We start from the raw sequence: 72089 nt of genomic DNA, 5'->3' as shown, positions 1-72089 counted from the left end.
TACAAAATTAGGTTGCAGATTAGCAAAATGTTTTTATATATATATATATATATATATAGTTATACGTTACCGTTCCAAGGATTGGTAAACAAGAGACAGCACTCAATGTTGAAGATCAAAGTGTATTAGTGAAAGCAAAAATACATCCAGAAACCCAGGGGTTTCTGGATGTATTTTTGCTTTCACTAATACACTTTGATCTTCAACATTGAGTGCTGTCTCTTGTTTACCAATCCTTGGAACGGTAACGTATAACTACATTCTCTATATGGGACGTGCACCTGTGGCTTAACAGCACCTATTGGAGTGCCAACTGCCTTATCTGACTATATATATATATATATATATATATATATATATATATTTAAAACCAGAGACAGAACATGAAACACAGACAGAGCTCAGTGCACATCCAGTGAAACCTATACACGGTACAGTGCCTAAATATATAAGTATAGATATCTATTGAATAAAATGGTCTTTTAATTTAACATTTTGGCCAAAGTGTTGTAAGCCCCTGAGCCACTACACGGCAGACCACATTTCAAGGGTCCCTAACACTAATATAAATTCTTAATAACCTGTGCATTACCAGGAAGAATGATTTATAATAAATCTATCAAAATTAGTTGCATAGTTTTAAGTCTGATTGAAGCTTTTATTAACCTGTACATTACCAGGAAAAGCACTCTGTATTAGATTTGCCACAATCATACTGCAAGCAGGCAAGTTCCCCTGAGAGTGGGAGATGCTATTGAGTGAGCTTTTAACCATTTAAATGTGGGAGGGGGTGAGCTTCAACAAGATAGGAAGAGCCATCAAATAATTCTGATGAATTTAAAGAAGGAACACACGTTTTATTTGTACAGGATAATAAAGGAAAAAAGAAATAATACAAAAAAACAGTAGGTCGCCTCTTCTTCAGAATTGCAATATTGTCTTTATCTTCTTCGTAATGGCTGCATTGCATTCTGTAGTTCTTTTGTCATTGAGAGAGGGGGGATTTGAGCAAATTACTGATTGTTACTACAGTATGCACATAGTACAATACGTTTTCACATCCCCCCCCTTCTTGTAGTGCTGCAGCTCTGAAAATGAAAAAAAATCCAGGATTAGTGTATTAAAGGCATTGAGTATTTCGCAATATTGGACTATAACTACTGTCTAACCGTTATTTTAGGCTGCACTAAGTCACTTATTTATATATATAGTATGTGAGGATTTCAGTTTGCGCTCTGCATTGTTATGTATTTTTATACTAAATTGTTTATACTGTACTGTAACTATACTGAATAACTACAGTATAACTATACTACTGTAGGTTAGACAGCACACACATGTCTAAAACAAATGTGTACATACTGTACTGTAAATAATACTGTATATACTGTAGAAAGTGGAGAGGAAGGGCTGACATAAAATGGTTAAAATGGTTATTTTGAGTGCCAAACTTACCTGTATCACACTTACTGTACCTGTACTTACCTTACTACAGTACAGTACCTTACTATTTCCATTGGCACCCCCATTATGCTGTAAAAGAACAGGCAACATGCTGGCAATATGATCAATATAGTTATTACATCTTTGTACGGTAAGTATGTCGTTCCAGAAACTCATTTTTCCTTTTGCTAATTCATGCTAATTCATCCTTTTTGGACGGTTTCACAACTTTTTTGATATAATCTTTAAGTGCATGCCACACCAATTCAATGGGGTTCAAATCTGGTGATCTGGAATGGGAGGGGAACAAAATGGTGAATTTTTTCTCAGATAAACAGATAAAAACTGTTTAAAGGAATGAGAAAAAGTTATTGTACACTGGAGTACAGTACTTACTCCGGTGGCGTCTTAACCCAGTTGAAACCGCTAGCAAGAATATAGGTATAGAGGCGGTATGTTTAGGGTCATTGTCCTGGAAGAAACGGTGACCAGATGGGAAATCATGCCTAATGTATTCAACAATACGGGGGACAATTTTCTCTTTAAAAATTTTCGCAGAAAAATACTTTATCCATGATTCCTGGAACATGAAAAGAAAAATGTAACATTAGGGTACCAAATACTGTACACTACAGTTGTACTGTGCATAAGGCCACAGCATGTTACTTTGTGCATTATTTTACCCTCAAAGATAATGATGCATCCTGGTCCACATCTAGAGATCGCACCCCACACATGGGTGCTTGTGACTCGGCTTCAGAGATAGGCCTCCTTTTTTGTGGAATGCAAAAGTGGCAAATCTCTCAAGAGCTACAGTTGTCTCGTCAGTAAACATGACATTCTGAAAAGTCTCGCCACTTTCAATCCATGCCCGTGCTTGGTCCACTCTTTTGATCTTGTTGGTGTCCCTTATCATAGAATATGCTCTATAATGACAAGGAATAATTTTACAGGTACAGTAAAACCACACTTTTACCTACTGTCCAGTACTAACTACACCACAGCACTCTGCATACAGTACTATTGCAATATACTGAACTTAATTACTACTGTATACTGTACCATAAAGCATTTGCGGGGGGTATTACTACTGTAGTTTATTTTGTACTATATGCAATATACAGTACTGTACTTTGTTACAGTAAGACACTTAGTTTACATGTCCATATTTCCATCCCAATTGGTGTCTCATCTGCCTGATGCTGGTCTCAGAAGCTTATATTGTGTTTTCACTAGAGCAGTTTTGACTCTTGCTGTGCAACGCTCATCATTACCTTCACAGATTTGGTCCACCAGAAGCTTTGTCATCCTACAGTGCAAAGGACAACAGAACAATTTGTTATAGTAGGCCCAACATTTTCTGTAAAATAATTGCAAGGAAACAAGTATTGTAAAACACACAAATGCATTTTGATATGCAAGACGATGTCAGAGTATTATAGGACAAGTTTTTTTCGCTAAAATAATTGCTAGGAAACAGCACTGTAGAACACACAATTGCATTTTACCAGTAATAGTGTAATTACATACAGTAAAGAAAACAAAAATACTTACTCTGTTGAGACTGTGGGACTCCGCTTTACACGTTTTACCTTACCATGGGCATAACTGACTGTGCTTTTAGCTAAACCGAGGCCCGAAGTAATAAACCAGCTTTGGATCTGTAAAATTCTGTGTCCTTTCTTGTACATATCCTGTATTCTCATGCTGAGATCCTTTGAAATCCATTGAAAAAAAAATCAATCACAGAGGAATGTATATTCGATTTAGATTCAATGTGCACTAAATCAACCAAAGTGATGGTGTAGTTATACGGTAATGTAATGGACCTCGCTCGACAGGTTTAGTATAGAGTATGCCCACTTTTAACACCTCCAGCTCGTGTCCATGCCCGCCAAAAAATTCAAATAGGGACACAGTGTATAGAAGGTGATACAAAATGCATAGCCTCCCACACGCTGATCTCTATCTGAACTTGCTCTTGTCCACATACTGCATTGTGTATTCTTCTGTCTGCATCCATGGATGAACCCAGATTCGATGGACGCAGGAACCTGCTTTCTTCTGTCGTGCCGACCACGAGAAAGCGAAAGGCAGAACCTGTTTCCAAGCCAAATACGAAAGCAAAAGTCAAAGGAGAATAAAGAAAACGTTCCGAAGACTCCAACGGCTAAGAACCCTGGTCCTTATTATGTGAAGAAGAAAATAGTTACATATACTCAGATCAAACACTTTGGACGCCCAAAAGAATTGACCCGGCACCCAACGAAGAGGACCCTTTGTCCACCGATGCTCTAGAGGTAGGATCCCAGTTGGGTAGGCAGCAGAGAGCAGAGGCTAGGGCTATGTTAGAGAAGTATAGGGTTCTGTTCTCGGACAAGCCGGGCAGAAAGCATATTACAGATCATCCTGTGCTACTGGGTATCTGCAGAGGTGAAGGGCAGTATAGAGAGGGAGGTAGATGCTGGCCCTAGGGGTAATTGTGCCATCCCAGAACCGTTTGGCTTGTCCGGTAGTCCTAGGACCTAAGAAGGATGGGACCACTCGCTTCTGTGTGGACTACCGGCAGCTCAATGCAGGGACGGTTTCAGAGGCTTATCCCATTCCCCACATGGATGAGTTACTAGATGAACACGCGAGGGAAAAGTATCTGATGACCATGGATCTCAGTAAAGGGTACTGGCAGATCCCCCTGACCCAGGAGGCTAGGGAATGAAGCACTCAAAAAAATATAGATGGGAAAAACATAGGGAGTCGCTCAGTGGTGAGTGGTAGGTAATCTCTGTCTCTGCATCCAGATTCAAAGCTATGATGTCACTTCTGGCTCCTCTATGGTGGCTGCAAGTGTCCAGAAAAGTGAGTTACGCGTTTCGCCCTATACAGGGCTACCTCAGGCTCTTTGTTTTTTTCCCATCTATATTTTTTTGAGTGCTTCATTGTTTTAGTACTAGTTCATTTTTTTATCTTTTTACACCTTTTATTTTATTTCTTAATAAAGTCTTTTGCTCTAATCAGAGTCCCCACTGTTGCAGTTTATTATATACTGTATTTGGAAGAATCATATCCATCCAGCTTCTAAAGGAAAAACTGGAACCAAACTGCTAAAAGAAACCTTTACCAGTGTGTACTCACACTGGCCCATGTGAGTATATCTTTCTTTTCCCATACCTTCCCATACCTTCCCATACCTTCCCTCCCACCCATGTTATGCTGGGTGACTTGACATGGTTCAATACATTCAAATTAATCTGAAATCATTGTTTGAATACCACCTGACTCCACTTCTCTGAAATTCTCTGAAATTTAAACTCCAGGGACTTGGAAGAGGTGGAATAAAGATACTGTTACGTGAGAACACTCACATTAGCCTGTGTGAGTGATTGGTTATCACTATACCATTATCTAATATATTTCTTACCATTTACATGCTTCTAAGATCTTTTGATTTTAATTTATTGCATAAACTTAATCACTTCTTTTCTGTGAGAGGGAGACCTCTAGGAGGAACAAACCAAGTTTGAAGTGAGTTACATCTTAGAACATTCAAGCACCGGGGAAACACCGTTACATTTGGAGGCGCTGCTGAGATGCAATAACAGGACAGGCTTACAGCGACACAAAGCTGGAAGTAACGAGATACACTTCCAGAACAAGTGCTATTGAAGGAGGGAAGCTAGGTGTAGTCAGGAGGAGCAGAAACCTCGCAATGATGACCTAGACGGCCCTATTGGGTGAATGGAATGGTCTCGAGACACAAAGGCTATTGCTGTTCTTAGTTGCCATGAGGCGGGTAGTCAAGATGCCTAGAAGGGGGCTGTACCTGGAAGTCCAAAGAGCCACCGAGGTAAGGGTCTGCGATACCGCCAGCCAAAAATGGCGACATAAATGTACCACAAGGGCCAGAAGCCAGAGAACTACTAGCCAGTAGCCAGACTAAAGAACCACAGAGGGCTTGTCATGGACTAAGATCATATACAGCATATTGAGATGGAGCTTTGTTAGCCTGTGGTAATGGATTTGTATAATGATGTCATGTTATGTATGTGTCATTCTTAGGTGTATGTGTGTTTTTTTGTATTCACCTGATACAGAAGAGCAATTATCTAAATTATACACTTTAAGCAAATCTCCTGGGGTAATTTGTGTAGACCCTATTTAAGGGACACATCCCAGTGTGCTTGGATACATCCTGAAGAAGTACATTATAGTGTAAAACGCGTAGGAGGTTTACCACACAGTCCCCAAAACTAAATTATATATTTTATGTGTTTGTGGGACAAGTTTGGCATTTGAACCTCCCAAAGATAAGCAATCATGAGCGCTGCTATAGCTAGGCATGCAGCTCTAACGAGAGGAACAGGTTCTTCCAGGTAGTCAGCCCCTGGTTTACTTCCGTTTGACAACCGCCTGGTGATCCGGGTTAGTTTGAGCAGGGGGGACTCTGCGGATCTCGTGGTTTTGATGTTGGCGCTGTGAGGGGATTTGGATCTATCAAGTGGCTGAACTTCACTGTAAGTTTTTAAGTTACTATATGTATAAATAAATCTTAACTATTTCTTTCACGTCCTGCCTTCTCTGCGCTCCCTTCTTTGTATTATGTAGCCTGGGGTACAACCTACTCTTGGTAGACTGCTAATCTATATGTTGTGAGGAACCACAAGGAATGGATTTCTGCCAGAATCGCAGTCACGACGTGGTCTGTGAAAGAATTGTATTCAAAATTGAGGTTCCCTTGCCGGTAATCTGCCTCGTGAGATGCATGATCTAAAATGGCGTCTCCCGCCGAAGCTGGGAGCGCACGTGCTGTTTGCAAAAGGACTGTATGTCTAGCTGCAAAGTTCTGCACGGGTTTGGAGCGAAAGCCAGAACCCCACCCAAGCAATGTGACTGGCTCAGCCAATAGCCAGTGTCACGCCCTGTCTGCGTCACCGAATGCCCCTCCTCTAATCTCCACAAGAGGGAGGAGACACGTTGACAATCAATGCCTAAAGACTTTGGAGAATAAGGGAGATACCGGATGCAGTGGACCGCACCCTCACTTCTTCGGAGCCTGGCAAGGGAAAGGATCGAGCTACCCTTTACTCTTGTGCCTTTGTGTTCAGCGAACACTGAGTATGTCCAACGATATGGAATTTACTCATTACCGACTACCAGGAAGACTCTTGGTGGTCACTGTGGAAGGGAAGTGGTACTTTCAATGCCTCTGTCCTAAGTGTGAATTACCAGGTGGCAAACTAGCCTGGGGAGCCCAGTGTGCTCACTGCGGAGCGCCGTTCCTGAGGCCTATGCTTACGAGGCCTACGGAATTCGCAGAAAAGGATGCTTGGGTGGTCGATGCTGCTGCTAAAGAAAAAGCTACCTCAACCATGAAGGCTTCGGAGGGTCCATGTGCCCTACCTGAGGGGATTCAAATATCACGATAGCTGCTTCAATGGCTGAGGCAGTTCCAGATCCGGTCCCCACAGAGGAACCAGAGACGGTCAGTGAGCCAGAACCAGCCCACAAGATGTGGTGTAAGGTAACTACCTGGGGCGAGGAGGCACCGCTGTTACCAGAGCCGCAGGAGCCTGGAGAGGCCTTGCCAATAGCCACTGTGGATGCGGAAATGATCCGGTGCCTATCCCCTGCGGATGTGTCACTTCCCTCTCCCTGCACTAGTAGCCACCGCTCTTCGGTGGTGTTTTGGCTGCTTATGATCCTGCCAGCTGAGACTGGAGATGACCCAATTGGTGTCAGCGACTCCGTACGAGATCAGAGCCCCTTACTGATGACTGCGACCTTGAGACCTGAAAGGCGGATGAGCCTACCAAATGTGGAGGTGAAACAAGGCCTAGCCAGCGCGTCACTGGAACCGATGGCGGTATCTTCCGGTGCTGATGTCCATGTGGCAGACGTTGACAAAGACTCCAACTCTACACAATGGAGTATGATGCGGAATGATCTGATAATAGGTACGATTTTGCCCATCCAAGCACCAATTAATTTCAGGAAGGCAAGAAGTATCAAAACAATATTGGCCCCTATTAAGTTAAAATTCATTACGAACAATAATGTTTCAACTAATACTAAAAAAGTGAAAGGCAATTTCTGCTGTGGGAGAAGTCATTGTACAACATGTAGGCATATCAACAAGCCTAATAGGTTTACCTCCTTTGCAAATGGCACAACATATGAGGTTAACAGTTGTATTTACTTTTTCAGCTCATATGTTGTATACCTAGTATCTTTCCAATGAGGCCTACAGTATGTTGGTCGGACATCAAGGACATTAAGCACAAGGTTTCACAAGCACCGGAGAAACGTGATATATGGGTTCCAATTGCGTAGCCTTTCATGACACTTCAAATTAATGCATGGAAAAGATCCTTGTACATTATCTATTATGGGGATTGAATCTATTCCACCCTCTCTAATGGGGGGTGATAGGTTCAAAAGGTTGTGCATCAGGGAGACCTAGTGGATGTATGTCCTGGTGACATTACATCCAAGTGGTCTTAATGATTGCATTGATCTAAGTACTGTAGTGTAAGTCATCTATCCTGGTTCTTCTATTAATCTCTGGAGGTCAGGTTCGAGCATGGTTCACCATGTTTCCTTTAGTTAGTGCAAAATATCTTTGACAAATTTTGTTGTCATGATACTCTCAATGTTATGAGAAAAGTGGGGTTCCCTAGGTACAATACATATTTTATATATATATATATATATATATATATATTTATATATATATATATATATATATATATATATATATATATATATATATATATATTTATATATACAAACACATAAAACATCTATAATCAATAACATATTTGTCATTTTATTGTGTAACTGATAAATTAAATTAATTTGTTGAATAACAGTAAGGGACTTAATATAATACCTTGTCCTTTATATTCTATGCAACATTTGTGTTACAAATAACTTCAAAAACAGATTTTAGTTTAATTTTAATTTATTATTTTTTATTTTACTATTTATAAATAAGATACCAATTTCATTGTATTAAGTTCATATCATGGTCACCGTCAGTCGTTCATTGTCTTTCTCTGTCTTTGATACTTGCTAAGTAATCTGGTATTGTTGGTTTAGTTACAAACATCATATTAGCAATTATAAAGTATAATTAAAGTACTTATCAATGGTACAATTAGGTAATACAATCAACAGTAATTGTTGGTAGTGTAAATAGGGGAGGTTTCTGTCCATCAAACTATCTCTCTCCATTTTACAATCATCCATCTTTATTTCATAGGTCTCTTTGTCACTAGGGAATCTAGAATTATATAATCATTTTGTAACTATGGATTTGTCTATTGTTCCATATACTGTAGTTGTATAATGTCAATTAGGGAATTAACATATTTAAACTCATGTTATCCTCTCATAACTCTGTTCTCATTAATGGGAAGATTATTATTCTTCTGTGTAATAGCCAAAGAAAAAGAAAATCATTTCTTTAAGTTCTATGTCATTCTCCAATAGTGAAGGGGGATAGTATTCTGATATACCCCTAATAACAATGTTAATGTTAAATAAATTGTATAATTATATAAACAGTATATGTAGCTATATATAAACAGTATATATATATGTATATATATATATATATATGCAAATACAACTGTATGCAAATACAACTGTATGCTCATCTGCATGTCTTAGGCAGGTCTGCAACCCCGCCTTTCCCCATTATCACCCAGCATACAGCACTTCCACTGCAGCAAGGGATTCTGGGAAATGACAAGCAAATGAGCACACAGTGTCACTTTTTGCAGCCTGTCACAGTGAGATTATGGCAGGCTGTATAAGGTCACATAAATATATATAACAGATGATATATATTTATCACTGGGTCTAAACTGAAACGAGTCTTAGATATAATAAAGTGATTTTATTCCTTAGGATAGGTGAACACATGAATAATACCAGCAAACGAATATATATATATATATAAATATATATATATATAAATATATATATATATATATATATATATATATATATATATATATGGAAAAAAATCACACAAATCCTGCTTTAAGCCAAGAAGTACGTTTACCCACAAGTGTCTAATCACAGTATTGCGACTTTTATGAATCTGCTAGGAAAAGCTACTAGAAGCAAGATATAGACACAAAAAACTAGCTTCTATAATTTGACAAATGATGAGAGACGGGCTGTCAAAACCTTGATGAACAACAAAAGTATCATCATCCGAGCCGCCGACAAGGGCGGAGGAATTGTCATCTTGGATTACCTTTACTATAAAGAAGAAGTTTTGCGACAACTGGCAGACACTGAAACGTACAAGCAACTGACCAGAGATCCTACCATGGCTTTCAAGGCAGAGATTGATGCAATAATACAATTGGGTATATCCAACGGGTGGATTTCGGAAGACACTGGCAGATTCCTCACCCAGCAGCATTCGAAGATGCCTGTTATGTATACGATCCCAAAGATTCACAAGTCTGCAACACACCCGCCAGGACGACCAATTATCTCAGCTCGGGCGCCCCTGTGCCATCCAATCTCGCAATACGTCAACTTTTATCTACAACCGTTGGTGGCAGATATGGCTACATATGTCAAGGCCACCACTAATTTCATGGAGCATATCAACAATATAAAGTTTGATCCATCCGGATGTGTATTGGCTACCCTAGATGTAGCAAGTCTATACACCAACATCCTGCATAAAGAGGGTTTGGATGCGATCCGGGGCAAGCTGAGCACAAGAACTACACTGACCGGCCCCCCGTCGGAATTTCTACAACTCCTGATAGAGGTTATTTAAATAAAAACTTCTTCAGGTTTGAGAGATCGTACTATCTACAGCTAAGCGGAACAGCCATGGGCTCAAACATGGCACCATCATACGCCAAATTATACATGATATGTATGAGCAAACCCACATCTTATGTGATGCGCCCAATGCACAATACATCAGAAAGTTGCTACATTGACGATATTTTCATTGTTTGGAGTGGTACTATAATAGAACTACACAATTTTGTGGACCATCTGAACAGCATTCCATCGAAAATACGTTTTACGTTATGTTACAGCGAACTTGAGATACCATTTTTGGACACTATGGTGTATAAAGCAGGTGGCAAATTGGCCACAAGGCTATATCAAAAAATAACAGATAAGAACACGTTACTTTATGCAACTAGCCATCACCCGGCTCCATTGAAAAAAGGTCTTCCGTTTTCTCAGCTATTGCGAGTCAAACGAATCACCAGTGATCCGGATGAGATAGAATCAGCTCTCGTCAACATGGCGAACAGGTTCCTTGAGCGGGGATACAGCCCTGTCAAAGATACAAATCGCGAGGGCGAAAGCCAAAGGGAGCAAACAGTCAATGCAAGATTCAATGTTATTAGCACATTTAGCACTGCATCTCCATGCATTCAACGCAGTATTAGAGAGAATTGGCACGTTCTGACGAACGATGATAGGATAGGCCAACACTTTCGTGAACCACCCCTTTTTTGTTTCCGGCGTGGTCCATCTATTGGAGATATGATCACGCAAGCAGATCCAACTGATAAATACAGCAAGGACAAAACATGGCTAATACAAAAGCCAGGTGCATACAAGTGTAAGGGGTGCACAAATTGCCAATATATGCAGGTGGGGCCTTTTTATTGCCATCCACACAGTGGTACCAAAATCAAAATTCACCAACACCTGAATTGTGAATCAAAATTTGTCATATATCTGATAAAATGCCCATGTGGTTTACTCTATATCGGGAAAACAGTGCGAATGCTAAAAGAACGCATTGCAATACATCGTTCCACAATTCGAAAAGCTTTAACAACAGATGCCAATGATTTGGAGTTTAAATGCCTCCCTGTTGCCAAACATTTTAGGGACTTTAAACATTCTTTGGCAACGTTTAGATGCATGCCTATCATGCAGATCCAAGCGCCCGCACGAGGGGGCGATAGGAACAGACTTCTACTGCAAAGTGAAGCGAGGCATATCTTCAATCTGAAGACAATGGCACCTTTTGGCCTGAACGAAGATTTTTCTTTAGGGTGTTTTTTGTAATAATGAACTTTTTATTACTATCTGATTTTTGTGGTTGATGAAGATAATTTTTTTCTGTATCAGTACTTTTTGCTTTTTCCATTTTGTGTTATTTAATTGTGTGGTCCTAGTTATGTTTTTCTCATGCGGTCACTCCAGGGTGAAGGTTATTGCACTGAGTTTGTTGATATTGCTCCACTTCGGGATTTTGATGCATGCAACAATATGGTGCATTTGTTATTGTGGTATGTCTAACATGTTGGTTCTACATGTCAGTGATATGTTGTTATAGGACGGAGATAGTTGATGGAGTTCGATTTTGATTGTTGCTCCAGTGGGATCTACTCATGTCTATTAGATTGTCACATGTTAGACTAACACTTCTTATGCCTTGTGGTCCATCTATTTTCAAATAGAATGTTTTGACTCTGTATTGTATCACATTGCCGATTTTAGACTTATTGGTCAATGTAATTATAGTATTTATTATAGTTGAGCAATAACAGCATTCATTGTAATATAGTACACATATTTTTTAATGTTAGTTCAGTATTATTGGAGCGCGCCATCATAGTTAAAATTTAGGTTTACTACATCAGTGAATTATAATCCATTCTCTTGTAGTCATGGGTATATTAGCATTTTTTAATCCATGTATGTGCTGTACTAACATGGTAGAGCTTGTATAGTGTTGCCCCAGTCGTTTCTGGTCTCTTTAACTGACCAAGTATGCACAGTGTCATGTAGACATGTAGACATGTCATGTACATCAATGCGCATGCGCGCCTATGCGCGCTATGGGGATATAAGTAAGTACATCAGGATCCCTATGCACATGCGCGAACCGTCACTATGTTTTGCTCTATGTGCTATACAGGCCACCGTAGCCTCTCATGAGAAGCCTAATTAATATATCCAAGATGGCGATGTGTTCCAACACATGCCTGCGTGTCACAGCGGCGCGGTTTTCGCGGGCAATCTTGCCCTTACACGGGTGAGTTTGTTTTATTTTGATTGGTGTAGATATATAAGGGGGTTTATTAGCATTCACTTATTGCACGTCCTTGAGGAAGGTCACGTTTAGATGATCGAAACGTTGGATGTGGTGCCGTGTTAAACTGAATATAGTTCTTTTGGACTTACAAGACTGTGTGCTGTCTCGTTTTTCCCGGACTCCAATCTGGTAAAACCTATTTGTATATATATATATATATATATATATATATATGTGTGTGTGAAACATCTCCCCTTTAGTGCATTGTATTGTAATGAATGTCATGTTTCCTCAGGCATATGGTTGGATGTAACCTTAAAAAAAAAGGGGTAACAGAGATGGTGGAGGATTTATATTCAATGGCTTATGAAAATAAGAAATCCCAACGGAACAGAAGACTGAAAGGTTTCTTTGGCATGGGGATTTCCCAAGATCAGTACCAAAAAGGATGGGTTTTTTTGTTGCCTTTTTTACCCACCATAACTTAAAATGGTGCAAACCTAGTTGACACGCATACAGTATGCATGTTATAACATTACCTGACAGTGTCGCTGGATTTCACTGGATGTCGCTGGATGTCTTTCCTGCACGTTTATGGTGTTGGCCTCATCACGATTCAAAACCAGCAAAACATAAATGAACATACTGTAATAATTAATGACTACATCGTGTAATTCTGAGGTTTTTTTCTTTGAGGAGAAAAGACATGGGCTTTTCTGTATCGGGATACATTTTCATAAAACATTTTCAGATGGGTCGTATATTCTTATCCCCAATATAGCATTTTTGTGCCCTCAGAAGTAATGTACCAAGAGCTCACACATCAATAGAATTATGTTGGCACACAGCAAAGGAAGCAAGTCTAAATATTTATCCATTTGAGTATTTTGACTAGACATCTTTTGGTCACCATTTCAAAGGTTCATTAACAGAATTTTTCTTTCTAGTTAAATGTACTATAAATATTATTTGTGAGCACTTTCACATATCTCAGACAGAACTGCAACCCTGCATTTCCCCTATTATCTCTCAGCATACAACGCTTCCATTGCAGTTAGGAATTCTGTGAAATGACATGCAAATGTCAGGCAAATGAACACACAGTGTCACCTTTTGCTTCAAAACCATTTAAACAAAGAGCCATACTTAAGCTTATGCCTGCAATATTACAAAGATTTTCAGCAATCAGGGTTATGGGCGTAGGTTGTTAACCCAGAGAAAGCCATTTGACCTTCTGGTGATTTCAGCTCCTTTGGCTCCCTGCTTTCCAAGATACAGACTTCTAGAGTGTGCCGGTATCTCAGCAAAGTTTAAACCTCCCATATCACACTGGCCAATAAGAAGCCAAACCTGATGATGTTACCAACTAGGCACATTACATGAACTCTGATAATCAAGCGGAGTGGCTTTTGGCACTCCCTATGGATGTAAGTATTTTGGGAAGAAGGGGGTGCCCAGAGCTGAAATAAATGGGGTTCAGCTCCAGAGATCCCATTCTTCAATCCTATGATAAAAAATGTATTTTTTAATTGCCCGCTTGAATTTCCAAATTTAAAATATGTGTTTATTATTTTGAATCACGTGAGCCAAGTACAATTATTAGAAAGATGCTGTACACTTTGCTATAATTGTGCCATGGGCAGGACCCCCTGATCTTTCTCCCCTTGGAGAACACGTAACTATACTACAGGACACTGTTTCTCTGTATTGGGATTTTAGCACCTACATGGATCTAATTGTGAAGCTTTTTTGGACTACCACTACTTTATCTTATTAATTGTGTTAACCTACACTCACAGTGACTGTAATTATTTGTCACTGCCAACTGCTACTGCATATAGCATGTGAGCATCCACATCAATTTGTTTACCCTCAGATTTATAGTTGAGTCAGTCTATTTACATCCAGGTGTCTCAGTGAGGTCTGGAAACAATTTTTACAGATTATTGGTCTCTACATTGTGTTGAGTTTAGGTAAGGAGAAATCCAGCCAGGGGAAAAAGCGCCATGCACCGCTGCCGTGGAATTGCCGAAAAACAAGCTGATGCTGCTTGGTCACTTAAAACTTATTTATTGGATCCTCAAAACATACAAAAATAGGAAAGTTCCTCACGAAGGAACACTCGGACGCGTTTCGTGCCCTTAAGGCCCTTTGTCAAAGAGTAGTCTCCTCTGTGGAAGTGCCGGCATTTGTTATCGCAGCCGTCTGATGGCTCGCCCTCGTGAGTCAGCTGGTTGTAGTCTCGCGATACTGGATAACGAGACACTCCCAGCATGACGACGTGGAGGGTAACCAAGACTACCGACAGACTGAAAAATGCACATGTAATAACAACATTAAAAAAACAAAAAAACGGCACATGAACTATAAAAAAAGAAGAAGTGAATAGCTTAATTCTAAACAACAATACACAAGATTTCAATTGAATGAATTACCTAAATCAGAAAGAAATAAAATAATGAAATGAAGAAAAATGATAAGAAGAAAGAAATAAAGAAAATATAATATAAACATGTGTATAAAATTATATAGACTTAAGCTACACAAAATATACAATATACAAATAAATTTATACTATTAAAAACAAATCTGGAGGTACTTAATTGTCATAAGTTGTAACTCTCAATGCTTATTTGAAGATTATATTAAGTAAGTTTTTCATACCAAATAAATACATAGAGTTAATGTATATATATGAATAGTAAGGTAGAGTTATAGAACACAATGGTTAACACTGGCAGTACTCTCATATTGTATTAATTCCCAAAGTGAATACATATATAGGAATAATACAATATATTTATATAGTACAATGATTAACCATAATTCGCACAATTTGAACCAATAGGGTATTAAACAAATGTAATTATAGATTCAGGAATTCAAGAGGATACATATTCATATGGGGGAAGCTATGTTAAAGATGTATTGATCTAGATACATTACTAAATACATATGAATTAAGTAGTTCAAAAATATGACTAGAAAAGATATCTAGCTATTGATAGGATAGTCAAATGTATAAAGCATGGGCATAGGCATGTATATCTAAGACTACAGCATTATATCTCAGTTCTTGTGTGTTCCTTGTTACTTTTGTGCCTTAATTGGCTATTTACTTGCCTCACGACAGACGTACTGTAGGAGCTTTCTCACATTTATGTTTACAGTCACCAGAGGCTACCCTGATAGCCTACTGGTCCTCAGCTTCAGTTTCTAATGTAGTTTTCTAACATAGTTTTCGTGTCAGGGGTCCATGCCTTATTTTTTACTTTTCTGCACTGTTTTTTATCTTTATGTGTCATTCTAATAAATTGAATTTTCTATTTTGGTATACCTGAGTGCTCTCAGTGGGCTTCTTTTTTCTTGGTTCTTATAGTTTCACATGCCCTAGAGCACCGCCGGTCAGTGATATATTACCCTTACTTACCGGTTTAGTTGGTTACGTTATTATATATCAGAGTGGATGCGGTGTCATTCCTTTTTTCTTGGACATATATATATATATGTACTGCTGTGACACATTTTATTCTAACGTTTGCCAGCGGTAGGCCGGGATTTACTCCGGCTGGCGCCGGGTCTAGACCGCGCGCCGCCGCATCTTCTCCGTGCACCACCTCCACTCCGCGTGCATTTTTGTCCCCCTTGCCGACCCCCTGGCTGCTCCTGCTGTGCCCCTCTGCTTCCCCGCACCCCCGCTTACCTCACTTCAAACTCCAGGGGTGTCGGGGAAGCCGGGGAAGCCGGGCACGCACATGACAGTGATGTCACAGCGACAGGCCACGTCACCATGCTGCCCGCACGCATCCTGCCATGCGGGAAATGTGAGAATGAGATGTGTCGCCAGTGTATATATATATGCAATTTAGCAGATAGTAGTCCAGTAAGGATTGACAGCACACACGAAATATACTTCAAAGTAATGTATTGAACACTCAAAAAACAAAGTTTCAGTTCCTGCAAACGGAACCTTCCTCAGGGTTGTAGGTTCTGTTTGCAGGAACCGAAACGTTGGTTTTTGAGTGTTTAATACATCTCTTTGAAGTATATTCCGTGTGTGCTGTCTCTCCTTACTGGACTACTATCTGGTACATTGCCTTTATTATTCTCTATGGGACTAGCATCTGGAGTTCTTTTTGTATATGTGTGTGCCAGCTGCCGTATATATATATATATATATATATATATATATATATATATATATATATATATATATATATATATATATATATATATATATATATATATATATGTATACAGTTAGGTCCGGAAATAATTGGACACTGACACAATTTTCATAATTTTGGCTCTGTACGCCACCACAATGGATTTGAAATGAAACAAATGAGATGCAATAAAAGGGCAGACTTTCAGCTTTAATTCAAGGGATTGAACAAAAATATCGTATGAAACGTTTAGGAAGTGCAACCATTTTCATACACAGTCCCCTTATTTCAGGGGCTCAAATGTAATTGGACAAATTAACACAATCATAAATAAAATGTAAATTTTTAATACTTTGTCGAGAATCCTTTGCAGGCAATGACTGCTTGAAGTCTGGAACGCATGGACATCACCAAACACTGGGTTTCCTCATTTGTGATGCTTTGCCAGGCCTTTACTGCAGCTGTCTTCAGTTGTTGTTTGTTCGTTGGTCTTTCTGCCTTAAGTTTTGTCTTCAGCAAGTGAAATGCATGTTCAATCAGGTTGAGATCAGGAGATTGACTTGGCCATTGCAGAATATTCCACTTCTTTGCCTTAAAAAACTCCTGGGTTGCTTTAGCAGTATGTTTTGGATCATTGTCTATCTGTAAAGTGAAGCGCCGTCCAATCAACTTTGCTGAATTTGGCTGAATCTGAGCAGACAATATACAGTATCCCTATACATTTCAGAATTCATCCGGCTGCTTCTGTCTTCTGTCACATCATCAATAAACACTAGTTACCCAGTGCCATTGTAAGCCATGCATGCCCATGCAATCGCACTGCCTCCACCATGTTTAAAGATGATGTGGTATCTCCAGATAAACGTTATATCTGGTCCCGGTGAGAAATAGCTGCCCCCCCCCCCCAATCAGACTGATACAGAACCCGTTACCCCTGTTGAGACTGTTAAGCGCTTTTTCCTGTGCTGCGGAACTTACCCTCCCCCACCCACCTTGTTTATGTGCAGCTTACATCCCTGTTGAAACCCAAGTTGTAGCTATGTTATAAAGCCCCTTAATGTCAACTACAATAGCCTATACGATGGAACAACCCCCCCCCCTTCACCATCAACCCCTCCCCCCCCTCACCATCACCCCCCCCCCTCTCACCATCACCCCCCCAGTGCCCCCTCCCTCATCCTCATCCCACCCCTCCCCCCTTATTTGTCCTCCCTTCCCCCCCCTAACCCTCCCCCCCCCAACTCGCGACGGCGAACGCACAGCAGAACACCTACCTATTACAACCTACACAACACCCCCAGTATCAAGCAGCCAATCCCACACTGCTCCGGGTGTCCACTAGAGAGTCCCCTCCCCCCCTCCCCCCCGCTTGCCCCCCCCCCCCGCCCGCGATCTCTACAACAGTGGTTTCGCAATAATCCCCCAACGGACCTAACCACAATCACCCCTTCCCCCCCCCCATTACCCCAGACCCCCCCCCTCCACACCCAGCCCCCCCACCCCCAGATAGAACGAGGGGTTTGAACGTCACCACCAAAGCTCCCCACCTCACTACACGCAAATAGAGCTGAGACCGTCACTTCATAAGTGTCAATACGATTTACCAGCGTAAATAACGGTACACTTACCATACAAATGACGCACAGCACTACACCAAAATACCTCCAGTTGCCTCTTCCCCCCCCCATCCCCTTTCCCACAATCCCCATCACCCCCCCCCCCCCGGATACCACGCCAAATACCCCCCTCCCCGATACCCTGCCCCATCCCTCCGCCCCCCCCCCCGGATATGATGAACCCCAGCCCCACCATAAAGGTTCCCAACCTCGCCGCAAGCAACTAAAGCTGAGACCACCCTGATGTAACGGTCTATTTGTAATGCCAATGTGTTCTACCAATGTGAATATCTGTGTATCTAATGTACATGTATATATGTATAGGTATATGTGATTCAAAGCTAGCTGCCAAAACACTCACCGCAACCTCACCCTGATGTCACCTATTCCACCTCCCCCACATACCCCTTCCCCTCCCCCCTAACCCCCCCCCTACAGAACCACCCAGCACCAAGATCACCTTACCTGTTACTCCGGAATACCAAGACGCCGCTCCCCTTACGACGTCACAAGGAAAACAGCGAGCGGAACAGCACCCCGAGTTGGCCGCATAACCCCGAGAAACCGCTACGCAGCTCGCACTGAGCAAACCAATCCGCAGACCCTAAGGTGTGCACTTGCAGCCCTATAGAAACCCCACCACGACCCTACCCCTAACTACTCCCACCCATCCCCTCATACCACCTCTCCCCCTCCCCACTCCCCTTCCCCCGGCTCCGTCCCTCCCCCCCCCTAGACACCATAGTGAACACGTACCCCACCACTAAACCCCCCCCCACCATATACAACCAAGACGCAGTTTATTATGGTTTAACTGTCCACATGGCCTATTTACATAATTCACTGACCACCTATTGTACAAATGATTACTGCATGTATAACCTACTAAAGTGAAGAATTGTATAACTACTGTGCAGGTGAACCAAACATAAGCAAGGCGCCGCAATGCCTACCACTCCCCTTTCCATCGTCATCCCCCCCCTCCACCCTCTCTCCCCACCCCCATCCTTTCCTCTCTCCCTCCCCCCCACCCATATCATCCCTCACCCCCCTCTTTTTCTCTCTCCCCCAAACCTTGTACACTCATAGCCCCTACAATATACAGAGGTACCAATTTACACACAGAAGAACCACCCCAAGTCCTATACGTTGCACAAAGAATACCAGCTCCCGATAATAAAGAACATTGATACATAAAAGACGGCATGATAATCTAATGTCAATAGCTACCTACATGCAGGGAATATACCCCCACATGTGACGCGGAAATGCGCTCTAGAATCTCTCTTCTGTCTGGCCCCCCTCCCCCCCCCTTAAATCACCTCCTCCCCCTCCCCCCCCTTCCCCCCCCCCACTTACAGCCTCCCCCCCCCCCTCTCCCCCCACCCCTTCCTGTATGAGAACAAAGGGTGTGAATGAGAATTCTGGAGGGGGAAAAAACACAAAGAACCAGAGGGTTCAGCCCCCCACCCCACACTGCCCACCGGATGCTGACACCGAAGTCCACCTTGATGGGCATTATCGCCCAAAAGCCGGTCGCCCAAGGACCAGGCAAATACCTGTTAGGTTCATGCACGAACCTCATCTTCCTGCTCTCTCTACCGCTGATTCTGTCCCAGCGGTCCTACCCCCCATCCCCCCCACCCTCCCCTTACCCCCCCCCCCTCCTCGGACCATTCAGTAAACCTTTCAAAACTACAAGCTACCTTACAATATTTGCCAGGGCTAAGAACACTCTTGAGCCATAGAATCAGGGCCCCCCCAGATGGGAAGGGAGGGTTCTTAACTACCACAACCACAAAAGTCACATATGGCTTCTAACGCCCCAGTGAAGATAGTGTCGCTTAACGTCAAAGGACTTCAAAATAATAGAAAAAGGAGGCTTGCCCTCCAAGACATGAAGCAGGCAGGGGGAGACATCGTATTCTTACAGGAAACCCACTTCACATCTCAAGACCCCCCAAATTTGTACAAAAAAGTGTTTCCAACATGCTTTTTCGCATCATTTAGTAGTAAAAAGCGGGGAGTGGCTATACTAATCAGACAAGGAACTCCATTCAATCATGTCAAAACGACCTTGGATCCAGAGGGTAGATTTCTTGTGGTATATGGCTCCTTAGCGGGCTCGGCAATCGCTCTAGTCAATGTATATGCCCCAAACGAAAATCAAACAGAATTTCTGAAAACAGTGCTTGAGGGCATAGACCCGGGATATCTGTCATCGATGATAGTGGGAGGAGACCTAAACATGGTCTTTAACCCCACCGAGGACAGATCAACCACAGCGGGTCACCCCCGTACAACCCACTCTCAAATCGCCGGGAAAAGGTTCAGGGAATTAGTGGACGAGTTCTCATTGGTGGACGTTTGGAGATCACAACATCAGGGCCAGAGAGACTATACCTTTTACTCGGCACCTCACCAGACCTATTCGTGCATAGATCACTTTCTGCTGACCAAGAACATCCTAGAGGCAGCCACGAAATCAGACATCGGCCCCATCACGTGGTCAGACCATGCCCCAATCACCTTGACCTTATCCACACCATTCGAAAAGACAACATCATTCTCCTGGAGATTGAATGACTCCCTATTGAACCACCCTGAGATAGAGAGAGAGATCAGAGCCTCCCTCAAGGACTACTTTTTCTTCAACTCAGGGTCGGTGTCATCTCCAGCGATACTATGGGAAGCCCATAAGGCGGCAATTAGAGGCAAATTTATCTCTATTGCCTCCCATAGGGAAAAAATGAAGCAAAAACTGATTTTGGAACTTACTGATTACATCCTTAAACTTGAGCAATCCCATAAAGCTAACCCTGCAAAAAAAATCTATAAAGCCTTAACAATAGCCAGACAAAAGCTCAAGCAGACCCAACTGGAAAAAGTTGAAAAAGCCCTTAAATGGACTAATCAACATTATTATGATAAGGGTAACAAGGCGGACAAGCTCTTGGCCAGCAGATTAAGAGGCATCCAAAAAAGGTCCCAAATAACAGCGATTAAGAATGGGTCTGGCAAAACGCAATATAGCGACAAAAAAATAGCGGCGGAGTTCACAAAATATTATACAGAACTTTATAATTTACGACCTAAAAATGGTCGATCAGCACCAAAAGCATCAGAAGCGATCAAAAAATACTTAGATAAATGCCAACTCCCCACCCTGACTGAAGAGGACAATGAGGTCCTCAATGCGGAGATCACGAAAGAAGAATTGGAAGAAGCGGTAAAAGCACTAAAGATCTCCAAGTCTCCTGGCCCTGATGGCTTCACAAATGTCTATTATAAGAGATTCTTGCCCATACTATCCACGCATCTACTAAAAATGTTCAATCATTTTATGGAGGGAAATTCGATCCCCACTCCATGTCCCTAGCCAACCTAGCCATAATTCATAAGGAAGGCAGAGACCCGATGCAGTGTGGAAGCTACCGTCCAATCTCCCTTCTCAACAGTGACCTCAAATTATATAGCAAAATTTTGGCCAACAGATTAAACCCCATTCTACCGAGACTGATTAACATCGACCAAGTCGGATTTGTGGCAGGTCGACAAGCCTCGGACAACACACGTAAAATAATTAATATTATCGAGCATATCCACCTTACAGGCACCAAAGCAATATTACTCAGCCTAGACGCAGAGAAGGCGTTCGATAGAATTGACTGGCTATTCTTAGACCATACCATGCGTAAATTTGGTTTTCGAGACGCATATTTAGAAGGGGTCCGCAGACTTTACCAAGATCCATCCGCAACGGTAAAACTACCAGGAAGTAATGCCCAGAGCTTTGGCATTCAAAACGGCACGAGACAGGGGTGCCCCCTGTCCCCTCTCCTTTTCGCACTAACTATAGAACCCCTGGCGGCTACAATTCGAAACAACGTAGATATTCAAGGGATAGAGATTGGGCGTACGCATTACAAAATATCCCTCTTCGCGGATGATATAATACTAACGCTCTCAAGACCCCACATTTCCCTCCCAAACTTACAAAAAGAGCTTCTAGACTTCGGAGCTATATCAGGTTATAAAATTAATAACGATAAGTCCGAAGCCCTGAACCTCAACCTGCCAGAGCCAGAGATGAAACTCCTTAAACTAAATTTTAACTACCGATGGTGCTCCTCCCATATCAAATATCTGGGAGTAAAGATATCGGGGAACTACCATTCGCTATACCATCACAATTACCCGGCCCTATTTCGGAAAATAAAATTAGACCTAGAAAAATGGGGGGCATACCAAATTTCATGGATCGGGAGAATGATCTCGTGAAAATGAACATACTCCCCAGATTACTATATCACTTCCAGACACTCCCGATCCACATCCCTGGCACAGAATTGAAAAATATCCAGAAACAAATTCTCCATTTCATCTGGCAGGGGAAAAAACCAAGAGTCGCAAGATCAGTTCTACTTACTTCAAGGGGGAGAGGAGGCCTGGGGGTCCCCGACATTATGCGGTGCTACCAGGCCACCCAGTTAAGGCAGGTAGTAGTATGGAACGCGGAACCCGGCCAATATTGCTGGCTAGACATAGAAATGCAATACGCCGGCACGCCTTCTCTGCCAGCATGCCTTTGGTCCCTGAGTAGGGAAGATTTGCAGAAAAACAAATTCCAATTAGGACCAATGAGGCACACATGGGAGACCTGGACGAAATGCAAATTGAAATTCAAGCTCACAACCACCAAATCTCAACTCATAACAATTATCCAAAATCCCAAATTTGCACCAGGATGTGAGCCCAGACAATTTGAGCAATTTACAACCAAAAACATAAGGGCGATTGCTGACTTCCTGAGCTTTGGGGAATTCCTGAGCTACCAAAGGCTACAAAGCAAATACGAAATACGGGGATTGAATGTCTTCAAATATCTCCAAATTCGGCACTACGTCCAATCAATATCACCAACGTTGGAATTTCCCCCTCTCACGAACTTCGAAAGACTGTGCACAGAGACAGCGCATCAAAAAGGTCTGATAACGCAAATACACTCAGAACTAGAAAGAGCAACAGATGCTCCAGTTCATGACTACATGCTCCAGTGGGCAGCAGAATTGGGCATAGTTATAGACCAAGAGGATTGGGAAAGTATTTGGGAATCAGCCTCAGGAACTTCCATATGTACCACAATCAAAGAAAATATTTACAAAATACTGTTTCGCTGGTATCTCACCCCAGTTAGAATAAATCAAATCTACCCTCTGGCTTCAGACCTATGTTGGAGAGGCTGCGGACAAAAGGGTGACATGGCCCACATATGGTGGTCATGTCCAGAAATTCATAAATACTGGGAAACCATACAGACTTTAATCACAGAGGTCACAGACCTCACAATACCCATTGATCCGCTGACCTACTTGCTGGCCAGGCCAATCGAGAACATTGACCGCCCAACAAGTAAATTGATCTCCTTCATTCTCACGGCGGCTAGATGTGCGGTGGCGGCCTCGTGGAAGAAGGTGTCTCCCCCCCCTAGGCAAACTGTTAAAAACAGAATACAGGAAGTCATGTTAATTGAAAAGCTCTCGGCTTTTCTAAAAAGGAAAACGGAGCCCTTTTACAATACATGGGAACCGTGGCTGTCCCGTATGACAGATTAGTGACGACCATTCCCACAGTAGAAGACAGCAGTAGTGGAAGAGTACAGTACAATGGTCAGAGAAGGAAGGGTCCTCCCTTCCCCAGACCCTGCCCCCCCCCTCCTCATCTCTCCATCACTTCTTCTCCCCCTCCCCCCCTCTCTCTGTTTCGACCCTCACGCCAACCCTGCCGACCCACACTTGAAGGTCGGGGGAGCGTTGAGTCTTTCCCTCTTTCTGTCTATAAAACAAGAAAAACCTGTATTAGGCAAAATATTGTTTATTCTGTATACAATGTATTTCACACAATGCCTAATAAAAACTGTTGAAAAAAAAAAAAAGATGATGTGGTATGCTTCGGATCATGAGCCGTTCCAAGCCTTCTCCATACTTTTTTCTTCCCATCATTATGGTACAAGTTGATCTTAGTTTCATCTGTCCAAAGAATGCTGTTCCAGAACTGAGCTGGCTTTTTAGTTATTGTATGGCAAAGTCTAATCTGGTCTTTATATTCTTGAGGCTTATGAATGGTTTGAACCTTGTGGTGAACCCTCTGTATTTCTTCTCGTGAAGTCTTCTCTTTATGGTAGACTTGGATAATGATATGCCTACCTCCTGGAGAGTGTTCTTCACTAGGCTGGATGTTGTGAAGGGGTTTTTCTTTACCATGAAAAGATCCTACGATCATCCACCACTGATGTCTTCTGTGGACGTCCAGGCCTTTTTGTGTTGCAGAGTTTACCAGAGTGTTCTTTTTTTCTCCGAATGTACCAAACTGTTGATTTGGCAACTCCTAATGTTCCTGCTACACTGGCGACACACTTTATTCGAGCTCGGCTAGTCCCATGAATTCAGGTATACTCGGGTGTATTGAGGTTTGTGACTGTTTTCTGCCCGAGTGCATTGAGTTATTTTCCAGGCAGGGATTAAAGCATTTTATTCCCGCTGGCTGCAATACTGCACAGTATATATATATATATATATATACTGCATTACAATTCATGAATTTATGCCATCTGGTAGACACGCGAAGCATTGCAGCCTATTAAATCCTAATCATTATCATTTAACAGATCAGCCGCCCGTCAGCCAGGCATGAACCATGGCTGGGAAGGCAAACGCAACGGGGCTTGTCAGAGGTGAGGAGCGGCGCATTCCAGGTATCTGCCAGGTACAAACTGGGCATTTGCTCGAATAAAGTGTGTTGCAGCAGTATCTCTCTGATGGATTTTCTTTATTTTTTTGTAGCCTAAGTATGCCCTGTTTCACTTGCATTGAGAGCTCCTTTGACCGCATGTTGTGGGTTCACAGCAACAGCTTCCAAATGCGAATGCCACACCTGGAATCAACTCTAGACCTTTTACCTGCTTAATTGATGATGAAATAACAAATAAATAGTCCACACCTGCCCATGAAACAGCTTTTAAGTGAATTGTCCAAATACTTTTGGTCCCTTGAAAAAGAAGGGGCTACATATTAAAGAGATGTAATTCCTAAACTCTTTCTCCAATTTGGATGTGAATACTCTCAAATTAAAGTTGATAGACTGCACTTTAAGCCCATATTCATTATTTAACTGTAACTTGAATTTATTTTGGTACACAGCTGAAATAACAAAACTTGTATCAGTGTCCAATTATTTCCAGACCTAACTGTATATATATATATATATATATATATATATATATATATATATATATATATATATATATATATATATATATATATATATATATATATATATATATATATATATATATATATATATACACAGTGGTTGACAAATCACCAAAAATTCTACTCGCCACACAAAAAAATCTACTCGCCACACAAAAAAATCTACTCGCCACCTAGTACCAAACGTGTGCTGCTTGGGCCAATATTTACTCGCCCGGGGGTTAAATCCACTCGCCCGAGGCGAGCAAATGTATAGGTTTGTCGAACACTGTATATATATATATATATATATATATATATATATATGGAACAAATCATATATATAAGTCATAAACAAGTCATATATATATACAGTGTTCGACAATCCTATACATTTACACGCCCGGGGCGGGTGGATTTAACCCCCGGGCGAGTAACTATTGGCCCAAGCAGCACACGTGTTTTGTTTTTTTAAATTTTTCCTGCTCGCGCTGAAATTTCCCTGCTCGCGCTGGCTGAAAAAAAACTCCCCCTACCTGACTGCTGATTGGCGCGCGCTCCCAGGCTTTGTGGGCGCGCAGCCAGGCTCTATATGAGCCAGCCCCCAACGAGCAGCCATTCTTTTCCCATGGAGGATGGAGGACACAGTATGTATTATCTGTGCCTTCCCCCACCTCCCTCCCCTCCCTGGCGCTCCTGCTGCCCGCAGTTATGGTGATGGGAGCGGGGGATGCCCCCTCATGTCCCCGCTTCCCCCCTGGTCCCGCGTGAGAGAGCGCGACGGGTGATGGGAGTGGGGGATGCCCCCTCATGTCCCCGCTTCCCCACCCCCCCACGTCTCCCCCGGTCCCGTGTCAGAGAGTGCGGCGGGTGATGGGAGCGGGGGATACCCCCTCATGTCCCCGTTCCCCCCCGGTCCTGCGTCAGGGAGCGCGGCAGGTGATGGGAGCGGGGATGCCCCCTCATGTCCCCGCTTTCCCCCCCGCTTCCATCCCGGTCCCGCGTCAGGGAGCGCGGCGGGTGATGGGAGTGGGGGATGCCCCCTCATGTCCCTGCTTCCCCTCCCCCCGCTTCCCCCTCCCCCCGCTTCCTCCCGGTCCCGCGTCAAGGAGCGTGCCGAATGATGGGAGCGGGGATGCCCCCTCATGTCCCCGCGGAGCAGGAAATGGGCGGGGGGAGCGTGGTGGTGCTGGTCGTGGTCTTTCCAAAAGGTGTGTAGGGAGTGAGTGTGTGTGGGCATGGGATAATGTGTGTGTGTATATGGGAGAGTGTGTGTGTGTGTGTGTATGGGTGTGTGTGTGTGTGTAGATATGGGTGTGTGTTTGTGTGTATATATGGGTGGGGGGGTGTATATATGTGTGTGTGGGTGTGTGTGTATATATGTGGGGGTGTGTGTACTGTATATATGTGGGAGTGTGTGTATATATGTGGGAGTGTGTGTATATATGTGGGAGTGGGTGTATATATGTGGGAATGTGTGTATACATGTGGGAGTGTGTGTGTGTGTGTATGTATATGTGAGAGTGTGTGTGTATATGTGGGAGTGTGTGTGTGTGTGTATGTGGGAGTGTGTGTGTGTATATGTAGGAGTGTGTGTGTATATGTGGGAGTATGTGTGTGTGTATATGTGTGTGTATATGTGGGAGTGTGAGTGTGTGTGTGTGTATATGTGGGAGTGTGTGTATATGTGTGTGTGTGTGTATATGGGTGTGTGTGGGTGTATATATATGGGAGAATGTGTATGTGTGTATGGGAGTATGTGTGACACCAGAGGTACCCCCCCAATCAGTCACCCACCCCTGTCCCGGTCAGTCACCCACCCCTTCCCCGGTCAGTCACCCACTCCGGCCCCGGTCAGTCACCAACCCCTGCCCTAGTCAGTCAGTCACCCACCCCTGCCCCGGTCAGTCAGTCACCCACCCCTGCCCCGGTCAGTCCATCAGTCACCCCTGCCCCAGTCAGTCAGTCAGTCAGTCACCCCTGCCCCGGTCAGTCAGTCAGTCACCCCTGCAACGGTCAGTCAGTCAGTCACCCCTGCCCCGGTCAGTCAGTCAGTCACCCCTGCCCTGGTCAGTCAGTCAGTCACCCCTGCCCCGGTCAGTCAGTCAGTCACACCTGCCCCGGTCAGTCAGTCAGTCACCCCTGCCCCAGTCAGTCAGTCAGTCACCCCTGCCCCGGTCAGTCAGTCAGTAACACCTGCCCCGGTCAGTCAGTCAGTCACCCCTGCCCCGGTCAGTCAGTCACCCCTGCCCCAGTCAATCAGTCACCCCTGCCCTGGTCAGTCAGTCACCCCTGCCCCGGTCAGTCAGTCACCCCTGCCCCGGTCAGTCAGTCACCCCTTCCCCTCTCTCTCTGGTCTCCCCCGTCTCCCCTCTCTCTGGTCTCCCCCGTCTCCCCTCTCTCTGGTCTCCCCCATCTCTGGTCTCCCCCATCTCCCCTCTCTCTGGTCTCCCCCGTCTCCCCTCTCTCTGGTCTCCCCCGTCTCCCCTCTCTCTGGTCTCCCCCGTCTCCCCTCTCTCTGGTCTCCCCGTCTCCCCTCTCTCTGGTCTCCCCCGTCTCCCCTCTCTCTGGTCTCCCCCATGCTCCCCTCTCTCTGGTCTCCCCCGTCTCCCCTCTCTCTGGTCCCCCGTCTCCCCTCTCTCTGGTCTCCCCTCTCTCTAGTCTCCCTCTCTCTGGTCTCCCCTCTCTCTAGTCTCCCCTCTCTCTGGTCTCCCCTCTCTCTGGTCTCTCCTCTCTCTGGTCTCCCCTCTCTCTGGTCTCCCCTCTCTCTGGTCTCCCCTCTCTCTGGTCTCCCTCGTATCCCCTCTCTCTGGTATCCCCTCTCTCCCCTCTCTCTGGTCTCCCCTCTCTCCCCTCTCTCTGGTCTCCCCTCTCTCCCCTCTCTCTGGTATCCCCTCTCTCTGGTCTCCCCTCACTCTGGTCTCCCCTCTCTCTGGTCTCCCCCATCTCCCCTCTCTGGTCCTCCCCTCTCTCTGGTCTCCCCTCTCTCTGGTCTCACCATCTCACCTCTCTCTGGTCTCCCCATCTCTGGTCTCTCTCTCCCCTCTCTCTTTCTCTCCCCTATCTTTCTCTCCCCCCTCTGTCTTCTTCTCTCTCCTCTGTCTATTTTTCTCTCTCCTCTGTCTCTTTTCTCTCTCTCCTCTGTCTCTTTTTCTCTCCCCCCCCTCTGTCTCTTTTTCTCTCCCCGCTCTCACTTTCTCTCCGCTCTCTCTTTCTCTCCCCTCTCTCTCTCCCCTCTCTCTTTCTCTCTCCCTCTCTCTTTCTCTCCCCTCTCTCTTTCTCTCTCTTTCTCTCTCTCTCTTTTTCTCTCTCTCTTTCTCACTCTCTTTCTCTCTCTCTCTCTCTTTCTCTCCCTCTCTCTCTCTTTCTCTCCCTCTCTCTCATTCTCTCCCCTCTCTCCCATCTCTCTTTCTCTCCCCTCTCTCTTTCTCTCCTCTCTCTTTCTCTCCCCTCTCTCTTTCTCTCCCATCTCTCTCTCTTTCTCTCTTTCTTTCTCTCTCTCTCTTTCTTTCTTTCCCTCTCTCTCTCCCCCTCTCTCTCCCCCCTTCTCTCTCTCTCTCTCTCTCTCTCTCTCTCTCTCTCTCTCTCTCTCTCTCTCTCTCTCTCTCTCTCTCTCTCTCTCTCTCTCTCTCTCTCTCCTCCCTCTCTCTCTCTCCCCCTCTCTCTCTCCCCCCCTCTCTCTCTCTCTCTCTCTCTCCCCCCCCTCTCTCTCTCCCCCCCTCTCTCTCTCTCCCTCTCTCTCCTCTCCTCTCTCTCTCTCTCTCTCTCCCCCTCTCTGTATCTGGATATCTTAACTGTCCTATACTACACCAAAATAACTTATACTGCTTTCTTCCAGATCTGACTCAAGCTTCACACAGAAGACATCGGAACCCCCCCTAACCCAAAAGACAGGTAGGGAACACATCCCCTCCAACTTATAACATTTTGGGAATGAGGTACCTGGACATTGAGGGACTGCGGATCAGGTAAGATCCCAGGCGGGATTACTGCTTTAGATATTGTGAAGCGGGGACATCCAGACACTGGTTAAGGGGTTCAGGAAACTAGTCATTCACCTGTGGCTTTTATTTCTAGATCCGACATTTACATACTTACACTCACACACACACACACGTAACAAGGACTAATTGTATTATAATGTAATAAATACATTTGTCAAAAACGAATGTTGTTCTGACTAGGAATTTATTAAATGTATTTTATTTATATATTTTATTTTAAAGCGGGGTTGGGGGCGGGGTTGGGGCAGGGTTTGGGGGCGGGGTTGGGGCAGGGTTTGGGGCGGGGTTGGGGGCGGTTACTAGGTGGCGAGTAGATTTTTTGGTTGGGTGAGTAGATTTTTGGGTGATTTGTCGAACACTGTATATATATATATATATAATATATATAAAAAATTAACAGACAATACAGTTCTGTGGCTAACGAAATGCTTTTATTTGTGCGAGCTTTCGAGATACACTGATCTCTTCTTCCGGCGATATTACAATGAATGAAGCCAAAAAAAGGGTTTTAACTTTAAAACAGTGCATACATGATGTGGTACACGACATTTCTGGAGGAACAGGTGAACCTTCCTCTGATTTTGTACTCCAGATTCCAGTGTGATATTTGTATTGAGCCTGCTGTGTGGAGCATTGTGCAGGTTTTGCATCTTGCGTCATGGCATGGTCTTGTCCCGCATTCAGTTGTACTGTTGAGTACTTTACTCCTCACCATCATTTTTTTGAGATTATGGGGTTGTCTGTATGATAATAAGGGTGTTTCAGGGAAGACCTGTTACAGTCTTGTATCTTCGAGGTGTGGGTTATATGTGACCACCAAAGGTACCCTGTCACTTGTCTCTTTCTATCTGTATTCAAGGAGATCACTTCTTGGTATTCTGGTGTCCTTGTGGATTTGCTGGTCTACAATTCTGTTGTTATTTACACGGTTTAGGAAATCCGATCTCAGGGCTGTAATCCGATGGCCTCTGTCTGCTGTGTCGGAGGATATCCGGTTGTATCGTATGGCTTGACTGTAGATGGTTGCATGCTTAGTGTGTGTTGGGTGGAAGCTGTTGTCCCTCAAGTATCTGGCTCTGTCTGTAGGTTTGCGGTATATGTACAGAAGTCTGTAGTTGGTTGTTCTTTATAGTAATGGTGGTGTCTAGGAAGTATACTTCGTCTGAGGAATGGGTGAGTTTGAGGTTGATGGTCAGGTGGAACGTATTGAAGTTCTCATGGAACTGTAGGAAGTCCTGTTCGCCAGAGGTCCAAATCAGGAGGATGTCATTGATGTAGCGAAGGTATGTAAGGGGTTTCAAGTGACAGGTGGAAAGAAAGTCACTTTCCAGTTTTGCAAAGAACAGATTGGCATACTGTGGTGCCATCCGAGTACCCATAGCGGCCCCGGTTGTCTGGAGGTACGTGTCATTTCCAAATGTGAAGTAGTTATGGGTCAGAAAAAATTCAATGCATTTAGTCACTGTTTCTGTGAGTGGCTCCTGCGGTCCCAGAAAGTATCTGCAGGCTGAAATCCCATCTTTGTGGGGGATGTTAGTGTACAGTGACTCTATATCCATGTTTGCTAGTAGTGTTCCTGTTGGGAGAGGGCCAATGGCATTAAGTTTGTTAAGCAGGTCGGTGGTATCCTGGATATAGCTGGGTGTGTTCCTGACAAGTGTTTTTAGAATGCATTCCACCTAAACCAGAAATATTCTCAGTCAGTGTGCCAGATCCAGAAATAATAGGGTGACCAGGGTTACCCTCTTTGTGAATTTTAGGGAGCATGTAGAATGTGCCAGGTTTTGGGTTACCTGGTATCTGGTCCAGAATGTGTTCTCTTGTGCGAATTGAGAGTGTTATGATGATCCTTTGAGTTCTCTCAGGTATTTTTTTGTTGGATCCTCCTGCAGTTTGGTGTAATACTTTGCATCAGAGAGTTGTCTGTGCGTTTCCCACAGGTAGTCTGTGGTGTTCATTATGACCACTGATCCTCCCTTGTCCGCAGGTTTGATTGTTCTGTTGTGGTTGGCCTTTAGCAATTCTATGGCTCTCCTCTCGATCAGTGTCAGATAATATGTTTGTTTCCTTACTTTTTCCAGGATGGTGGTTTTGGCTCTGTGAAAGCTTTCGAGGTACCGGTCCAAGTATCCAAAAATCTGATCGTAAAAGAAAGCCCAAAAGAAGGGAGAGGGGGGGGTGTAGACGGACGTTCACAGAGGTACACAATTGGAGACTTTTATAAGGTGAAATTATATAAGGCTTTATTGTGCCTTTTCCATTTCATCAGGAAAACCATCCAAACACAGGGGGGGAAACAAAGCTTCTATTCACTTGAGAGTATCTCTAGTGAAAATACCATGCAATTAATTCACAACTCCCTAAGTCAAGCATGTCTCGCAGCCCCAAACACATAGCATGCAATAAGCAGATATAAGCAGTCTTTTAAGAATGAAAGTCTTATCTGTTCCTTGTGGGGTGGAGGGAAAATCTTCACTGTCCCTTCTTCAGCTGCCTTGTTTCCAGGGTTGGTCAGCATACAGGTTTAGAAGTTTTCCCTGTGTCTTGAAAGCAGCTATGCTATCTTTTTGGCAGAGCTCAAGACAAGTGTGTCTCTAAGTTCAGCTCAGGTGTCAGCTAAAGAGTTCTCACTTCCTGTTTCAAAAGACAGGCTTTCTAAGCCATCTAATCAGGCAGGTGGTGTTTAGTAATTAACTACCAGAGGTTAACCACCACACTGCTGGATTAAAGGCACATTACTGAACAGGGATAAGTTCCCTGTTACATACCTTCTCTGTTTGTGGGAAGCTCGGGCTTACCACGGCCAAAGCCCATCCTTCCACTATCATTCTAGATATCTCTGTGCAATACAGGGAAAAGGGATACTGCACCGACACACTTTATTCGAGCAAATACCCGGTATGTACCTGGCAGATACCTGGAATGCGCCGCTCCTCACCTCTGACAAGCCCCGTTGCGTTTGCCTTCCCAGCCTGGGTTCATGCCTGGCTGATGGGCGGCTGATCTGTTAAATGAGGATGATTAGGATTTAATAGGCTGCAATGCTTCGCGTGTCTACCAGATGGCATAAATTCATGAATTGTAATGCAGTGTATATATATATACTGTGCAGTATTGCAGCCAGCGGGAATAAAATGCTTCAATCCCTGCCTGAAAAATAACCCAATGCACTCGGGCAGAAAACAGTCACAAACCTCAATATACCCGGGTATACCCGAATTCGTGGGACTAGCCAAGCTCGAATAAAGTGTGTCGCCAGTGTATCTCTGTGACTTGAATGAGAGTGGATGGAGGAAGAGAACCCTCTGTCCTGCTGGGATTGGAGCCCTTTCTCCAGTTTATTTTTGCCTCCTCCTGAAGATGCTTGAGATCAGCACTCCTCAGTCGCTGGAGGAGGACTTTTTCCACGTAAAGTCTTTTTATCACGTGCGTGGTCTTGAGATTTCTGTTGCGTCGGGCACTCCTCTTTTTGTAGACAAAGTTTATGGCAACAGTTGTAGAGCAGTTAGGACTAGCCCTTAAAGTTATCTGCTCTTGAAGTGGTCTTTCTGCCACTTCTCCACACCACGGAGATGCCAGTTCAGCTTCTATGGGACCGAGTTGCACCTCCACCTCCTTTTCCAGAGAACGTCCTATTTTTTCAGCTTCCTCAGCTAAGGACTCTTCTGGTTTTGATTCTGCACTCCTACCTCTGTTTTTTGGCTTTTGGGCAGCTGTAGGTTTGGCTAGTGCTTTCTTTGGTGGCTCAAACTTCGTAATTTTGTTTTGAAGTTGCATGGAGTCTCCAACTCTCACTATACCCTTGTCCTCATGGGAATTAGTTACTGTGGGATACTGGTGATTTCTCTGAGTCTGTATCAGAGTCTCCTTCATATTCTGGAGCTTTGTAATTTTTGTTGCATTGTGGCGCACTATGAACTTCTTTGCTTGGGCCACAGTTACTTGTTTCAGTTTCTGGACCTTCTTGTGCTCCCTTTTGTGCCGCATCACCTGGGTTCTAAGCTTGGCTTTGGTGATGCTCAGGGTAGCCTTCAGATTCTCATGCTGCCTTGCGGGGACATACTGGGTCATCAGACGTTCCTGCAGCACTTGAATTTCTTTAGCAGCCTGCATTTTTTTTCCTGTAGCGTTTGCTGCTTCTCCTCAGCATACTGGAGGTGTGTACGCAGACCTTGCAGTTGGTTCTGCAGTCGGTGCTCTGCGTCAAACTTTTCCTTGACTTCTTCCGTTAACTGAAAATTTTCTTCTTTCAGTTTTAAGTTTTCTCTTTTTAATCTTGAATTTTCTCCTTTTTCAGTCTCTGTATTCTTCAGGGCTTCTTTGCAGTCCTCCTTCCATTTACACACATCTGCTTTGAGAATGACCATCTCCTGGCGTGAGACTTCCTTCTCTAGGTTGAGGGTCTGAAGCTTCTTCTGAGAGACTTTGAGATCTGTATCAAGATTACCAATAGTTTCTTTAGCAATGTCCAGCTCCTCAGTGAGACTGTGTAGTTCCTTTCTGGAAACTTCCAGGTCTATGCGGCAGCTGTTGGTCTCATGATGTGAGGCATTCAGTGCTCTGCGGAGTGTCTGAACCTGTTTCTAAGATACGTCTACTTCTATCCGGACACTGTTGATCTCCTCTTGTGAGGCATTCAGCTCTATCCAAAGAGTGTGAACCTCTTGCTGGAAGACTGTCATCTGCTTCAGTGCCACCTCATACTTCCGCTTTAGCGTAGCCACCATTTTATCAGATTGGCTCTGCTTTTCATCCATGGTGGAAATAGTAGCCTTTGCAGTATCTAGCTCAGTCTTGAGATCGTCCAATTCTGTCCTGGCTAAAGAGTAAATTGTGAGCACATCTTTTTGTAGCCTCATGTTATTTTTCTGTAGTTCTGTGTTATCTGCTCTCTCAAGTTTCAATTGTTCTCAAAGTAGATTACAGTCACGCCTGGCAATTTTCAGGGAGTCTTCAGGGCTGGTCAAGGGATCGTCACTCACTGGTTCCGGCTCCGCTTCCCTGGGATGGTTGGTTGAGGGTTCCTCACTGTTGGCACCGGACAGACACTTCTTTTGGGGTACCAGACTTCTGCCTTGGGCCCTCTGGATATTCGGTTAACGTGGGACGAATTCTCCATTTTCTCTAGGCTGCAGGGCAACTCTGTCCCCCATTTTCTCCACAGGATCTGCGGACGTGTCTGTTACTTCCACGGTAACTGAAGAACCGCTTTTCTTTTTCTTTTTCCGCCTTTTTGATTTGGATGACACCGTCCCTTCAGGGATATTGGGGTCTCCATCTTCATTTGAAATTTTAGCAGCTTCATTATATACGCCAGGCTTTTCTTGCAGCTGCTTTAGCTGACAGAAATATTCGGTGATCCACTGCTCCCGCTCTGTCTCCTGCTGATCATATTCGTCATCAAAGGGAGCGGTCTTTTCTGTTTGTGCCGAGTTCAGGCACCCCCACCATTCTTGGGGTGTTTTGTGGGTGTGACTCGGTTCGGGTTCCCCGTAAGAGAGGTCTTCCTCTTTATTGGACTGGAAGGGCCACTCTTCCGTGGGGTAGGGTTCATTACAGGAACGCTGCATCTTGTCCTCCATTTTTAGGCTATCAGGTGTAATTCTCTTCCTGACCTCAGGAGGCGCTATTGCAGCTGTTGCCACTGTATTTGCTAGAACCCCCAATTGTGGTCGTCCTACAGATGGGCATATTTTGCTTGTAGAGGTCGTAGCTCTCACAGGCATCTCTGTAGACTTTTCTTTCTTGGGTAATTTTTTTTTTTTCAATATCAGCAGTGCTGTGCATGCATTTTCTCTTATCAGGTATACAAGATGTGCAGTTGCTAGGTAAAAACGTCTATTTGCTTTACACCATTTACTTGCTAGGTTTAATCTTTCATTAGGTATGCTGACTGTGTGGTTGCTAGGTAAAAAAATACTCTGTTTGCTTTACACCATTTACTTGCTAGGTGCAATCCCCCCGCTTCAGCAACAGAATTTGGTTTTCTGCCCGAGTTCAGTAATTTTCAGTCTCATCATTGGGTATTATGGCATTCACACTTCACACTTTGGGTGTCTGTTTTGCTCCTAAGATATATATATATGCAGACTTTTTTACTTGCAGGAAAAAAAAACATTCTTTGCAGTGGACTATTTCTTTCATTCCCGGCAGGGTGACTCAACATTCAGCAATTGGCTTTGAAAAACCTTTTTCACAGTTCAGAAATACCATTTTCCCATATAGGGCAATTTTACACTCAGCATTTATTTGCTAAAAATTCCCCTGCTTCAGCACGGTCTTGTATCAATTTTCACACTTTTCTGCATATAAACCATTCACAGCTGGTAGCCCTGTGTGGCGTGGCAACCTTTATTTGCAAAATCAGTACCACTCATGGGTCACCATCTGTATCCACTGCTTCAGCGAAACTTTTAAAAACAACAAACACCTATCCCTTTTTAAGGGCTGACTCACTTCTTGAACCCTGACTATGGCTGGAAGGAAAAACCCCTATTTCAATGACCATATTACACTTTGTGATAGGCAAAAAAGGATTAGCTGTTTCAGCAGTCTCTCTCCTCTTGGGCTTGGGGCAAAGAGTCCATCTGTGTTTTTGTAAGTTTCAATGCAGTGTAAGTTTCAGTGGTGTGTTCCTTTAACTCTGATCTCTGCTGCATGAGTTTTTTTTTTTCTAAGTTGCTCAGACTGTTTGTAGGCAAAAAGCATAACAAAAAATTTTTACATAAAAATCCTAATTCTAACACCATATGTAGACGGACATTCACAGAGGTACACAATTGGAGACTTTTATAAGGTGAAATTATATAAGGCTTTATTGTGCCTTTTCCTTTTCATCAGGAAAACCATCCAAACACAGGGGGGGGGGGAAACAAAGCTTCTATTCACTTGGGAGTATCTCTAGTGAAAATACCATGCAATTAATTCACATCTCCCTAAGTCAAGCATGTCTCACAGCCCCAAACACATAGCATGCAATAAGCAGATATAAGCAGTCTTTTAAGAATGAAAGTCTTATCTGTTCCTTGTGGGGTGGAGGGGAAATCTTCAATGTCCCTGCTTCAGCTGCCTTGTTTCCAGGGTTGGTCAGCATACAGATTTAGAAGTTTTCCCTGTGTCTTGAAAGCAGCTCTGCTATCTTTTTGGCAGAGCTCAAGACAAGTGTCTCTCTAAGTTCAGCTCAGGTGTCAGCAAAAGAGTTCTCACTTCCTGTTTCAAAAGACAGGCTTTCTAAGCCATCTAATCAGGTAGGTGGTGTTTAGTAATTAACTACCAGAGGTTAACCACCACACTGCTGGATTAATGGCACATTACTGAACAGGGATAAGTCCCTTGTTACAGGGGGATAAGGAATTATATATTATAATTGGTGTCTATAATACTTACACGGCCAAGTGTAAGTATAGATACTTCAATTGGTATCTGTGGGGTTTCACACCCGTCCACACCGATCAACAGGACAGGAATCAGGTGTCCGCTCACAAGCAGGGTTTTGGCAGAGAGTTCCCTCTGTTGTGCCCGTAAAATGGCCCGTTTCCTACCCAGTGTAGCGGTATAATGTAAGTGAGGCAATTGTATCAGCATACAGATCAAAACATTTATTGGAGTGTAGTAACAACTCACAAATCACTCACATCGAACAAGTCCCAGGTTAACTGCCGTGGCAAGGTGAGGCGTCCTGTCGCAAATAACTCTGTCTCCGCATCCGGAAAGCAGGAGGATGGAAGCACTACGTGCGACTGCAACTGCGGCTGCTCACACTGACTACGGAAGCTCCCGTGGGTCAGAAACAAACAAGGAAGGAGCTACGCGTTTCGCCGATTCATTGGCTTCATCAGGCTCATGAAGTTCAAATGGGGGGGTCCTATCAAGTTATATAGACCTCAAAAAATCATTGTTGCTAATTAAAAGAATCTGTTCACATACAGTATCAGTTATTGCTACACTGCTCAACATATCCCTATTAGATTTTTAACTCAGAGTTACATACAAATAGTACTTCTCTGCATCCTATTGATATACAATGACTAAGAGATACACAATTAGCAATCATGTTAGCTAAGCGTGGTCAACTCAAATGATTATTAATATTTAATACAGCCTGTCATAAGGCCACAAGAATCACAATTAGGTCTGCGTGGGTATAATCCCATAATGTCAGAACAACAATAATAAGGACCCACGACTTTTAGGGTTGCTCTTGTATTAATGTACATAACAAATGGGTCATAAGTCCAGTCACAGTTCTACATGAAAAAAAGTATCGGGCCCAAAAGAGGCCCTTTAAATAAACAGATTTTAAAATAAAGAAATTTAAAATACCAAATAAGTGCTTAAAAACACACTTAATTTGTTTAAAAATGGGTTTACAGACACACTGCATACTCAATACATTTTTATACATTTATATTAAAATTCATAATATTAAAACCAGATTAACTAAATAAGTCACATCCAAGATAAATCAGAATTAAAAAATCTCATAATATATATAATTCAAAAATTACAAAGTTAAAAATACAAATTAACAAATAAGGAAAGGAAAAGGAAGAAAAAGGGGGGGAGAGTGGGAAAAAGATTAAAATATATGGAAGCATTGACATTTACAATGTGAATGATCACAAAGTACACAAATGGAAAGGCACAAGGTCTAAAACCATGTAGTGCGGACATGTTATAAGAATTCCGCAATATTTAAATCTACGTTTAGGCCATGAGGGGTTAATGTTTTTAACTGATAGATCCAACACGTCTCCCGTTATATATATATATTCCCAGAATCCGTTGCTGCAGTGGGAGCACTGTATGCGAGGTGATAATGGTTGAAATGCAGGGTTGCAGACCTGTCTAAGACATGTGAATGTGCTCACAAGTGATATTCTTTATTGGCTATATGCTAACGGTGGAGGTTTTCTGTCGCCTTTTCACCCACCATAACTTAAAATGTATATGGTAAACCTACCCAGCATAGAAATATTTCAAAGCAAGTATAAACCAACCTCACACTGATGATACCCATCAAGGTTGAAACATCTCTGTGAGTGATCTGTACTTGCTTTGCTAGTCCCATGCTGTGTTTAAAAGCTGTGTGAACGGTGATGCATCAGTTTAAATGGGCTCCATGTGAATGGATATTCCAGGGAAAAGGTGACACATTGGGGGCTATGCACTAAGCTCCAATAAGTCACTTTTAGAACGCAAAGTGCTCTTCGATCGTGATTTTTGGCTCAACCCGATGCACTAAGCAACGCAAACAGGCACTTTGCGATCTAAAAATGACTTTTTTCAGGAATTTTTTCTAAGTCCAACTTTGCTCGTTCGCAACCCTGTTTGCGTGAAATTCTGCCCTTAAGCGGGATGATCTAAGCAACGCAACATTAGCAAACGCGAAAGTTGCGTTGATCAGAACACGTCAGGTCAGAGTAGACGCAAAGAAATCTGGACTTAGAAATGTTTTTTGTTTTTTATTTTTGCATGCGCAAAACCCATACAGCAGGCCGGCGGGTGTCCCCGGCTGACCCCGCGGGGGTCCCGACGGAGCCCGGGAGATGCACGGGTGTCACCGGCTGACCCCGTGGGTGTCCGGGGGTCCCTGACTCACCAAGCGGGGGTCCCAGTGGGAGTGCGGGGGTCCCTGTGTGAGTCCCGGTGTCCCCGCGGCCGTCCAGGGGTCCCCGCGGGAGTCCCGGGGTACCCGCGGGCTTGCGGTACCAATGTTGCACCTCCAAAAATAATAAACAAGAATTATAATTAAATACACCCCCCTAACACATACTATACAGTAATGGCAAACATTACTATTATCCACATATGGATAATAATGCATTTGGCCATTTTAAATACATATAACATTCAATAAATACAGTCAAACAAATTACACTTACCTTTTACAGGCACCCACGATGAAGGCCGTCTTCATCCTCATCTTCATTCTGCCCATGCCCCTACGGTGCTGCAAAACATGCACAACATTTACAATAGCCAATGTAATGTCCACTAACCCCTAAATCACCATAGCGGTTATTAACCGCTACAGTCATTAAGGGGTTAACCCACCCTCACACACCACTCGGGAGGCCTACATACCCTCCCACACTAACCCCCACCCCGTGAGGCCTAACCACCCTCACCCACTACCCACAAGGGAGGCCTACCCACATACCATTTGGGCCAATACTCCCTCCCCCCACCCCCAGTACCCACAATAAAAACAATACACAGCCCCACAATAAACATCATTCAATTTATTAAATACATTACCCACCCTCTGTGCCCCCATAAATACATGATTTATCCATTTATACAGTGTTCATACCCCAGCCCCACGCGAGACCCAGAGTGCTGGAGGGTCACCTGACAGACCTACAGGGTACCAGCAACTTGTTTCACACAGGTTCTGGAGCCCTGTTGGTGGGTCCCGCCATGTGCCATGGCCCCCAGGTGGTCTCCTTGGGTCACCGTGGGCCACAATTGGGTCCCCACGGTAGGCCCATGGATGTCTGGGAGCCCCGGACCAGACCCACAGGTGTCTGCGGGGCCTCGGGTGGTTCTCACGGGGGTCTGGGGACTAACGAGTGCTCACTATGGGTCCGCAGTGCCCCCATGCATGTGGGACCAATGGTTCTTCCCCGCACACTACGTGTCCGCGGTGCCCCCACGGATGTGAAGCCACCGGTTCTTCCCCGTAGATTACAGGTCCACGGTGCCCCCACAGATGTGAGGCCACCGGTTCATCCCCGCAGGTGTCACCCATGGAACCGCCAGCCTGATACCCGTGAGACACCCGAAGATACCGCAGGTGGTCTCCAGAGGTCTCACGCAGAACAAAGGAACCAACCCTGAATGTAAAATAAATAAACAGGACTTATACATACATCCCCCCCCCCAACACCTACAGTACAATAATGTGCCAAATAAATATTATACAGATATGGATAATAGATTATTTGCCCATTATTAAACACATATAACATGCATAAATCAAAACATACATTTTTAATCTTAAAATCACCATAGTGCGTGTTAAAATAAATCCAGCAGCCATTGCAAATATAAAAAAAACAAACTGCAGCTACACAAATGTCTATGAAATGTCACACAATTGCATTGAGTGTGTACATGATGCAATTAATCTGTGCATCACATAACACAATGCAAAATATATGTAACAATAAAATACAATATTAACAATGTCCCCTAACCAGCAATGCCATCATGAAAATCAATTATAAACTAAGCAACATCAATACAATTAGCATCAATCAATTAATCCATTTCCTCAAACAATTACAATACAATACAAATCAATTATACAATTCCCTATTCAATTCCTAAAGCCAAACCATTGCCAAAACAATTCTAATTTAAAGTAACCACCATCATTCTAATGTAAGTACCATAAAGAAGCCATTACAATTAAAGTTTAACTACATACAAATTACATTATTCACAACAATGACAAAATAAAGCTGATAAATAAACTAGCCATACAGGAAAAGAACATAAACATTAGCAAACCAATCAATTATTATCCCTCTATGTCTATCCATATAGATAGATATACATAAAATATAGGGGCAATAATACAGCATAAAATAAAAGCATTTCCATACAAAAGTCACATAGAATACACCCATTCAGTGTTCGTGAATTTATGTATATACATATATACATTAACGGACATTAAATGGGACTGAAAAAATAAAAGACATGAATGAAAAATCATAAAACCTCTAAAAGTAAAAATAATAAACTTTTCTTTTGTTTACTCACCATTAGATGCCCACTCACCGAAATCCAGATGACACGGAAGCACAGGAACCAATCCACAGGTAAGCCATAAAATAAAAAACCATAACAAATCCACGTCTGTGTCTTTTCTTCTATTTGTAGTCCTTCCCGTCTGTCTTGGGGTCTTCTTTTCTTCTTTGGGGTCTTTTGGGGTCTTCTCCGGCTCCTTCCGTCTTTTTTCGCCACGCCCTTCTTCTCTTCTTAGGAGGGGAGATGTTCCCTCCTCTGCGACTAGCTTCAAAATGAGGTGACATAGGCTTTTATAGGCTTATGACGTCACATTTTGGTGAAATGTTTCCCACGGTCCTGATTGGGCCGTGAAAAACATGTGATTTGGCCGATGAAAAAAAAATGATGACATCATTTAAAGGCAATGAAAGCACAGCCAATCAGAATGGCTTTGCTTCAATTGCCTTTAAGATGACGTCATTAAAGAAACATGGCCGGTCTCACATGGTACGGTAGCCAATCAGAACGTGGGAACTCCATCCCATCTCTGATTGGCTCTAGTAGACCATGTGACAGAGGCTTGGGGGAGAACGGATGTGACGTCTTTGAAAGCCTGTCACATGGTATTAGAGCAAATCAGAGTTGGGATGTATTTCCCACGCTCTGATTGGCTACCGTACCATGTGAGACCGGCCATATTTCTTTTAATGACGTCATCTTAAAGGCAATTGAAGCAAAGCCATTCTGATTGGCTGTGCTTTCATTGCCTTTAAATGACGTCATCATTTTTTTTTTCATCGGCCAAATCACATGTTTTTCACGGCCCAATCAGGACCGTGGGAAACATTTGACCAAAATGTGACGTCATAGGCCAATAAAAGCCTATGTCGCCTCATTTTGAAGCTAGTCGCCGAGGAGGGAACATCTCTCCTCCTAAGAAGAGAAGAAGGGCGTGGCGTAAGAAGACGGAAGAAGACGGAAGAAGACAGAAGAAGACCCCAGAAGACCCCAGAAGACACCAAAGAAGAAAGAAGACACAGACGTGGATTTGTTATGGTTTTTTATTTTATGGCTTACCTGTGGATTGGTTCCTGTGCTTCCGGGTCGCTTGGATTTCGGTGAGTGGGAATCTAATGGTGAGTAAACAAAAGAAAAGTTTATTATTTTTACTTTTACAGGTTTTTATGATTTTTGATTCATGTATTGTTTTTTTTCAGTCCCATTTAATGCACTTTAATGTATATGTATATACATACATTCACGGACACTGAATGGGTGTATTGTATGTGAATTTTGTATGTAAATGCTTTGTATTTTATGCTGTATTATTGCCCCTGTATGTTATGTTTATCTATCTGTATGGATATACATACAGGGATAATAATTGATTGCTTGGCTCATGTTTAGGTTCTTTTCATATATGGATAATGTATTTAGCATCTTTATTTTGTCATTGTTGTGAATAATGTAATTTGTATTTAGGTAATGGCTTCTTTATGGTAGTAAGATTAGAATGATGGTGGTTACTTTAAATTAGAATTGTTTTGGCAATGGTTTGGCTTCAGCAATTGAATAGGGAATTGTATAATTTATTTGTATTGTATTTTAATTGTTTGAGGAAATGGATTAATTGATTGATGCTAATTGTATTGATGTTGGTTAGTTTCTAATTTATTTTCATGATGGCATTGGTGGTTAGGGGACATTGTTCATAGTGTATTTTATTGTTACATATATTTTGCATAGTGTTACATGATGCACAGATTAATTGCATCATGTACACACTCAATGCAATTGTGTGACATTTCATAGACATTTGTGTAGCTGCAGTTTGTTTTTTTATATTTGCAATGGCTGCTGGATTTATTTTAACATGCACTGTGGTGATTTAAAGATTAAAAATGCATGTTTTGATTTATGCATGTTTTATGTGTTTAATAACGGGCAAATAATATATTATCCATATCTGGATAATAGTTATTTTGCACATTATTGTACTGTTGGTGCTGGGGGGGGGTGTATATTGGCCCCAAGGGTATGTGGGTAGGCCTCCCTTGTGGGTAGTGCGTATGGGTGGTTAGGCCTCACGGGGTGGGGGGTTAGAGTGGGAGGGTATGTAGGTGGGTGAGGGTGGGTTAACCCCTTAATGACTGTAGTGGTTAATAGCCGCTATGGTGATTAAGGGGTTAGGGGACATTACATTGGCTATTGTGATTGTTGTGCATGTTTTGCAGCACCGGAGGGGCATGGGCAGAATGAAGATGAGGATGAAGACGTCCTTCATCGTGGGTGCCTGTAAAACGTAAGAGTTAAATGTTTTGACTGTATTTGTGGAAATTTATATGTATTTAAAATGGGCAAATGCATTATTATCCATATTTGGATAATAGTAATTTTGCCCATTACAGTACTGTATGTGTTAGGGGGCGGGGGGGATTTGTGTTGTTTATTGGGTGCAATTGTCCCCAATAAACATGCTAATGTGCCTTAACCCAGCGGTGCGCAAACTGGGGGGCGCAACCTCAAGGGGGGGTGCGAGACTGGCGACGGGGGGCGCGGGGTTTATAGAGGCCCCGCGCGCTTCCCGATGGCACTTAAATTAAGTGTCGGGGGAGCTGCAGGGCCTCTGTGAACCTAACTTACTGTGGCTCCGGCGGCTTCCTCCCTGCGTCGCCATGGCAACGCGGCGTCAAAATGATGCTGCGAGGTCATGTGACGTCACTTTGCTATGGCAACGTGACGTCATTACGCTGGAGCGCGGGTAAGTTGGGGTTGGGGGGGCGCGGAAGTGAGGGGACTGCCGACAGGGGGCACAGGGAAAAAGTTTGCGCCTCTGCCTTTAACCCCTTCATTGCCTTAGCGGCTATCCGCTAAGGTAATGAAGCGGCATCAATGTATTTTTATTAATAGTTTGCGGGAGCAGGGGGTCCCCTGAGCTGAACCACATTGATTTCTGCCTCAGAGACCCCTGCTTCCCGAGTTACAGGCCCCAGTTTGGGACATCGGTGCCAGTGTGGACGTCATCTTTATAGAGCCCACGTCGCGTCTTGGACGCTATAAAGATGGCGACGGCATTGGCACCCGATGCCCCATACCGGGGCCTGTAACTCGGGAAGCAGGGGGTCTCTGAGGCAGAAATCAATGCGGTTCAGCTCAGGGAACCCCCTGCTCCCGCACACTATTATTTAAAATACATTAATGCTGCTTCATTATCATAGCGGATAGCCGCTACGGTAATTAATTATTGTTTATTGTTATGTGTGTTTTAATACTAGTGTAGATGTGCAGGGGGTCCCCTGAGCTGAACCGTATTGGTTTCAGGTCCGAGGACCCCCTACTTCAGGAGATATAGGCCCCTTTATGGGGTGCCGGTATCCCCTGCAGAATGTAAATAATCCGGTCACGTGACGCGGGAGCTTTAAACTGGATTGGATACTGCACCCCATAACGGGGCCTGTAACTCCTGCAGTAGGGGGTTCTCGGATCTGAAACCAATGCGGTTCAGCTTGGGAGACCCCCTGCTCATGTACACTATTATTAAAATGTTTTTATTTAGTGTACGATCGCCTGTAACAGTCATGCATGGAGATGGCAAATCTCCATGCAAATGTTACACGCGGCTTTTTTTTCTATCAGCTAGCGTACGGAAAGGTTAAGAACGCTAGCAAGGGGGAAAAAAAGCAACACGTACGCTGTGACTGTTCTGAGCTATTTTGAGCAGGTACGTTTAAAAAATGGCTTGAAGGCCTTAGTGCATCGCGTCCCCGGCTTCACTTTTTAACAAACCTGCTTTTTAGCCAAATCCCTTGCTGCAGTGGGAGCACTGTATGCAAGGTGATAATGGTTGAAAGGCAGGGTTGCAGACCTGTCTAAGACATGTGAATGTGCTCACAAGTGATATTATTTATTGGCTATATGCTAACAGTGGAAGTTTTCTGTCGCCTTTTTCACCCACCATAACTTAAAATGTATATGGTATATGTATATGGTATATGGTATATGGTATATGGTATATGGTATATGGTATATGGTATATGGTATATGGTATATGGTATATGGTATATGGTATATGGTATATGGTATATGGTATATGGTATATGGTATATATATAACATATGGCTCAATGACAGAGGCAGCCAGGGCAGCATATATATTAATTTAAGATGCATTATGTTTATTTATTTTTTTGCGATCGTATATGTGGCATATTTGAATAATTTTTTATTATCATGTGTATTGAATAAATATATATTTTGCCTAAACGTGCTTGTTATAGTGATTCTATATTGATCCTTCTTTTAGTGAGTCTAGTTTAGTGCAAATTATCATAAATTAATCTCTGATAGCACCACAGTTGGTACACTGGAAACCGTATTGTAATGAGTGCCGGATCAAAATGGGTGGAAATTCCCATAATGTGTCACAAAAAGGAAATCTTCTAAGATTGATAAAGGCCAGTACAATTTACTATACTGATACTATTGAAAGATATTTTGTTATGTTTATAGAGCATATATGGCTCCATTTAAACAAATAGATCTATTGGTAGCAATATTCCATGATATTGCACATCCAATATTGTCAAACACATCATAACAAATTTAGCATATTTCAGAAAAAAAGAATATAAATGCACATCTTTGAAGAAAACCAACATGTTGCACCAAAATCTCGAATAAAGAAAGCATCTATGGTAAACACATATCCATTTCAAGAAGAGTGTAAGGTTAAAACTGTCTTCTGACAGCTCTGGAATTGATAAGGTTAAACAGAATACACTGGCCTTGCTATTTTCACGGGAGGCTATTGTAAATAGCTTTTAGACCAACTGTTTCGTGCCTGTCATATGTTGTTAAAACAAGGCTACAGAGGATAGGGCTGCCTTATAAGTCACCATTGTATATTCCTCTTGCTCAGCAGTTAAATGTTTTAAGATCTACAGAAAAGGCATTATGTAGAGATTACATGTAAATTTAGATGTGTACCCATATTTGTAACAGATGACAACTGTATTTTTGTCCCTGCCTTATGTATAAAACCTGCTTTGTGAACCATTAAAACTCAGTTGTGGGAATTCAACTACAAGCCTCCTTGAATTCTTACAGCTCCGAGCTCGGCTGCCATACTATTTGAAAGCATCCCATATACGTTGCGTTCCATGTGCTCCCGGGAGAAGTGTTTTGCTTGCCCTAGAAAAGGACCTGATCTGTAGAGATCTAACAGTTTTGGTGTCAGGAGTGGGATTTCACACAGGAAAAGGGGTGAGTAAAGGATTCTTTTTATTTGTTTCTCACCTTTTCCTCTGCTAAACTAAGCAACCTAAATTTATAAGGGCAAAGGAACATAGGGTGAGAGTCCCTATTTTTTAATCGAGGGTTAGTCCCTTTAAAGGAGGGTAAGTCCCCGATTTATGTAACAAAGGGTGAGAGTCCCTATTGTTTTATCGAGGGTAAGTCTCTGATTTATATAACAAAGGGTGAGAGTCCCTATTGTTTAATCGAGGTTAAGTCCCTGATAAGTAAAACGGACTGTATATGATTTCAAATAGGATGGCAATTTAAGTTAAGTTAAGTTAAAAATTGTTTAAAGATAAGTTAACATAAGTATTGTTTAAAGTTATGTTAATAATTGTTTATTAATACGTGCGCATAAAGTGTTAAGATTTATTTCCTGTATAAACTCATTATGGGCACTAACATTTCGTCATCTAATGAACTTACCCTAACCTGTCAGCCCTCGCACAACCCCCTCCCTCCCTGTCAGTGGCAAAATCAGCTGTCTCTCTCTCGCCTGTATGTATTGTAATAAGCAGCTGCAAGTAGCCCCCACCTTTTTTCCTCCAGCTATTTTTACACAGGCATAGGAATGTACCAAAATCGTGAATGGCAGCATGGCTCTTAGGAAAAACGAACATGCAAACTCAAATTATTTGTGCAACATTAACTGAGTATGAGTATATATTAAGTTTAAATTAATAATATTTTCCCGTCTGAATTGAAAAGTGGAAAACAGGTATAGGTTTCTTTTTCCCTCAGAATGTTTTATTTTTAAGTATGGATATGGTAAAAAAAAAAAAGGTTGATTGATTGAGTAATCCCTGTGTGTGTGCTTGTAAGAATCTGGGTGAATTCTATCTATATGAAAGTGTTATTTGCATTGAATAATAAGAATACCGGTTTATTGTATGTATACAAAATGACTATTCAGGACTTGCAAATGATTCTAAAATAAGAATATAATTAATTGCTCATGTTGAAATTTAATTTTTAAAAGGTGTACACCACCACTATAATATAAACTAATTTACACTGGGCAGGGGAAAGTTTTGGGTATCTGTGGAGAAAAAGAATAAAGAAAGGATGAATTATTTTTGTAAACAGTCCAGTCACTGGAATAATAAGGATGTTTATCGTACTGGCCAGGCGATTTATTTCCTTAACCACAATTATAATTCTTTTCCTCTAAATCTCCACAGATAAAATCAGGTGAATAAATTATATAGAATAACAGGCGAAATATATTCTAGACACAAAGCTAACTAGAAGCTCAGCATTTTAAAAATTAGTTTAAAAAAATAAAGTTAATTATGATATGAAGAAAAAAAAAGGATATCTTTATTAATTTAGTCTGCAGGATCAAACTGTTTTGTTTTCCTATTTATTAAAATAGGTGAGAAAATATGTGTCTGTTATTTTTGTAAAAAAAAACTGGTTGAATGTGTGAAAGAAGCGTAAAATTCTGTTTGTTTTGTGTCTGCGCTCTGTGCTCTTTTTGTGTATAACCAGTAACTAAACCATCTAAAAGTATATATTAAAGCCTACAATTTTCTGTGTAACAAAGATCCATTTTTAATTTTTGAATACCAGTAACATTGTTGGGCTGTGTGAAGAGCTGCATATTTCAAGCTGTCCCAAATTGTATTGCAGTAACCAGTAATTAACCATTTTATCTGTTACAAGGTTTTGGCAGGAAGCCCAGAGAGTTATTTGAGCTTGTTATATGGCTTGAAATGGAAAAAGGTGTAAATTGATTAATATAGAGTTCCAATAAACAGAGGACAGTAACCCAGAATGAGCACTCTAAACACCTGGTGGGTGGGTAATGAAGTGGTTAAAACTTATATCTTTAATATCCGTGTAAAATAATAGGGATTAAAACAAATATTAAACGCTCAGATCCTATAGTATGAACATAATGTAATGTTCTGGATCACTGATGAACTGCATAGAATCACTAGTGTCTGCAGTGAGAACAGGTGGATAAAGTAACCACTAGTCCAATGTAATCAGCACAGAAACTCTAGTGCTGAGCCATGTATAAGTGTGCAGACCTCGAAATAGCAGTAAAGCAACGGACAAGGTAAACGGTCCCTAGCCAGGTCTGCCAATATACTAGAGGGTTCTATATGGAATTATTTTTCTGCAAAGTTGATCAAATATTTAATATTTTATCATTTTTAACCATCTTTTTCTCTCAAATGTGTCCCACCTTTAAATCTGTGTCTATGAGTTTTTTATGCTACAGGTTGTTCTTTCAGCAAATCAGATGCTATTTTGTGTTCTAAAAGTTTCTGTCAGAAGACTATAGCAGATTATATTTATATTCAGTAGGGTTCTTTTGAGATTTCTAATGAAAATGTTATACCCAAAGGTTTCAGGTTAGTTTTGCTATACATCAAGCAACTCCATTAAGGTTATGCTTTAAATGCTGTTATCCTTTATGTGATATTGTTCACATGTAATACAAGTGAAAAAAAGGAGGGTGTTATTGCTGTTATTATTGCTGGCTGCCCCTGAAACCATATGGCAAGGGCTGAGAGTGTCAACTCTTGGCTCATGGGTATAATATTGTACCTTACTATGTTGCCTGTAATTTTTCCTTTTTATACCCCCACATGGGTATAAACTAGGAACTGTGTATGAGGGTTAACTGTGTAAGCCCAGTGGGCTAGTTAATGCATTCTCTGTGTATTCCCTTTGCCTCACGGGCCTGCAGCTGTCTGTGCAAACTTATAAGTGGATTGCCCTGTATGGGTGGCCCCTTATGAGAAATAGCTGCAGAGGGGTGTCTCCTGGCACATGAGGGAAAAGGGAGGAGATATTTTGGCCTGTCTTGTCTGCCAGCAAGGTATTCTTAGCTGGTGTCTTAGAGAAGAGAAGGTTTTAGAACCCCACATGATAGGTGCAAATGGAGGAGTGCAAGCTCTAGTGTCTACATGTTGGTTTCATGTGTTCTAAAACCTGCAATGCATTGTGTTTGTCCTGTGATTTAAACACAGGTTGGTGAATTACATGTGAAGAAGCATTCCAATGCCCCAGCTCAGATATGGAGTGCCTGAAAGTGAACAGACCCTGTTATTTTCTATGTCATATTCCCTTAGCGGAACGATGAAATTTCTTGTGTGTCAGTTTTAGGAGGATATTTGGGTGAGAATATAATTATTTTGGTTGCAGGAGTTGTGGGGCCAAAGTCCTGGTAGTCACTTAATTTTCCCCAGCAAGCAGGCATGATTTGATGGTACGCAGTGTGAATTACACCAGGGCCTCCCTGTCCCCCCCAGACTACTGGATTTCGACAAATAAGTATAAGGTTCCCCAAAGTATATTCTCTGTTTCTTGTGTTTGTGTTTTCAAGGTCTTATCCGAATAAACCACCATTTGTTTTTCTGCCTATTTTGCCTTGTGACTGATCCCTTAAATATAAAGGTGTATTTGGCCTTGCCTAATGTGACAATCAGATATAATTTTCTCTCATGGGAAGACCAATGGTCACCCTAGGTACCTTGTAGATTTAATGTTGTATGGTTATGTTCTAAACAGACGATTTTAATCAGCATCTATTGTGTGAAACTAATGCAATTGTCTGAGTGTCTCATGTCCAGGTGCAGTCCTTCCAATTAGATGAAGATAAAGGTGACGCAAAAGCGCTTTTCATCTAAAGTGGAGAGCCCTATTCCAGATTCTACCCAGTCAGAGTATTTTTCCTAGATCCATGTTACACAAGTGCACCCACAGTCGCTTCAAATTAACCTCAACAAAGGAGGGAAGGCCTAAAGACACAGCCGTTCTCAGTTGGTGTTTTGGTTCATAAGAAAACCCGGCACTAACCAAAAAAAAAAAGGAGAAAAGTTCATAGGAAGAAAATTTGGACCTCAACATATGAACTTTTAACTTTTTAATAACCTTTCTTTTTCCAGGTTTTATTATTTTAATGATATTTTCTCAACCCAGGGGGAGCATATAGGAGAAAACACAACAGAAAGGAACACACTAAGTGCAGACAATATTGTTCAGGTGTGGGATATTGTGATGCTTGGCATCTATGTGCTACCTACTCACAGGATGTCAGTAGGATAAGTACAGTGGCGTGATATGTAGAGTCTGGTGGGTCCCTCTGGACATACACAGGAAGCAGCTGGGACTGGGATGTCAGTAGCAGGTGTACATGGAAAGATAAAGACAGACCTCCATGGTGCAGATCAATGGTAAACAGATAAACTTTATGTAGTAATAAAAAATGTGCACTCACAATGTTTAAAATCAATATAAGCGTTTTGTCACTATATAAGTGATAGGAAGGTAAGGGTGGTTGCCACAGCTCACCGCACCGCCGATATCCCGGACAGTTCTTATCCGCAGGCTCCCTGTGCTCCTCTCTACACCATTATTATTATTATTATTATTATTTTAATTACAATGTTTATTCTATTAGGTTTATATAAGTGGTGTCCACATGAAGACGATAGGGTAGTAACAAGAATATTTTGTTATATAATTGAATCCTGGTAAACAAAGCCCACATCTTAGGTGCAATACATCCCAATGTACTATCCATACCCAATAAGTTGCACCCCAGGAACACGAGAGTTATATTTAAACCCTTGGAAAAAGACAAGATGCTATAAGATATTTGTAGAACTATATATATAAGAAATTGGTTATGAAGGGAGTAGAAATACAAGTTTACCCTAGAGAAATTATTGACTCTGTGATAGAAGGATAGATAAAGTATTATCCTGCAACTAGACCAGGTTATGTTATTTGGGAAAGTGGTTCCAGTGTTTGAAGGTAGAGCTGGGATTTGTTGGGACTTGGTGTTTGGATTAGTTCGCTGGGAGCGAAGCTAGTGGATGTTTTTGTATGTGTGTCTGTCGTACTCATTACTCTCTGTGTTATGAACAGCAAAACTTTGGTCCTGAAGTGCGTTGCAACCCCCCACCGATGCTATGTCTCTTTTGGTGATGAAGATGTCAGCAGTCCCCCAGAAGAAGAGACCGAAAAAAGAAATTAACTGGGCCAATACTATGGCCAGAAAGGAATCAAGTTATGCACTATGGGACTATTTTTTGGTCCGGCAGGACCATGATATGGTTAACTGTTCTTTAAAAAGACTGTCTCTAAAGGATAAGCGGGGGCTGAGAAGATTGGATATGAGGAAGGTGGGGAGGTCACCCAAGGGCATGTGTCAACCACAAGGAAATGATCACAAGTCAACCATTTTGCCTATGGCAGCCATTTTGTCTGTTCCGATATTCTGAGTAAATGTAGTATGTAAGATGTATGTGTTGGGCAGTCGCTCCTAGGAAATATTAACCCACACCAACCCCCACTTATGCTCAGAAATAGAATTTAAATAATGTTCATCATACCTAAGCAAAGAATACGAAATTGAAAGGCATTAATTATTAAAAATACACTGGCGACACACTTTATTCGAGCTCGGCTAGTCCCACGAATTCGGGTATACCCGGGTGTATTGAGGTTTGTGACTGTTTTCTGCCCGAGTGCATTGAGGTATTTTCCAGGCAGGGATTGAAGCATTTTATTCCCGCTGGCTGCAATACTGCACAGTATATATATATATATATACTGCATTACAATTCATGAATTTATGCCATCTGGTAGACATGCGAAGCATTGCAGCCTATTAAATCCTAATCATTATCATTTAACAGATCAGCCGCCTGTCAGCCAGGCATGAACCCAGGCTGGGAAGGCAAACGCAACGGGGCTTGTCAGAGGTGAGGAGCGGCGCATTCCAGGTATCTGCCAGGTACAAACTGGGTATTTGCTCGAATAAAGTGTGTCGGTGCAGTAGCTCAGTTAAGAGAGTAGTGGGAGGTCTAATACCCTTTTAGGAATGTATGATTTATATGCAAAATTAGATTTTTAATAGTCAATATAAATGCCGTTTTTCACAATACTAAAAGACGCTATTTTTAAGGCTCAGCAATAGATAGTTTTGCAAAATTGTATGGCATTGGGTTATCTGATGGCAGCACAAGGAGGGGTTTGTAAATTAGTGGGTAAAGAATGCTGTTCTTATATTGACACCCAATCAAAAAGCATACACCATGATATGGATACTCTAGCAGAAATTCAATCTAGAATGCGAGAGGAAACAAAAGAGTTTGATTTTACCTTTGGCCTTGGAAATTGGCTAGGCGCATTGGGAATGAAGATTCTTTATGGAATCATAGCAATTGCAAGTTTATTACTTTGTGTGTATATGTTAATCCAAATGACTAAATGTGTAATCCGCTCTATTTTTGCCAGAAGAGCTGCTTCTGCTTCTAGCTCGACCGTTATGTATATGTCTCCCACCAAGAGAGCGAGAAATACCAATAGTCTTGGTACTCGTCAACCACCCATATGTTCATCTCTGATTATCAAACGAGATACCTAAAAGAGATAGGTTTCTGCAGGCACATGGTCTCTTGGAGGTTTCTCCCTTGGAGTTTTTCCTCTCCTGAGTGGTTTGCAGAAGAATAAATGGGATTGGTCAATTGGTTTGTTCTTTCAGAACAAAAGGAAGATTGTAAGGTTAAAACTGTCTTCTGTTAGCTCTGGAATTGATAAGGTTAAAAAGAATATGCTGGCCTTGCTATTTTCACGGGAGGCTATTGTAAATAGCTTTTAGACCAACTGTTTCGTGCCTGTCATATGTTGTTAAAACAAGGCTACAGAGGATAGGGCTGCCTTATAAGTCACCATTGTATATTCCTCTTGCTCAGCAGTTAAATGTTTTAAGATCTACAGAAAAGGCATTATGTAGAGGTTACATGTAAATTTAGATGTGTACCCATATTTGTAACAGATGACAACTGTATTTTTATCCCTGCATTATGTATAAAACCTGCTTTGTGAACCATTAAAACTCAGTTGTGGGAATTCAACTACAAGCCTCCTTGAATTCTTACAGCTCCGAGCTCGTCTGCCATACTATTTGAAAGCATCCCATATCCGTTGCGTTCCATGTGCTCCCGGGAGAAGTGTTTTGCTTGCCCTAGAAAAGGACCTGATCTGTAGAGATCTAACAAAGAGAACATATAAATACATATCTTCTGTTTAGATACAGTATTGAAGAGGTCATTCCCAAAGCAGGCTATCTGGATTAACCTCCTCAAATGAGTTATTAGGGGTATAAAACCACACACAGACTCACTACATGGACCTAGAGCACAGAGAGAGTTTGCTGCCAGAGCAATCACAGGGGATGAAAGACTCTGATCAAGGCAACACCAGTCTGGAACCCACCAGAGGGAACCCTCACTGACCACCCCAGGCCCTGGACAGACGTGAAGAGCAACCTACCTACATGTACCTCTTGTTTGGCTTTGTATCGAATGGTTGGTAAAAGGCCCAGCCTTCCATCCCTCAGATAGGACTGCTAATCATTAGTCAGTCGCCTACATGGGGTTATGCCTGCTTATTATTTTCTGCTCTCATTTTGTTTTCTGTTTAAAGCTGCTGGCTAATAAAGCCTAAATTTATTTTCACCTAAAAACATCTCCGGTTTGTTACCCTCTCCTGTTACACTGGAACAGACTATAAATGCCAGTTAAACTATACTAGCACAGACATTAAATATATGGAAAACTGCAGCTTTTGCTAAATCTTATGCAAACTTTGTCACTACCTGCAAATGATTGTTCTGAAAGAAGTGTAGTTGTCAAATACTTTTCATTACCTTTAAGATTCCACACCCATCATCACATCATCTCAGTCTCTCACCTTAACATTCTTTCGCCTTAATTCTTTTGTTTTTAGTGGAAATGGAGGGTTGGTCAGCGCACGGGATTTAGCTCAGAAATTGAGATATAACAATGGGAAACACGGAATTAGTGTTTTAGGTAGGCAAACAGAACAATGGAGAGTTATTAAATTTATCTTTAAAAAAACATTTTCTTTAAAAAAAATTTAAACCAAATATAAATAAATAAAAATGAAAAAATAATTGTGTGGTTTGAGCAGTTTGTGTGCAGTTCGAAAATGCCAATGTCAATTGTGTAAATGCAAGATTGGAACTATAAAGCATGTAGTTCGACTTAGGGGTAAGTGAAATAAATAAATAAATAAAAAATGTGATATATATGGGTGACTGGCGGGCTTCTATATGTTTGGATAGCCTGCTATCGGTCAGGGGTTAATGAGGTAATAAGGCTGGCTTACAAAGTCTAATATGCAGTCTTTCCCTTAGGGAGTACTGCCAGAAGCAATAGGTAGCTTTCTCACCCTCCCAATGGAGGCAGTATGTGATTTGCTTCTCTCCCGGGTGCCCAAATTGGAAGAAATGGGCCAAACTCAGTGAGTAAGCGAATAGGATTTATTAAGTGCAAAAAACAACAGAATAACAGAGTAACACTCACGATACAGTTTTAAAACAGCCCAGCGTCAGCCCGATCCATCCGGTGGTATCCCTCTCACCAGTGTGGCTCCCGTGATCGCGTCCGACAGCGGGACCGGAAGAAGAGATCTTCCCAGATGTCAGCAGGCTGGCTGGGTCCTTCACTCAATGGGCTCCGGCAGGGAACTACGCGTTTCGCAGTGATGCTTCGTCAGGTTCAAGCATCACTGCGAAACGCGTAGTTCCCTGCCGGAGCCCATTGAGTGAAGGACCCAGCCAGCCTGCTGACATCCAGGAAGATCTCTTCTTCCGGTCCCGCCGTCGGACGCGATCACGGGAGCCACACTGGTGAGAGGGATACCACCGGATGGATCGGGCTGACGCTGGGCTGTTTTAAAACTCTATCGTGAGTGTTACTCTGTTATTATGTTGTTTTTTGCACTTAATAAATCCTATTCGCTTACTCACCGAGTTCGGCCCATTTCTTCCAATTTGGGCACCCGGGAGAGAAGCAACTCACATACTGCCTCCATTGGGAGGGTGAGAAAGCTACCTATTGCTTCTGGCAGTACTCCCTAAGGGAAAGACTGCATATTAGACTTTGTAAGCCAGCCTTATTACCTCATTAACCCCTGACCAATAGCAGGCTATCCAAACATATAGAAGCCCGCCAGTCACCCATATATATCACATTTTTTATTTATTTATTTATTTCACTTACCCCTAAGTCGAACTACATGCTTTATAGTTCCAATCTTGCATTTACACAATTGACATTGGCATTTTCGAACTGCACACAAATTGCTCAAACCACACAATTATTTTTTCATTTTTATTTATTTATATTTGGTTTAAAAAAAATTTAAAGAAATTTTTTTTTTAAAGATAAATTTATTAACTCTCCATTGTTCTGTTTGCCTACCTAAAACACTAATTCCGTGTTTCCCATTGTTCTATCTCAATTTCTGAGCTAAGACCCGTGCGCTGACCAACCCTCCATTTCCACTGCTACTACAAGAAGATTCCGGGCTTTATCTTCTCTACTGGTCCAGCTGCAGAAAACAACAAGGGCAAGTATACACTACCCTTTCTTTGGTTACACATTACCTCACAGGCAGTACCGTAAGCTTTAATAAATAGGGAGCGCCCCAGCCTTTTCTCTTTTTGTCACATTGTTCTTTTGTTTTTAAGCTGAGCATCCTGAGACGATTACGAGAAAATGTCATGTAGAGATGTGCAAAACGTTTGGTGAATATATGATACATGTGTATATGTGTAAAACATTTTATTTTAAAATTGCTGCACAATTTAACCTATATTGTTCCACAGACTAAAAAGAACAGAGATCTGTTGTATAGCTTTAGAAAGTCAGATAGCCATTGTCCTGCTTGATTGCTATGAATGTTATACACATGCATATGAATTAACATCTGCTGTGGCCTCTGCTTCTTCTAGATGAACTACTGTACATTCTGCTTGTGCATCTGGGACAAATCCTTTCCCATATCCATGATCACTGCATCAACCCTTGTAAGAACAGAGTGATTGTAATGACAGAAACACTATAGAAGAATGCTAATTTTGTCCTCCTATATGACTGATTGGACAATTTTAGCAAACATTGATTGTTCCGTAACCACTTTGAGTCTACTAATGGCATGTTGTTCTTCCAAAGAGACTCAGCCCTACTTGATAGACTTGGCCTCAGGTATTTCATTCAAATCTCAAAAGGAAGTGAGCCATGAATAAGGTTATAAAAAAGACCAGGACCTATTGAACTGAAATTAATTAAATGACCAACAGACCTTTCAAAAGCTCATTATCATATACCTTTGTGAAATTAAAGCTCAAAATGTTCTACTTTAAATTCACAGTAAAAAAAAACTCACATTGAGGTTCACAAGTATTGAGTTGTCCTTTAGAGCTCAGAGTTAGGTGAACATTTTTATGAGAATTTGAATAATAATAGTGTATGTTTTGAGGCATTATCGTGGCATGTTGCAGAATCAAATAGTCCATTATGATTTATATGAAAACAAGAAACAATCATAATCAGGGGTGGAAATATAAAAAAAAACTGTTGTGCCACTCTGAATTTTTAGGAGTCAGAATTTGAAGAAACAAAATCAGAGAGGGCTTGGCTATAACGGCATCTAGCTGTACAGTATGCTTCTATTACACACATGTGACACGCATACTCTTACAAAGAGACGTGTGTGTGTATGTGTGTGTGTGTGTATACGGGACACACACAGAAGTGACTGAGGATTCCAGTATATTTTTCCTATTTGTCTTTTTCAAAATTTTATTTTAAAATCAAACTGCACCACAATTATTATTCCTGTAACTTTGTTTTCATGCCAGGTAAAATATGTTTATGCTTAATACAGTATATCAAGAATGGAGCTAATATTAAGGTTTGTACAGTATTGTCATATGTAAAGTACATTTCGATATATATTTATAACTACTTGTAGAAAGAGAGAAACACAAATACATAAACACCAGACTTCAGGCCCCGGCATGGGGTGCTGGTATCTCTGCAATGTTTAAATTCTCCTGCATCACGGCTCAAGTGATTGGGACATTTAAACAATGCTGGAAGATAACGGTACCCCATACAGGGGCCTGTAACTCAGGAAGCATGATCCCGATGCTGAAATTAATGTGTTTCAGCTACGGAGACTGCCTGCTTCAATATTGTTTTATTAAAATAAAATAAAAACTGCACAATCGCCTCTCAGAGGCGCGCAGGGAGAGTGGTTGATTCAGTCTCACTTTTACTGCGTGTCTCTTACAGACAGGTGCAGCCCGATAGGTTTCACACAGCCCTAGTTCCATTCAGATGCCGGGACCCCTGCTGTTTTAATTCTGATGGGCCATTAAGTCTGGCCACTAGGATTCAATGTGCACAGATGAAAAAAAAACATGACTATAGCGGATTATATGAGACAAGTGCGAACGACCATATTGCTGCATCAGTACAGTATGTGCCATTGGAGTCAAAACCCAGATGTTCTCACACCTCAGAGTATGGGAAACAGACTGGTACTCACTGTCACTCAAAGCATTTTAAAAGCACTTAATTTTCTTTCTCTGAGGTTTAATGACTAGTTTAGGCTATCATAGGGAACCCTTACAAATGCTGTAATGAACAAATTCAATGCAACCATGAAATTTGTAAAATATTTCCCAGAAAAAAGAATTACAAAGCATGTGTAAGAGAGGAGTGCACAATGTGCTTTATATGCATGGTAAATCCTAAAAAAGTATGTTTAAAATAAAAACCGTCATTTGAAAGTACAGTATGCTCGTCTCATCAATGTCATGTACTGTACATTACAGTTTTAACGGGTATTCCCCCCACCCAATCGCAGATATAGCATATGGAAGAGGAACCTATACTGTATGTTACCAGGTGTGGTGCAGTATACCTGTCAGGCTCACAGGAGGTTTGAGCCTCCGCCAGTGAGAGCCTGGGGTGAATCTCGGGAACAGCGCCTCCACCTGTGTAGGATTCTAGGGATGTAGAAGGTTACCTACACAGGACCCACACATATAATAAGTACATACACGAGGATGTATATAACCAATTTATATATATGCAGGTAATACAACACTTATAACATACACTAATAACACTCCGCCTAGGGAGTAACTCTACAGTCACCGTATCCCCACACTGTATCCACAGCCCACCCCCTTGTCCCGTGGTCAGCGCTGCCACTATGTGTAATGATAGTATGTTAGGATACGTTGGTGCACTTATGGGGTACCTGCCGAGCGCTCCTGCACTCGGGCCTGCAATTGACTTCGCAAAGGATTTGTCGCTCGGTGATTCCTTCTGATCCTTATGGTTCCTTGCACGGGGTCCGCCAGGGCGATCCCACCCTGGTGATAGTCTCTGTAGGCTCGGACTTGAGCCCAAGTCTTTTCTTAGAGAGCGCAGCGTCCGCTCTGTCCCTATCTAACACTAGTGCTACTGTGACAGAGTCCCTAACCTAGGGCCTGTCCCTGTAGCACCACAAGCTGGGGAGTGAGAACCTATCTGGGGCATAGGGGGTTACTGACCTGCTCCGTTCCCTAGCTCTTCCCGGTCCTGACTCTAACTACTACCTAGCACCTGCAGTAATGCACTGCCACCTACTTGGTACTTGCAGCAAACGTGCTGCACAAACACATGATGCCTTCTTGTTAGACCTCACAGCACTGACAGCCGTGACTCTGACAAGACAGCATATACGCACACCTAAGGGCAGGGTCCCTAACCTGGGCCGTCCCTTGTTAATTACCCACTAACCTGGTGGGGAGTTGGGCTTGTCTGGAACCTGGGGGATCTTACCTGGTGCAGGAGCTTCATTCGCTCCCTACACCCTTCCTTCCCCTTCTGCTCCCCAGCTCCAACTAACTAGCGATGGCTCAGCGCGCGAAATGTATCTATTCTCTTTCTCTAGGGAGATCCTAGGCCCTATTGGCTCCCTGGCGTCACATGGGGTGTGCAGAGGCTCATGGGACTCGTAGTCCCTGCTCAGAGCCTTCCCTGGTAGGCTAGGGTTTCGCGGGCTCTCCTCGCGCTTTCCTCGCGCATGCGCAACTCGTCCGGCCGCTCGAGCACTCACTGCGCATGTGCGAACTCTGGCAAGATGGCGCCACCCTTCACTCTGCAGTGGGAGTGCCGGTAGCCCTCGCAACGCGATCGCGGCCCTGGCAACCACCCGCACACGTCCCCGGCAGCCCCCTTGAAGCCAGGTTCTCCCCGCTCCCACTCCTGTGATCGGCCGACGAGGCAGCCATTGGGCTCGGCGGCCCCCACGATCGCGAGCAAGGTGAGGGGGGGGTTATATTGGCAGGGGGGACCTGGCTACATCCTCCCCCTGGTGAAATACCAACGTCCTCGCTTGGATAGCAGACATAACCATGCACAAACATTATATAATAAAAATGCAGTACATAGAATATACTACATATCACATGAGCTTGGTATGACTTGGTATCCCACACAACACCCACAGTACTACTCGAGGCCAACTGAGTGATTGCAGTTTGCCGAAACCATTTGTGGGGTGCCCCTAACTGATCATGTGGGGGTACCTCACTTTTACGTTCGTGAGCCTCCCCCGGAAGAATCTCTTGGAAAGCACACTCGAGGGCAACAGTCACAGGGTCCTTATTACTTCCTCCCCCTGGCGGACGAAATAGTACCATGTCTCTTGTCCAGACCTTTACCCGGCCATCCGTGGCATGGATGCGGTAGGCCAGGAGGCCTTGACCTTTTCTGCGATCCACCACATGATGTATGGAGCGCTCCTTTTGGGGCTCAAAAGAGGCAATTTTCACTGAATCACTCGCAACACAGTCCTTGTCCCTAAGAACTTGGGAGGCTTCCACTGGGAAGCGAGCAATGGGCAATGTCTCGGTTTCACCCTGCAGGGGGTTAAGGGTAGATACGCTGTCGGTTCCCACTTCGGCTGTCCTGGGACCTGTCCCCAGCACGTCTGGGGCAGTCCACTCACTGTCTTGAAACTCGGGAGCGTTGTATCCCAGTACTGGGACCACTTGGATTGGAGCGCACAGGCCCACACTCAGGTCAGGAGCCTTAGATCGGGCCTTTTCCATGGCCGCCTCCATCGGAGCCTGTGGGGAGTAAGGAGGTTCCTCACCACTCAGCTGACTTGCGATGGATTCCTCTCTCTCCGGTCCCGTCTCTGGATGTCCCTCTGACACACTGGGTGTCGCCAAGGCTGGGAGCCTCTTCCACGGCTCCAGCCGCACTAGCGCTTGCTGCCGAGGGATATCAAAGCGCAGCGGATCCACAGCAGGGTCCGTCGCTGATGCTTCAGCTTCACGTGTGTGGTCCGCAGGCTGGCGCATCACCACGGGTGTTTGGCTGCTGTCTTTTCTCTTCACCTGGACGATAGGCGATGGGTACTGATCCACTCACACCACTGGATAGAAATCTTCTAATGGGACACCTTCACCAGGACGCGATGCCAAGTGGAGCCATTCGCCCTGGTGGCCAGACTTAAGGAGCTACGGTGCTCCACGGTCACCAGGAGGCTCACACCCGACACCCCTGGGGCAGTCAACTCGCCCTTGTCATTGTTAGGTACTGATCCCAAGCCTAGGACTGACGGTACCATCCTCTTAGGCCGGACTGGCCATTGTAGGGCACACGGGCCCATATCAGGATTCACTGCAACTGAGGTAGTTGGTTCTTTATCTCCAGCTTCACTGGTGTGGTTTGCCGGCTGGCGCATCACCACAGCTGGTTGTTGGTCGCTGGAATCACTATGAGGGGATGGGGGTAGAGACACCTTACCCTGTGATTTCAGAATCTGCGGTCCTGAGTGTAGAACCGAATCTGCAACCGTGGTTAGGGCGCACGGGCCCTCTGTAGATGAGGTGGGCTGGTTAGCCGCATCTTCCTTTGCGGGTACCGTAGCACACAGCAGCACGGGTTTTAGGAACTGTGCCCCGCAGCAGGCACACTTGGGACCCCAGGTCTGTTTGCCACCTGGGAAGTCACACTGGGTACAAACACATCTTATACACCCCTCTTCCTCCCACCACAGCCACCCGGTATTCTATTGGTAGCCTAACGTGGTTAAAGTCCATACCACCAGACAATTTCAAGTCCTTTTGTAGGCACGGGCACACAAGAAAGGATACTTTCCCTCCTTTTGATCGCCATACTCCATACAACTGAGGGTGTGTTTCTCTGCATTCTGTACTGTCTTTAGTGGGAACAGCAGTTGCTGATTGCTGTTCACTGTGTTTTCTCCCCCTGGTGGAATTTAAAGGATGGGCACGCTCTATCACTGAGTGGTTCGGGCTCTGCACTGAGTCACTCACATTGCGGGGGCGGAGCTCTGGTTTTCCCGCCAGTCCTGTGCAGATTTTTGCAACACAATTTAGTGCAGGCTTGCAGTCAGCAGCACGTGTGCTCTCCTGCTTTGGCGGGAGACGCCATTTTAGGTCTGACTCACTGGATGAGGGAGCCTCCATGTTGATCACAGTTCTGTTAAATTCACTAGGGCTCTCTGCGTAAATAAGAGGGTAGCCTTCTGGTGGGGCCTCTGGGAAATGTAAAAGCATGGGGGCATTTTCCCGGCATATTTCCTGATCTGCCACTAGCCATAGTCTACTCCACTGTTCAGTGGTGTCGTACCTCTGCTCTATCCTCCTCCACCTTTGGTCTAGGCCCAGGAGTTCTCTTAGGGTCTCACAAATTTCCTTCAACTTCAACGCACTAGAGGGAATATTCCCTACTACTACCACATGCCGCGGAGATACTTTCATCCACCAAGCCCATTTGTGGATCTCATGGCTTGAGGGCACAGACATAGTCGGGACTTAACTGGCACAAAACAAAATTGAATAGGGCACCCCAGGTCTAACTCAGCAGCGCCTCCAAATGTAATGGGTATTCCCCCTCACCCAATCGCAGATATAGCATATGGAAGAGGAAACTATATGTTACCAGGTGTGGTGCAGTATACCTGTCAGGCTCACAGGCGGTCTTAGCCTCCGCCAGTGAGAACCTGGGGTGAATCTCGGGAACATTTCTTGGTTTCAGCGCCTCCACCTGTGTAGGATTCTAGGGATGTAGAAGGTTATCTACACAGGACCCACACATATAATAAGTACATACATGAGGATGTATATAACCAATTTATATATATGCAGGTAATACAACACTTATAACATACACTACTAACACTCCGCCTAGGGAGTAACTCTATAGTCACCGTATCCCCACACTGTATCCACAGCCCAATCCCCTTGTTCCGTGGTCAGCGCTGCCACTATGTGTAATGATAGTATGTTAGGATACGTTGGTGCACTTATGGGGTACCTGCCGAGCGCTCCTGCACTTGGGCCTGCAATTGACTTCGCAAAGGATCTGTCACTCGGTGATTCCTTCTGATCCTGTGGTTCTTTGCACGGGGTCTGCCAGGGGCGATCCCACCCTGGTGATAGTCTCTGTGGGCACGGACTTGAGCCCAAGTCTTTTCTTAGAGAGTGCAGTGTCCGCTCTGTCCCTATCTAACACTAGTGCTACTGTGACAGGGTCCCTAACCTAGGGCCTGTCCCTGTAGCACCACAAGCTGGGGAGTGAGAACCTATTTGGGGCATAGGGGGTTACTGACCTGCTCCGTTCCCCTAGCTCTTCCCGGTCCGGACTCTAACTACTACCTAGCACCTGCAGTAACGCACTGCCACCTACTTGGTACTTGCAGCAAACGTGCTGCACAAACACATGATGTCTTCTTGTTAGACCTCACAGCACTGACAGCCGTGACTCTGACAAGACAGCATATACGCACACCTAAGGGCAGGGTCCCTAACCTGGGCCGTCCCTTGTTAATTACCCATTAACCTGCTGGGGAGTTGGACCTGTCTGGGACCTGGGGGACCTTACCTGGTGCAGGAGCTTCACTCGCTCCCTACACCCTTCCTTCCCCTTCTGCTCCCCAGCTCCAACTAACTAGCGATGGCTCAGCGCGCAAAATGTATCTATTCTCTTTCTCTAGGGAGATCCTAGGCCCTATTGGCTCCCTGGCGTCACATGGGGTGTGCAGAGGCTCATGGGACTCGTAGTCCCTGCTCAGAGCCTTCCCTGGTAGGCTAGGGTTTCGCGGGCTCTCCTCGCGCTTTCCTCGCGCATGCGCAACTCGTCCGGCCGCTCGAGCACTCACTGCGCATGCGCGAACTCTGGCAAGATGGCGCCACCCTTCACTCTGCAGCAGGAGCGCCGGGAGCCCTCGCAACGCGATCGCGGCCCTGGCAACCGGCCGCGCGCGTCCCCGGCAGTCCCCTTGAAGCCAGGTTCTCCCTGCTCCCACTCCTGTGATCGGCCGACGGGGCCGCCATTGGGCTCGGCAGCCCCCACGATCGCGAGCAAGGTGAGGGGGGGCGAGACTGGCAGGGGGGACCAGGCTACACAGTACAGTAAGTCTTGCTACATCAATACCTCCCATATAGTATGGTATATTATGTTTTCCTGTATGTACCAATTCATACTTTGAATAAGCTTACCATTCTATTGGTAAAGGGAATTTTATTTTTATTCATTTTTTTTTATTAAACTATCCTGCAGAATTGGAAGTGAACAACTGCTAACTGCACTGCTGTACTGTGCAGTATATATTTATTTATTTATAAAATATTTTACCTGGAAGTAATACATTGAGAGTTACCTCTTGTTTTCAAGTATGTCCTGGACACAGAGTTAAGACAAATAATACGTGGTTACAAATACAGTTACATAATGAACAGCTAGGGGATAAAATGATAAGTGTAAATAAGCGCTAGTGTAAACAATGTTGTACAAAAATGATAGTGCAAACAAAAGAACAAAACCTGTGATACAGTCTATGACGAAGGTAGTCCTTGATCTGCCTGAGAGGTTGATCTGGGATCTTCCAACCAGATTAGAAGATGTGTGTGGATTAACCTTTTATGGCGCTGAGGGATAGTGGATGGAACAGAGTCTTGTGCAATATTTTCTTCTTAGGTGAAAACCTCAGAGAGGGAGACAAGAGAAATGCAAAAAACACCACAATAGTGTATTACCCTTTGGACAATATAAGACTTGGTAGTTGAAGTATAAAGAGCATTTAATGATTAAAACAATTGCATCTACAATTGATGTAAAAAGTATAATGGATTAATAAACAGTAGGTGAACTCCTGTTAAATAAATGAATGATGGCTTCCAAGCGCTTGTGCTGAAAGAAGCCGTGCTGCTCCGCCGATGGTAAAAACTGAAATCCTACTCACCGTCCTTGAATAGGAGATGTGCAGTGGTACGGGGTCTTTTGCCAGGGATAGCCGCTTGCTGGGGGGTGCCGGACGTCCGTTCGTTAAATGCGGGGAGAATTCTTGATATCCTCGTGGTCTCAATACCAGCAAAATGATTTCCAAGCGTCTCCTCCGCTGACGTCACCGCCTAGTGTGTACAGCTACGGTGTCCCTGGATGACCACAAACCTTCCTACGCGTTTCGAAACTCCTATTGCCTGACGAAGAAACCCATGAATAGGAGTTTCGAAACGCGTAGGAAGGTTTGTGGTCATCCAGGGACACCGTAGCTGTACACACTAGGCGGTGACATCAGCAGAGGAGACGCTTGGAAATCATTTTGCTGGTATTGAGACCACGAGGATATCAAGAATTCTCCCCACATTTAACGAACGGACGTCCGGCACCCCCCAGCAAGCGGCTATCCCTGGCAAAAGACCCCGTACCACTGCACATGTCCTATTCAAGGACGGTGAGTAGGATTTCAGTTTTTACCATCCGCGGAGCAGCACGGCTTCTTTCAGCACAAGCGCTTGGAAGCCATCATTCATTTATTTAACAGGAGTTCACCTACTGTTTATTAATCCATTATACTTTTTACATCAATTGTAGATGCAATTGTTTTAATCATTAAATGCTCTTTATACTTCAACTACCAAGTCTTATATTGTCCAAAGGGTAATACACTATTGTGGTGTTTTTTGAATTTCTCTTGTCTCCCTCTCTGAGGTTTTCACCTAAGAAAAAAATATTGCATAAGACTCTGTTCCATCCACTATCCCTCAGCGCCATAAGAGGTTAATCCACATACATAATGAACAGGGTAACATTATATACAAGACATTGCATGCACAGTTAAAGAAAATATATATTATGGGTGTATGAAACAGTTACAGACCAGATTAAAATGTGAGACAACCTTAGATTTGAAAGAACTTAAACTGGTGGTGGATGTGAGAGTCTCTGGTAGGTTGTTCCAGTTTTGGGGTGCACGGTAAGAGAAGGAGGAACGGCCGGATACTTTGTTGAGCCGTGGGACCATGAACAGTCTTTCGGAGTCTAATCTCAGATGATAAGTGCTGCATGTGGTAGGGGTGAGGAGCTTGTTCAGATGCAGAGGTGTCGGGTATACCTCCCAGGGCAATCCCACACGGTTGGCTGCTGCTGTGCTAGAAGAGGTCTGATCCCAAACCTTGATGATGATTCCGCAACAGTCTCTGGGTCTTAACACGTCTCTCTCTCTCTAATGTGACAGGTTCCTCTACTAGTGCCTGTCCCTGCATCAACTCCAGCTCAGTGTGACTCAGGGTATAACTGGGCCTGGGGTATGAGGCCTAGTGTAGAGACTACTTGCCTCTCTTCATGCCGAGCTCCTTTCCCTTCCCCTTCCCAGTCTTCTCTGCCTAACGTGCTCCCCTGCGCAACCTCCTAACTCTTCCTACCGCAAATCCTGTTGCCCTATAGGCTCCCTGGCGTCACCTGGTCTCGCTGAGGCTCCTGGGACTCGTAGTCTCCTGCGCTGTGTACCCTCTGATTGGCCCATGTTTCGTGGGTTACCACACTCCGACTGCGCATGCGTGACCTCTCCTCTGTCGCCGTTGCAAACGAGGCTCGGAGCTCACTGCGCATGTGCCAGTACTAAAAAATGGTGGCGCCCTACACCCTCGGGCCGCCGCGGAGCCTCCGGTGCACTGGAGCGCTCCCTGTATACTCTGCAACCTTCCCCTATTCTCCCATTGCAGCGGAGATAAGGGTGAACCTGGGGGACCTGGCTACATCTATATATATATATATATAGGGATGTCTCAGTTTGCTTCTACATTTGCTGCAGCGTGTATCTGGAGGAAGTGTTTGGAAGGTTCCGCAGCGGCCCGGCAGCACAGGGCGCCGCCATGTTGTTGCGCAATAGTCAGGAACGGCTGTCAGAGCAGAGACGGTTCGAGCATGCGCAGTGCAAAGTGCGCGAACGGCCAGCCAATCAGAAGAGGCTTAGCAAGTAAACTACAACTCCCAGGAGCATTTGCGAAGTCACCTGATGCCAGGGAGCGAATAGGAGTGCAGGGATCGTGGGAGGCAGGAAAGGGAAGCGTGGGAGAGAGACCACGCTAGCCAGAGGCACCGGAGGAGCAAGGGGAGAGGTAGTGTGTGTGCAGGGGGTCAGTGACCCACCTGCGTAGGCAGATTCCCCCTCAGGCCCCAGTGTATTCCCTGAGTCACCCTAGCTTATGGTGCTGCAGGGATGCCCTATATTGGTAGCGACACATGACCCTTACTGCATAGACAGATAGGGACACAGTGTTGCAGAGCTGCGGTTGGTGACAGTTGTTTGGGCCCAGGCTGCTGTGCATCATCCACTACTGGTGAGAGACTGTGTTGGATCGGCGGATCCTTTGTGAAGTTGTTGCCGGTCACCCCAGTGATCTGAAGGTATTTACTAAGTGCACCAACACCGGTCAACAGGCGCTGATCCCGCCTTAGGGAACACTCTTTGGGGACACTAAGTGGAGTGACCAAAGGACTGAGCCTATATACATATCTTTAGTTATATGGACACGGTGTGGGGGCACGCGGTGACGGGACAGAGACATTTCTCCTTATGAGAGTGGCTGAGCCACAGGAGTTATATTGCAAGTCATCGGTTAATGATATACAGTGGCGACAACCTTTATTCTAACTCGGCTAACTCCGCGAATTTCAGATTATCCCGGTTATGTGCGGTTTTGTGTCGTTTTCGCCAGGAGTGAATTGCGTTATTTTCGTGCCCGTGATTTAAGCATTTTATTCTCGCTGTCTGCAATACTGCAGTGCCGTGTAAAAACTCATGGGGGCGTTTCCGAGCTGTTGTCTTTGAAGTCTAATACCTTCGCGGTTCAACCTACAGTACTGTACGTCAGTACACAGTCTGTGTGTGCGGTGCAGTAATAGTAAAATTGCATATTTAAAATACATGCATTTGCAGTGCTGTGCTGCTGTACGGTACTGTACTGTATGTCTCATTTGAAAATTGTTGAAATGCATAGGCGTGTACAGTACTGTAACAGTGTAAAGGGAACCCTCGCTACTGACATTGTTTGAGTAGCCCTTTTGGCAATATTGTATCTCCTTTGACATGTCAGTGCTACACACTGTATCAAACATTTAGAAACATTTAGAAACCATATACTGTATCATTGCATATACTTCCCTGCCCTGTTAGAGGGTACAGAGCTGCAGTAGCCTAGAATTTATTTGGGATACATACTCCTTTTTGGTCTACCCTTCAACCACCTTATTTTTAATTCGCCGCTAACATAGGATTTATGTATTGAGGACCGTATATTTTAATTGAGGATCTCTCCCAATAAATTTGTTTTTAACTTGATTTCATAACACACATTACATCTCTCCCACACCATTCCTTTGAACGTGTGTCTGGTTTGAATCACATTCCTGCTTGACAGTGATTTGCTACGTATGCGCTTGTAACTTCGCCCACCACTGCTTGCTTACTGTACCTGAGTGAGTGACCAAAAAGAAATTTAAAAGAAAAATGAAAATAAAAAAATTTTGGGTTCCAGGTTTCTGCTCATTCTGACTTAGCCGTTTCAAAGCAGCGTGGCTTTCTCCGCCATTACGGTCAATGATAGGACCCTTCTCGCCGGCGTGACCCTTTCTCGCCGCCATTACTGGTCAGACCCTGTTGGGGTCAAGTGAGGGGGTTCCTAACATCTATGGGCAAAATAAATTTTATTTCTAGGTGCCCTAGAACAGAAGTTCCCACGCAAATTGGCCGTGAACTTGACCAAGGCCCTAGTTCCCACGCCAATTGCGCGATCATTGCTCTTTTTTGACAATGTTGCCGATCTTGCGTCTTTGCTGTCTGGCAGTAAAAAAACACACAACAACATCTCCTTAATTTATGTACAGTACAGCAGGTCAAAACATGTACAGTACAATAGAGAACAATACAGTCCAGCATAACAGTATGGTCTTACCTGTGATTACCAAAAAAAAATTGTGGTAATTTTTTTTATTTTTCCTTTCTCCACAAGCCTGCAAAAACCATCTCACTGTATATGTTATTTCTTTGAACTGCAGCACAACTAATCCTTCAGCCCTCCCCCACTCACACACAAACTATTTTAGCCACACACCTCCAGAGTCATTCATTTTCTGCAGTTGCTTTAGTCATTGTGTTTTTAATCCGTCCCTAGCCAAGCGTCAATCACCTGACTGCGCCTGTGTGTACTCTAATATTTTTAGAGATGGGAGCTCGCTGCTTACTGCGCATGAGTCAACCAACCCCCTCTCTCCACAGAGTCGTTAATTTTCTGAATATTGCCATTGTGTTTTTAATCCGTCCATAGCCAAGCTACAAAGCCTCAGTGCGCCTGCATGTAATCACACCACCCCCCCCCCCAACCCTTAGAGGCTTTGTTTACGGTAACGCTTCGGAAAATCCCTTCTCGATTTTGAAATATAAATCCGATTTGCACAGCATTGTGAGAATTGTGAGTAAAAAAACCATTAACTGATTCATGTTGTTTTGTCATTCATTCTTATTCATTGGTGTACTGTAGGGGTGGGAGGGGGGGTTGTGGTTGTTGTCAATGATTATGATTAGCAGGAAAATGGATAAATATTTATTTTATTTTATCAGGAACCAAAAAATACAAATATAAAAATAATCATGAATAATACATAATGCAGTCTTTATTAAGTTCTTTTGGTAGATTGAAATTGGATAAACTTTTAGAAAACATTTGTAAAACATGGGGAAAGATGAATAATGCACATTTATAAGAATATTATTTAATAATATATACTGTAATGTATAATATATATATATATATATATATATAGTAATATTATTTTTTCCGTCTTTATCTTGTTCCTCAATCTGTCTACAGTACAGTAGTTCATTGAGAGAGGAGAGGTTTTGTGCACATCATTACTGCTGTTTATATACTGTACATTTTACTGTAAAAACAGATTTAACTGGACACAAAACCCCACCTCCCCCCATGCCACCCTTTTTTCCTGAAACGACAAGAAAACAAAAAATGAGTGCAGTTACTGTATGTGCGTACTGTATTATGGCATTGTGTGATGTGTAGTACTACTGTAGATGGCTGGTGCTGCTTTCTCTGGAAAGAAAAAAATTGAGCAGTTAGTAGGCAGTTACTGTAGTACTGTCAAACTAGTCTATACTGGAACTACTCTGACTACTGTTAAATTCTATGTACTGTAACCTGATGGCTGGTGCTGCTCTCTCTGTAAAGAAAAAACTGTAACTACTGTATAATCTGACTATCTGGAAAGAAAAAATCTGTGCCATACTTACCTGTATCATACTGTACTTACAATACTACAGCACAGTACTACTGTACTATACTGTATATACTATATATACTATACTGTACTGTACTGTACTAGTATGACAATGGGCAACACAGTGGCAATATGGTCTATATATTTATTGCAGCATTCCACGGTGAGTACATCGTTCCAAAAACTCATTATGCCTTTCAACAACTCGTCCTTTTTGGAGGGAGTCGCCACTTTACGGATATGGTCCTTCAGCTGATGCAAGACCATTTCGATCGGATTGAAGTCTGGCGATATGTCATTGGAAAAAAAGAACAATTGGTTTAAGAGATAAAAACAGTGGGGAACAAAAATGGGACACGGTCTACTGCACTTACTCTGCTGGCGTCTTCACCCAGTTGATACCGCGCTCAAGGATATGCGCTGTAGATGCGGTGTGCTTCGGATCGTTGTCCTGGTAGAAGCGGTGACCATTGGGGAACTCGTGTGTCATGTATTGCACTATCTCAGGGACAATGTTGTCTTGGAAGAATGCTTTATTCATGATTCCTATAGCAAGAAAAGAAAAGTGCTCAGAAAACTGCACAATAGTACAGTACAGTGCATACAGTAAGGTTACACTAGTAAAGTACAGTGCATAAGGCTACATTATATTTGATATATTTTACCTTCAAAGATGACAATGCATCCTTGTCCACGACTAAAGATGGCACCCCACACATGCAGCTTCACGGGGTGTTTTGTCCGCGGCTTCAAAGATATGCGGCCTTTTTTGTGGAATGCAAAGCTTGCAAATCTCTCCAGCGACACAGTAGACTCATCAGTGAAGATGCAATCCTGGAAAGTCTCCCCACTGTCGATCCATGCCTGGGCCTGGACCACTCTTTTGATTTTGTTTGCATCCCGTATCATTGGGTACGCTCTGTAATGACAAGGAATAAAAAATGTTTGCGGTACAGTACAGTACAGTACAGTTTTCTAAACAACACTTTTACCTCCTGTACTGTCCAGTACTAACCTCACACGTCCATATTTCCATCCAATGCTGCGTCTCATCTTCTTTATGCTGCTCTCGGATACAGTCAGATTGTGCTTTTCCTGCAGAGTGTTTTTAACCCTTAATGCACTCCTCTCATCATTCTCCTCACTTAGTTTGTCCACCAGAAGTGTTGTCTCCCTACAATGTAAAGAAAATATATTGTTTTATTAATATGCAGCAATATAAAATGTATATAAATATAATGTTGTAATATAAATATAAATATATCAAAAATATATACTGTTGTACGATAAATATAAATATACAAAAAATGTATACTGTTGTACTATAAATATAAATATACAAACTATGTTGTAATATAAATCAACAGAAATAACAACAGTATTAGATACAGAACTGTACTGTAGATGTACTGTACTGTATGAACAGTACAGTACGTACAGTTTTCTATATTTTTTTTGTTAAGTTTTATTGCGGTCTCTGTTTTTTCCGTGTGCATGATAGCTCACGGTGGTTGCCGGCACAATGAGGTCAGAAGTAGCTAACCAGCGCTGGATAGCAGCAATTCGGTGTCCGCTCGTGTACATCTCCTTAATTCACATGCTGAGCTCCTTTGAAATCTTTTTAACAGGCATTGCTGCGAGTAGAAAGAAATACAAACACAAGAATGTGTATTCGATGTTTAGTCGATGTGTATTCTATGTGCAGTCAATACACAAAATGGATGGTGTATTTATACGGTAATGACTCACATTAGAGTACGCCCACTTTCAACACCTGTACCTGGTCGCCATGCATAAAAGGTCACATACTTTGCATAGCCCACCACTCGATGATCTGTATCTGAACTTGCCCTTGTCCAGATACTGCATTGTGCCTCCTGCTTCCATGGAGCAACCCCGATTCTATGGATGCAGGGACCCACTTGCCTCTGCCATGCCTGTCAAGCTGAAAAAGCGAAAGGCGGCAGCCGTTTCCACGCCAAGGCAAAAGCGACAGGCTAAGGCCAATAAAGAAAACCTTCTGCTGACCCCAAAGGCTAAGGGTTTTCTTAGACGTAAGCCTCATTATGTCAAGAAGATATAGGGTGATGTA

Source organism: Ascaphus truei, chromosome 5 (assembly GCF_040206685.1).
Source record: "Ascaphus truei isolate aAscTru1 chromosome 5, aAscTru1.hap1, whole genome shotgun sequence".
Taxonomy (NCBI): Eukaryota; Metazoa; Chordata; class Amphibia; order Anura; family Ascaphidae; genus Ascaphus; species Ascaphus truei.
The sequence above is the reverse complement of the archived record's forward strand: the minus strand, read 5'-3'. Positions refer to the sequence as shown.